Genomic DNA, 72,089 nt, shown 5'->3' on the forward strand with positions numbered 1-72,089 from the left:
CCTGATGCCCCCCAGCACAGATGCTTTGGAGTAATTTATAACTTAGATACCCCTCCCTTCTTGCATATGGGAACTGCTGATTGTATTTGACGATTCCAGAAACAAAGAGAATCTTCAAAATCATCTATTCCAATGTCTTTATCTGATGGATGAAAAAACTGAGTCTCAGAGGGGTTAAATGACTTCCCTGAGATCACACAGCTTTGAGTGGCAGAACCCAAGGATAAGCAAATAGTGGGGTGTCACTGGCAGGGAGGTTTGCATTCTGTAAATATCAGTGACCAAGCTAGGTCTAGACAGCCTTCTCCCTGTCCTAGCTTATCTCTCCTGCTTCTTCTCCAGGCTGACAGTCTATGACCAACTCTATGACACCAAACTGTCATTCTGTTACATTCTGAAGAATCTGTCAACAGAACTGTAAAGGTTTAGCTCAGCTCACATGTCACCTTCCTGTCAATTTCTCTGGCAAGGGAGCCAATAATAGATCTTGGCACTGCCAACTCTATCCCACACCAGGGTTATTTGGAAGGGTTGCATTCAGACAAATAATCAGCTAGACTGAGTCTCATTTCATTGAAACTCCAAATCATTTGGTTTGTGCATACTTAGTCCCATTACATATTCAGGCTGATCTGGGCAGACGTGACCACGATGGCCATCCCCCAGAAGACACTCAGGTGTCCTGATTCTTTCCAGGTAAACCAAAAACTGGAGAACCATGGTATGAGGTCCCTGTTGAAATAACAAGCCACCCAGTGGAACTTTCACCCCAGTTTCATCATGGCTGCATCTGCAAATCCAAGAGACAGGCTGGTGGGGAGGAAAACCCACAGCTGTTTTTCAAGAAATTAATTTCTCTCCCTGCAGTGATCAGTCCTAGCTAAGTGAGAGAATCAAATTATCTAAGTTACTTCTGCTGGGAAGGTTGGCTGCTCTGAATCCTGATGAAAAATAACACAATGGTGCTATTTAATTTAAAACCTCCGTCTGCTTCTCTTACAATTCATAATGATTATACTTCGCATTTATGTAGTATCCGAGGATGGCAAAGAACTTTGATGGCATAAATGATTCATCCTTGGGACCCCACAGAGAAGCAAAGCTGGCCTCTCTATCTCCATACGGACAGCGAAGAGAAGAAGAGCCTGGTAACCCAGATTCCCAACTGACTTTTCAACACGAATCAGCACTCCCTCTCCAGTTATTTAGGACTTGGCATCAATTCTGACCAGACTAATATATTACACAAACGGACATCATGATATCGGGAGTGTAAAAGAGATAAGAAGTTATGGCTTGCAAATGTAAATCAATAAAAACTGTGGGATTCCAGCCATTTCTTTCTACGAAAAAATGTTTCTATTGCTTCCAGCAGCCTGGCCAGCATATGGTAGCCTTCTACAAGAAAGTCTTAAATGTTGATCTAATGGGTTCGTGCATTCCAGAGACAGAATGAACCATGTAAAAATAACAATGAGCACGTGGCCCGCACTTCACAGTTTACAGAGCACTTTTGCTTCTATTCCCTCATTTACACACTCCTGTCTTGTATTACCTTCTGGGCTCTGCACTCCTGGCTAAAACCGAAGTGATTATTCACACCCCTCTGGGCAAAACGCAGGGCTCAGCTGCCCTCACCGCTCTACACTTGTATTCACACAGCCGCAGAGAAAGGTAGCTTTATTCCGCTTAGTTACTAAGTCACCAGAGGCAACACAGATTGATGTCAGGACAACTGGGGCACAGACTGAAGGACAGATGCTGGCTGATGGTCCACCTGAGAAAAAGCCACTTGTGCCCACCTCCCACTGCCCCGCCACAACGACTCTCTGGCTTGTTCCTCAAACACACTGGTCCTTGTGTCCCGTCTTCCAGGAACGCCTTGATCCTTCCCACCCAAAAAGCTGCTACTCTGCCTGTTAAGTCAAGCTCATAGATTTTCTCTTCGTGTGACTTGCTTGAATCTCCAAGCAGAAATAATCGTTTCCTCCTCTGCGATTCCATGACATTTTATCCATACTTTATCTGATGGCCCTAAGAACATTGTCTTAGAGATAATCATCTATGTGTGTCTCTTCCATCAGACTTTGATCTCTTTTGAGGTCAAAGGCACAGTTTAACTGTCTCTTTATGCAGGTCAAGAAGCAATAGCTAGAACCAAACATGGAAAAACAGACTGGTTCCAAATTGGGAAAGGAGTACTTCAAGGCTGTATATTGTCACCCTGCTTATTTAATTTATATGCAGAGTAATCATGTGAAATGCCAGGCGGAATGAATCACAAGCTGGAATCTAGATTGCTGGGAGAAATATCAATGACACCACCCTAATGGCAGAAATCAAAGAGGAGCTGAAAGGAGACTGAAAAAAAAAAATAAAAGCTGGCTTGAAACTGAACCTTCAAAAAACTAAGATCATAGCATCCGGTCCCATCACCTCATGGCAAATAGATGGGAAAACAATGAAAAGAGTGACAGACTTTATTTTATTGGGCTCCAAAATCACCGTGGACAGTGTGTGCAGCCATGAAATTAAAAGACGCTTGCTTCTTGGAAGAAAAGCTATGATAAACCTAGACAGCGTATTAAAAAGCAGAAACATCACTTTGCTGACAAATGTCCATGCATTCAAAACTGGCTTTTCTAGTAGTCGTGTATGGATGTGAGAGTTGGACTATAAAAAAGGCTGAGCGCCAAAGAATTGATGCTTTTGAACTGCTGGAGAAGACTCTTGAGAGTCCCTTAGACAGCAAGGAGATCCAACCAGTCCATCCTAAAGGGAATCAGTCCTGAATATCCATTGGAAGGACTGATGCTGAAGCTGAACCTCCAATACTCTGGCCACCTGATATGAAGAGCCAGCTCATTGGAAAAGACCCAACTCATTGGAAAAGACCCTGATGCTGGGAAAGATTGTAAGTCAGGAGAAGGGGGTGACAGAGGATGAGATGGTTGGATGGCATTACCGACTCAGTGGACATGAGTTTGAGCAAACTTTGGGAGATAGTGTAAAACATGGAAGCCTACTGTGCTGTAGTCCATGGGGTTGCAAAGAGTTGGACAGGACTGAGTGACTGAACAACAATAAAAATCTTCAATTTCAAGTCTTTGTGTGATAACATGATTACTTTTGTGTTTTGTTTTGTTTTTTTTTTCTCCACACCCCCTCCTAGGCTATTAGGTCTATGTGGAATCAGGAGCCTTGCTTATCCCCAGAATCTAGCTTAGCACATGGAGTTTTTTTTCTGACAGACTGGATAGATAGATGGAGGGAAGGCAGGATGGGTGGGTGAGTGGGTGGTTGGGTGGGTGGGTGGGTAGATGGAGGGATGGATAAAGGAGGCATCTCTTGCATCTCCTGATTGGCAGGTGGATTCTTTACCACTGAGCCACCTGAGAGGCACCCATGGACACATACATGTACCCGACTGACCATTCTCATCACAACATCACTTCAAATCTGGGTCTACTTTTGGGGACACTTGCTCCCATTCTCAGAGAAGGTGATGGCACCCCACTCCAGTACTCTTGCCTGGAAAATCCATGGACGGAGGAGACTGGTAGGCTGCAGTCCTTGGGGGTCGCTAAGTGTTGGACAGGACTGAGTGACTTCACTTTCACTTTTCACTTTCATGCACTGGAGAAGGAAATGGCAACCCACTCCAGTGTTCTTGCCTGCAGAATCCCAGGGACGGTGGAGCCTGGTGGGCTGCCATCTATGGGGTCACACAGAGTCGGACACAACTGAAGCGACTTAGCAGCAGCAGCAGCAGCTCCTGTTCTAGGTAAGGAAAGACTACCAGAACGAGGAGGCCTTTCCAGAATGGAGACACCTTGGCACTCAAGGCTCCATGTACACATCCCCTTCAACCTAGGCGGCCCCTTCCACGCTCTACTTGACCTCGTGACCCTCTGCCTCTGCTCTTGGAGAGCACACTATTTCACCAAGGGAAAAGGTTGAGGGCTGTTGGTTGTTCTGTTTGGATGACAGATGTGGAGAGCAAGGCAGAACCACCATGTGCGGGGCACAGTTCTCTTCCACTTTGGCTCCCTTCTTGCCCTCCCTCCCATCCAGCCTCTGTTATCTGCCTTCACAGCAACTGAGTGCTACCCTCTCCAGGCATCAGCCTGATAAGGGATACAGACAGCTGTATCAGCTGTCTCTCCCAGCCCAGCACGTAACCTCCATAATGCCCACAAAAGAAAATAAGGATAAAGCATGCTTGCAGCCACAATTCTAATTACCTTATGTGAGTTGGGCCACATTCAGGCTTGCTGGATGGGGCTGTTTCCCTGAGACGAAATGACAGAAGCCAGGCTCTACTTATTCTCCTGTTGCTTACAGAACGTTCTGTACCAGGTGGCAGCCTGCACAGATACCCCCAGAGAGGGAGGAAGCCCAAGATCTCTGCTCTTGGATGAGCTGGCTCTTGGATGAACTGGCCCAGGTTCTGTGGAACCGAGGCAGGAGCTCTAATCCCAGTCCCTGCATATTGGAGTTTTAAGGATCCCTGAGTGTGTCTCAAACCCCAGGGCATGCAAATTTCCTTATATGTACCTATATGCATTTATCTGGGGGATTCAAAGCTTTTTTTTTTTGGCTTTTCAATGAAACCCAGTGTCTTTTTTTTTTTTTTTTAATACAAACATAACTGGCCTGGAGGGGAAAGCATTTATCAAGATATTTGTTCATTTTCTGCATACCCTTGGAAAATGTAACTAAAAGTCCATGGAGTCCCGCAAAGAGTCAGACATGACTGAGCGACTTCACTCACTCACTCACTCACTCACTACCACCATCACACCACTTCCCAAAAAAGGAAAAGAAAAGAAAGGCTGTAGATTGAGGTTGAAATTAGAACAAAACCAACAATCTAGGGACCAGGACATTACATGCAAGAAGCCCAGGTCTTCTCTACAGAGTCCAGGTAGAGAGAGAGTCTCACACATAGTTTTCTCTACACAGGCAGACTAGAAATGATCTGCAGCTATATTAGAAAAATTAATTTAGTTTAACCAATATATCTCTTTCCAGACTTGTCACCTCTTGGTTCAAATTCTAACAATTTTTTTTTTTAAACATAAGCTAAACCTTTCATTTTTTGCCTGGGCTACTGCAATGTCCTCCTAATTGGCTACCTGTATTCATGCTTTTTAGCATTCATGCTTTTTGGGCTTCTCCTGTGGCTCAGCGGTAAAGAATCCCGCCCCCCTCCCCTGCAATGCAGGAGATGCAGGAGACATGGGTTCGATCCCTAGGTCAGGAAGATCTCCTGGAAGAGGGCATGGCAACACACTCTAGTATTCTTGCCAAGAGAAACCCATGGACAGAGGAGCCTGGCAGGCTACAGTCCATGGGGTCGCAAATAGTCGGATACAACTGAATCGACCAAGCATGCACACAGGCATTCATGCTTTTTATTTACTTATTTAATTTCCAAACATAGAGAAGAGTTGAAAGAACTGGGCAATGAAAAGCCGTGTACCCACCGATGAACTTCATACACCTGTTTCCCACATCTGTGTTCATCTATCCAAGCTCTTTTTAACCATCACACTCACTTTTCCTTGTTGGTGCTATTGGTTTGGGTACCTCCCTCTTTGGGCACCTCTTTTGGTATTGGTTGTGTACCTCCTTTCCATTTTATTTCCCATACAGAAATCTGTGATCTTTTGTGGCATGTATTAAATTAAATACTACTCAGCCATTAAAAAAAATGAAATTTTGCCATTTTCAGCAACATGGATGGACTTGGAGGGCACTATGCTAAGGGCTTCCCTGGTGCCTCAGAGGTTAAAGCATCTGCCTGCAATGCAGGAGACCTGGGTTCGATCCCTGGGTTGGGAAGATCCCCTGGAGAAGGAAATGGCAACCCACTCCAGTATTCTTGCCTAGAAAATCCCATGGACAGAGGAGCCTGGTGGGCTATACTCCACGGGGTAGCAAAGAGTCAGACACGACTGAGCAACTTCACTTACTTCACATGCTAAGGGAAATGAGAAAGACAAACAGAGAATCAGGAGGTATAAACCAGACACTTTTCTGGTGGTCCAGCGGTTCAACCCCTGGTCAGGGAACAAAGATCCCACAGGCTGCGGGGTGACTAAGCCCATGAACCACAACTAGAGAGCAGGTGCCTTGCCACTACTGAGCCCACACACTGTAGAGCCTGGGCTCCGCAAGAGAAACACATGTGCACGACTAGGGAAAGCCCACGGGCCACAAAGAAGAGCCTGGGCAGCCAAAAGAAAAAGGCAAAAAGCCACTGAATATAAAATAAGCTATAAGGACATACTGTACAATACAGAAATATGTGCTTAGTCGCCCAGTCATGTCCAACTCTCTTCAGCCCCATGGGCTATAGACCACCAGGTTCCTCTGTCCATGGGGTTTCTCCAGGCAAGCATCCTGGAGTAGGGTGTCATTTCCTGCTCCAGGGACAGGAATAGAGCAGATATCTTATAATAACTATAAAGGAAGGATAACCTTTAAAATGTGTGAATCACTATATTGTACACCTGTAACATATAATACTGTATAGCAATTATACTTCAATTTCAAAATGAAAAACAAAGAAGTCAGTGATATTTTGGAAGCACAAATCTGATCATATCCCACAACCTGCACCGCTCCTGTGGCCCAACAAGTCTTCACTGGCCTCAATCAGGGAGGATGCAATGACATAGGCGATTGAACTCAATTGTGTGTACAAGTTATAGAGAAGAGTGCCAAGTGTATTGGTTATGCCACATTAAGCTGAAGTGCATAAAACTGGTTAGGAAAACGTGAAATACACAACGCATACTAATATTACATAAGCCACAGATAAAGAGTCTTTTCAATTAAACCTTCCACTGATTATAAGTTAATGTTTGGGCTTTAATCAGAGTTCCTACGTTGCATTACAGACTAAATATGAATATACTTCCATGGCAGCTAGAATTCCAGATGTTTTGGATTTGATGAGGGAAAAAAAAATAATCTCTGTGTTGCCATTGTTTTTAATATGAATTCAGCTCATCCATGCTGCCAAAACTGTGCTGCATCAGGGCAAAACAAAATATGTGTGTGACTCAAATACCATTATTACATTTAGACCAGCATGGGCAGCTGCCCTGGAGGTTTCAATACAAGGGTCAGGGATTCACGTCTTACAAACGATGCTATGTCCACTCTCTGCAGACATTCAGAATGTGATGTGATACAAGTTTCAATTGAAGATATATTAAAGATAAGAGTTTCATGCAGGAGCTTGTTGGCATATCATTTTATCGTTATTACTGAGAGAACATAGGGGAAAAAAATTCTTCTGACAGATTACTCTAGGCACTGCTGCAAACTGGAAGGAGATCCGAAAAATCACAAATATGCCCAAAGAGTAACTTACAATAATTGTTTGTATAGCTTGTGTGTGCTCAGTCATGTCTGACTCATTGTGACCCCATGGACTGTAGCCCTCCAGGCTCCTCTTTCTATGGAACTTTCCCAGGCAAAAATATTGGAATGTGCTGCCATTTCCTGCTCCAGGGGATCTTGCCACCCTAGGGATCGATCCTGGGTCTCTTATGCCTCCTGCATTAGCAGATGGATTCTTTACCGCTGTGCCACCTGGGAAGCCCATTCTTATAGTTTAACTTTCTTTTAATTACAGAGCTGCCTCCAGCTTTATAGAAAATAATAGGTAAGTCATTAAACACTGCAAGACACAGTTTCAACATTTGGTAAATAGAACTGATACTTCTTGCCCTCAGCAGACTTAAAATAAAGAGAATAGAATGGAATAATGTTCAGACTTTTTGAAATATTAAAAACTCAACAAAAAGTTATTCTTTATTCATTCATTAAACAGTTAAATATTGAGTACTTTCCATTCATCAGCACTGTGCCAGGTCTAGAAATTGTGTTCAAAAATAGGTATGATCAGGACTTCCTTGGAGGTCCAGTGGTTAGGACACTGAGCCTCCACCGCAGGTGTGATCTCTGCCCTCTTGGCACCATTAATCCTACCATAGAGCCACCAGAACTTACACAGGACTGGGGAAACAGACTCTTGGAGGGCACAAACAAAACCTTGTGTGCACCAGGACCCAGGAGAAAGGAACAGTGACCACACAAGAGATTGACCCAGACTTGCCCATGAGGGTCCAGGAGTCTCTGGCAGAGGTGTGGGTCAGTGGTGGTCTGCTGTAGGGTTGGCACTGCACATAATGATCTTCTGAGTTAAATTCACCCATTCCAGTCCATTTCAGTTCTCTGATTCCTAAAATGTCAACGTTCACTTTTGCCATCTCCTATTTGACCACTTCCAATTTGCATTGGAAATTGCAAATTGTGTAGAGTGTAGCAGTGCATGCATGTGACCTTTTGAACGAGGTCACCATTATCTTCATTACCTCCACCATAGTTTGGCCTCAGGTCAAATAACAGGGAGGGAACAACAGCCCCACCCATTAACAGAAAATTGGATTAAAGATTTACTCAGCATGGATCTGCCCATCAAAACAAGACCCAGTTTCCCCCTCAGTCAGTTTCTCCCACCAGGAAGCTTTCATAAGCCTCTTATCCTTCTCCATCAGAAGGCAGACAGACTGAAAACCACAATCACAGAAAACTAAGCAATCTGATCACATGGACCACAGCCCTATCTAACTCAATGAAACAATGAGCCATGCCCTGTAGGGTCATCCAAGACGGACAGGTCATGGTGGAGAGTTCTGACAAAATGTGGTGCTCAAGAAAGGGAAAACCACTTCAGTATTCTTGCCTTAAGAACCCCATGAACAGTATGAAAAGGCAAAAAGATAGGACGCTGAAAGATGAACTCCCCAGTTCGGTAGGTGCCCAATATGCTACTGGAGATCAATGGAGAAATAACTCCAGAAAGAATGAACAGATGAACCCAAAGCAAAAACAACACCCAGTTGTGGATGTGACTGGTGATGGAAGTAAAGTTCAATGCTGTAAAGAGCAAATTTGCATAGGAACCTGGAATGTTAGGTCCATTAATCAAGGCAAATTGGAAGTGGTCAAATAGGAGATGGCAAGAGTGAACGTTGACATTTTAGGAATCAGTGAACTAAAATGGACTGGAATGGGTTAATTTAACTCAGATGATCATTATGTCTATTACTGTGGGCAAGAATCCCTTAGAAGAAATGGAGTAGCCATCATGGTCAAGAAAAGAGTCTGAAATGCAGTACTTGGAAGCAATCTTAAAAATCACAGAATGATCTCTGTTCATTTCCAAGGCAAACCATTCAGTATCAGAGTAATCCAAGTCTATGCCCTGATCAGTAATGCTGAAGAAGCTGAAGTTGAATGGTTCTGTGAAGACCTACAAGATGTTCTAGAACTAACACCCAAAAAAGATGTCCTTTTCATCATAGGGGACTGGAATGCAAAAGTAGGAAGTCAAGAAACACCTGGAGTAACAGGCAAATTTGGCCTTGGAATACGGAATAAAGCAGGGCAAAGGCTAATAGAGTTTGGCCAAGAAAACACACTGGTCATAGCAAACACCCTCTTCCAACAACACAAGAGAAGACTCTACACATGGACATCACCAGATGGTCAACACCGAAATCAGATTGATTATATTCTTTGCAGCCAAAAGATGGAGAAGCTCTTGACAGTCAGCAAAAACAAGACCAGGAGCTGACTGTGCCTCAGATTATGAACTCCTTATTGCCAAATTCGGGCTTAAATTGAAGAAAGTGGGGAACCTCTAGACGATTCGAGTATGACCTAAATCAAATCCCTTATGATTATACAGTGGAATTATTTAAATACACAAGGAGCTGATGAAGGGCCCTCAATATTGTCCATGCGTTTTCCATTGAATTCCATCACTATGATCCAAAACATTAGTCTCAGGCCCTCTTTTTTTTAAAAGAAGAAAAGAAGTATCCTCATTGTAATTAAGCTTTCATATAATTTATCAGTAGAATGAGACAAATTTATGATTTAAAGAGGGAACTATTAATAATTATTCCAGGAAAAGGGCATTAAAACAGAGGCTCCAAGATACCAGACCATATGGACAGCCTGGTTATGAAGGTGATTTGTATGGTCAAAAAAATTAGGATATCAGGAACATGAAGATACAGATTAATAAGTCAAAAATTTAACAAAACAGAACGGCTCATTTTGCCAGGATAAGAGAAACTGGGAAGTGATTTATGTTTTGATACGGAGGAGATCAAGCATTACACACTGAAAAATAATTTATTTTTCCATTTTTTCCACGACTTTAGTATATAAAGAAAAACTCACATTTCTGGAAAATTTGTGGCAAGAAAAAGAAACAACTGACACAGCTGCAGTTAGATGTGGAAGAATAGATTACTATGAGACAGATTGATTTGTGCTGTGCTAAGCTGATCACTACGGAGAAGGCAATGGCACCCCACTCCTGTACTCTTGCCTGGAGAATCCCACGGACTGAGGAGCCTGGTGGGCTGCAGTCCATGGGGTCGCAAAGAGTCAGATGCGACTGAGCGACTTCACTTTCACTTTTTACTTTCATGCACTAGAGAAGGAAATGGCAACCCACTCCAGTATTCTTGCCTGGGGAATCCCAGGGATGGCAGAGCCTGGTGGGCTGCTGTCTATGGGGTTGCACAGAGTCGGACACGACTGAAGCGACTTAGCAGTAGCAGCAGCAAGCTGATCACCAGCGCAATGAACATGAACTTGGGCAAACTTTGGGAAACGGCGAAGGACAGGGAGGCCTGGTGTGCTATAGTCCATGAAGTCACGAAGAGTCAGACACGACTGGGCAGCTGAACAACAAGAAGCTGTAAGAGGACATCCGTCCTCACCTTGGCTTGTAGAAGAAATATAAAGGCTACCCTCGTATATTAAACGAGGCTAAAATTTTTGATCAATAATTTTTCTTCACAAAAGCCAAAAATGAGAAAATGATTCTAGACAGGTTCCAAACACTTAAAACCCACTACCAGCTGACAGAAATATTTTGCAAGCAGGATTTTGAAAATTGCCAGTGAAATGGCCCAAATAATGAAAGGGGTTTTTAAAAGCTGTGTTTCATCATATTTTTCACTTCTTTTTAAAACTGAGACCAGACAGGGATGTCAGAGATGATGATGTGCCAAGAAACATCGGTTATCAGGACGTTCCTGGTGGTCCAGTGGTTAAGAATCCTGCCTGCCAATGCAGGAGACACCGGTCCAGCAAGCTCCCACACGCCGCAGAGCAGCCAAGCCCATGCACCACAACTACAGAGCTATGGCTCTAGCCTCTAGCCTGTGAGCCGCAAATCCTAAAGCCCCTGTGCCCAGAGTCCATGCTCCACAAGAGAAGCCGCCGCAGGGATAAGCCTGCACACCACAACAAAAGTAGCCCCCAGCCGCCACAACTAGAGGAAGCTCACACAGCAACAAAGACCCAGCAGGGACGAAAGTAAACAAATAAATCTGGAAAAAAAAAAAAAAAAAAAGAAAGAAAGAAACATAGCTTATCAGCTGTTTAACAAATAAGTTTGAGACAGTTTGAGAAAATGGCAATTTTTTTTAAAAGAATCTTTGAAAGATACACTGTATCGAGTTTACATATCTTTTATTTACCTAAGCATCCCTTTGCATTGAATCAGCATCCATATTTGTAACTGAGAGTCCATGAAGGTTGCCCCCATCTGACCTCACACCTGAAAACTCTCTACTTTTTCTTCCTCCATCAAAACAGCTACAGATTCTTAAAAGTCCACAATATTCTCTAGTATGGGTTAAAGCCTGAGTTCATTCTTACCATGCAAATCATCTATTCAAGTTAATTTCCTACATCTCAAGTTCTACGTGTAAAATGGAAGTGATAACCGCTATTTTGATTAAATGACAAAGTGGCCAGGAATAGACTAAACACAGACCCTGACACTCAATAATTCTCCATAAAGATGACAACTTTATCCTTAGTCCCTTCCTCCCTTCTTGCCCTCAGAAATTCAATGGGAATCATTTGTTGAGAAGTGGATGAACCTAAGAGAGTGTCATACGGTGTGAAGTCAGAAAAACGTATATTAACCCATATATGTGGAATCTAGAAAACTGGTTCAGATGAACTTATTTGCAAAGCAGAAACAGAAACACAGATAGATGGATACCAAGGTTGGGAGCAACTGGGAGACTTATATATATGTGTACACTATTGATACTATGGATAAAATAACTAACTAATGAGAACATAATGTTTGGCACAGGGAACTCCATTTAATGCACTGTGGTGACCGGAGTGGGAGGGAAGCCCAAAAGGGAGTGGGTATATGTACATGTATGGCTGATTCATTGTTCTGTGTGGTAGAAACTAAAATACCATTATAAGGCAACTATACACTAGTAAAAATTAATCTTAAAACATTCAATGGACATCCAAGAGAGGTAAAAAGCAGTGTTCATCTTTTGTTTAATAAATTTTTTTGACATATAAGTGCACAAAACATTTATTTAAATGATGTACATTTAGAAAGAAAACACATCACATGCAACCAAAAGGAGATTAACATTTCTAGACGCCGCCCCCCCCCCCAAAAAACCCCCTCCCATCTACCCTTTTTATCTGGCTTCTCCCATTCAATATCAGGTGTGTGAGATTAGTCAATTTTCTTGATGTGCAAATAGTTTGTTTTCATTGTTGGGAGGATATTTATTATGCCAGCATATCATGATGGATTTGTTCATTCTTCTCTTTATGAAGATTTGGGTTGTTTCCAATTTTGTCTATTTTTAAAATGTTATTTTGGACATTTTTGTCTTTGGGGGCACAGAGTCTACATTTCTGTTGACTATGTACTCAGCAAGGGGGTTTCTGGGTCATACAGTTACTATATTCAACTCTAACAGTTTTGTCAGGGTTTTGTAAAAGAGTTAAATATTTACATTTTCAGTAGCATTGTACCAGAGTTCCAATTCCTGTATTTCCATATTACTGATACTTGTGGTCATTGGTTTGTTGGGCTTGGAGTTTTTATGTATTTTAAGGTATATGGTAACATCATTTGCTTCCACTTGCATTTTTCTGATGAGCATGTTTTATGTACCTATTAACCACTTGTATACATGCCATTGTAAGTGCCTGTTTGAGTTTTCTGCCACTTTTGTTGGGTTTTAATTGTATTTGTTGATTTGTAGGAGTTCTTTATATATTCTGGATATGAATCCTTTGTCAGTTATGGGAACTCTCACTCTGCCACTCCCCTTTTCACTCACTCAATGATATCTTTTGGTGAAAAGAAGTTCTTAATTTTTACAGTTGATTGTATCTTCTCCCTCATTGCACTTGGTAGATTTTTTGGCTTAAAAAAAAAACAACTTTCCTATCCTACTGTACAGATATCCTCCTGTTTTCTTCTAAAACATTTTTGTTTACCTTTATCATTTAATTAAAATTCCATTTGGAAGTGTTTTGATGTGGTATAAAGTGGAGTCAAGATTACTATTGTTTTCCAAGGAAATAAACAATTGACCCAGCCCCAAATAATAAAAACAACTTCCTTTCTACATATTATTTCCCTTTTCCATGTATCAGATGGCCACTATGTCTAGGCTTTTTGCTACTTGCTCTTCCTTTGCTATTTTTCTTTGAATCAAAAGCACATTGTGCTAATTATAGGGGCTTAGTAATAGCTTTTAGAACTTGGAAGTTTAAGACTCTACACTTTATTCTTCTTCAAGATCATCTTGGCTATTCTTGGCCCTTTGCAACTTTCTATGACTTTTACAAAAGAGCTTTTTAAATTCCACATAATAAGCCTGTTGAGTTTTTGATTAGAGTTCTATTAAAACTTAGATCAGTTTTAGGAGAATTGATGTCTTTACTGTTATAATGCATTAACATATAATATACCTTAATTTATTTAAAATTTATCTTTAGTAATAACAGTAATTTTCTAACTTAGCAGTAATGAACTTTTTACAAGATTTTTATCTAGGCATTTAATATTTTTTCACAATAACTAGTATCTTTTGAATTTATTTTATGGTTGTTGCTCACACAAAGAAATACATTTTTTACATATTGTCCTTTTATCAAGTGATCTCCTTAAATTTACTTATTAATTTTAATAATTTATCAAATATATTTTTGATTTAAAACCACCTATGTTATCTGTGAATAATGTCATTTCTATTCTTTTTTCAGTCCTTACTCATGTCCTTAAATATGATTTTTTTCTTGCCATATTGCAAAGGCTAACAATCACAGTACAGTATTGAATAAAAGTGGTGATTATGCACATCCTTCTCTCATTCCTGACCTCAGGACAAATTTTTCATAGTTCAACATCAAATATTATATTCATTATAGTTCTTTTTTGGTCATGCTTCTATTTCTTACATGTTAAGAAATTCTAACCTCTATCTCTTTCTTGTTAAGAATTTTTTTCCTTTTTATAGCATGTATAACGTTTTATCATATATTGAATGTTATTAAATGCTTTTTTCTAAGTCTAATGAAATGATTATATGAGTCCATTCTTTGCTCTGTTAATTTGGTAAATTGCATTGATTGATTTTTCAGTACTCTTGCCTGTAAAATCCCATGGTTGGAGGAGCCTGGTAGGCTGCAGTCCATGGGGTCATGAAGAGTTGGACACAACTGAGCGACTTTACTTTCACTTTTCACTTTCATGCACTGGAGAAGGAAATGGCAACCCACTCCAGTGTTCTTGCCTGGAGAATCCCAGGGACGGGGGAGCCTGGTTGGCTGCCATCTATGGGGTCGCACAGAGTCGGACACGACTGAAGCGACTTAGCAGCAGCAGCAGCAAGTTTACCTTGCATTCCTAAAATAAACCAAACTTCTCATGGTATACTATCCTTTTATATATTGCTGTATTTAATTGGCTAAAAATTTTTAATGTTGCAAATTTTATATTCACAAAAATGATTACACAGGAATTTTTTCTTCTTTCAGTATCATGAATATAGTTGAATATGAATTTTCCTTTCTGTTGGTAGCAAGATTATGCTGTCTCATGATAAATAAGGAAGTGTTCCCACTTTTCCTATTTCCTGGAAAAATTAGTGTAACAATGGTATTGTGTCTTTCTCAAATATTTGCAAGATTTCACCAGTGAAGGCATATAAGTCTGGTGTTTTCTTTATGAAATATTTTACATTAAAAGTATTGCTTCTTATGAAATATTTTTATTTAAAAGTATAGCTTCTTTATTAGATCTAGGTAGTTTTGATTTTATATTTCCTCTAGTTTCACTTTTTGTATTTGGTGTTTTCAAAAAAGTATCCCTTTCTTCTAAATTGTCAAGTTTATTTATTTTTTAACTAAACATTTTATTTTGTATTGGAGGATAGCCAATTAACAATGCTGTGGTAGGTCTAGGTGGACAGCAAAGGAACTCAGCCACACACATACATGTATCCTTTCTCCCCTAAACTCCCCTCTCATTCAGGCTGCCACGTAACATCGATCAGAGTTCCCTGTGCTCTACAGTAGGACACTGTTGGTCATCCATCTTCAATATAGTGGTGTGTACCTGTCCATAACTATCCCTTTAAATTGTCAAATTTATTTGCAAGCTGCTCACTTTATCCTCTTACTAACATTTAATGTCTAAGGGATCTTTTTATCCTTAACATTGGTCGTGTGATATCATTCTTTGATTCAAACAGTTTTTTGGACTTTGGTTGTTTGTTTTTTGAGTTTTTACCCATATGTTCTAGTTATTCTTGGCGTGAAGGGTGGTCTGAGGCAAGCTACTTTATCACAGAAGAACATTAAAGTTGGGCTGGGCTACATTTTATCACTCAGTGTTCCAAGGAGATGAACTAGCAGAAAGCAACTTCCAAAGGAAAACACCCAGAATATAACCTCAAAGTCTCCTTGAAACAAAAGACTCCTCACGGGTCTCTTTAAATCCCCAGGGTCTAGCATCTTGTGCACTCTCGAAAAAGCGTTTGCTAAATTTATGAATAGATGAAAGAATGGCTGGCATGCCACCCCGAAGGGCCGTGTATGTATGTGCTCCTGCACACCAGCAAGCTTCTCCAACCTAGAGAACACAGCAGTCAACAACGGGCTAACGTGTCAGTCCCTCAGTTGTGTCCGACTCTACGTGACAAAGGTACACAATCCTAAGTGCCAGATAGCAACCAAAAAGGTCCACTTGGATCTTGCTGTTTCCTTAGTTGAACTTTTTCAATGACATCTCCGAGGGCTATTTAAACATATTAATCTGCTTTGCTAGAAAGCAAGCCACCCTCTACAGTTTGAGTCAGCCCTCCCATTTACTTGCTTTAACCATAAATCAGTTGATATTCTGATCCATAAACACTCTTTGTTTTTTTAACATGCAATTTTTAATATGTATTCTCATTTTATTTATTCGGCTCTGCCGGGTCTTGGTTGCGGCACACAAGAGCTTCATCCAATCTTTGTTGCAGCCTATGGGGTCTCTAGGCTTTCTGTGTGCAGCTAGTGGTAAAGAACCCACCTGCCAATGCAGGAGATTTAAGAGACATGGGTTTGATCCCTGGGTTGGGAAGATCCCCTAGAGGAGGGCATGGCCACCCACTCTAGTATTCTTGCCTGGAGAATCCCAGGGACAGAGGAGTCTGGCGGGCTACAGTCCACACAGTTGCATAGAGTCGGACATGACTGAAACAACTTGGCGGGCACATGCATGGGATCTCTAGTTAGGGTATGCAAACATCTAGTTGAGCCACGTGGGATCTAGTTCCCTGACCAGGGATTGAACTTGGATCCCCTGCATTAGGAGAGTGGCATCTTAGCTACTGGACCACCAGGGAAGTTCCCATAAACAGTCTTTTGTACTTCTTCTTTTCTGAGCTTTTCCTTGTATGCTCTCCTCTGCTTAGAATAACAATTTCGGTTCTCTACACGTTCACCTCCCATCTCTTAGTGTATTCCTTTGCTAGTTTGCCTGAAGTCTCCTTTGGGTGACAGCAGGTCACTCTGGCAGACTCCAGCCCCTGATCTGCCCTAGTTCCCATTCCTCTCCTCCATCCTGCTGCTGAAATTCCAACGTGCCTGACTGCTCAGCCATCCCAGAGTTAAGAGGATCTGTCCTTCTGGCCAGAAGAGGTTTTCTCTTCTCTCTCCTCAAGTCCCAAAGCACCACTCTATGCCACATGCTGATTTGTTGATTAAAAAGGAGATGATGCATTTAAAGCATTCACACAGGACCGCTTTCATTTCTAGTCATCATAAATAATAATCACCATTATTGTAATTGTAACAGATCTCAATTCCCCTGCCAAGCTGGACAAATATCTGTTGAATGAGAAAATGATTGGATGAATAGATGGAGACTAATGAAGATAGTGGATATGTTATTCTCATATTGGAGATTTTAGGATGGAGACTTGTATATGTTTTATTTTAAAATTTAGACATACTTTTAAAAATTAAAATCCCCAAACATTGGAGAGGACTCCTGCTAGGGGCTTCACTAACTCCTCAATTTGCTAGCATCTCTCAGTTAATCAATGGCATACTATTTTTCCATGAAAAGCGCTAAGGTATCTATTTAGGTCCCTGTTTTCACAAAGTAACACAGTATTTCTGATTTCATGAGCAGTTCCTGGTACAAGGTAGAGAGTAGTGAAGAACAAAGCAAGGGGAGGGACCTGTGCTGCTGGTGACCAGAGGTGAGTCTGGCTGGGTAACTTGTACCTGTCCTACTCATGGATATGACATGTAACATACAAATCCAGGTCTCGAATTCCCATGGTGCCTCACGTTGGTGCAAAATAATCAAAATCACAAATGTTACAGTCTTCAAATGACAAGGGTTCTACTATAACTGGAATGTGCCCGGCACAAAGCATTGCAGCTCATGAATGTCCAAAACATATTAAACTAAGCAACTGTTCTATTTAGACACTTCTATGGAAGGGACTATTCATTGGTTTATATCTTGATATATATATATATATAGATAGATATAGATATACACACATATAAAATTTTAAATATCATATTTATATGATTTTAAATGCTCTCTAACAGGCTGGATTTATTTTAAAGCCTTCTATTGTACTAGGGTTAACGATCTGATCATCTTTTTCTTGCATTTACCACTTCACCCCGGAACAGATAGAAAGGTAACGAAGTATTGTTAAGTTTATGCAGAAGAGTTTTAGCTACCACAAGAAAACATGCAATATTTATCCAAGTGTCTGTATTTCCATTTCTGACTAGATGAGAATTAATTTTCGGCCTCCTCAGATCATGAGCAGCAGCCTTTAGTTAAGAGTTTTGGAACAGACAAGCTTTGATGCAATCAGCTGTGTTAAGCACAGACAACCAGCCAGAGAATTTGGTAAGCTGGGATGGGTTCATGCAAGCCGCCAGCACTAACTTTTTACAAACTCCTTTCCTGATAATAACAGGGAAGAGTAGACACAGGCTTGAAATTTTGGCAGTAAAATTAGCTTTAACATATGACTCATATTTTTTTCTTTCTAAACATAGAAAGGGGGAGGGAAAAGCAAACTAAAATAATTTAGAGCCTCTCTTAATGGGAAAAGCAGACACTAGTTGGCTAGCATTTCAGTATGCCCCAATTCTGTGTGCCATCTGAGACCCAGGATCTGTTCTCTACTAAAGTATCATGGGGTTTTGATAACTGACAGTCACACTGTCTCCATCAACAAAGACTCTGAGTGAGTCAGGGTGACAAGACGCCTTGTTATTAGGAAGTAAAATGATGATGGGGCCAGATAAACAAGGATGCCCATCAGTATTCACAGCCTCCTGGGGGAAACCAGCTTCCCTGTAACTATTTCCTTTTCTGTATTCAAGTCATTCTAATCCAGAAACTTAACAACATAAGCAACATCACCTGGAAAAAAAAGAGTTTGCATGCCTTGGGTATTCTATGTGTTGCTGGAGTCTTAGTTGTTATTATTGGAGTAGAAGACAAGGCATTGTGGGTTTTGGTTTAGGCTCCAAGGTATCAGGGCTTCCCAGGTGGCTCTGGGGGAAAGAATCCACCTGCCAATATACAGGAGACACAGGAGACATGGATTCGATCCCTGGGTGGGGAAGAGCACCTGGAGGAGGAAATGGCAACCCACTCTAGTATTCTTGCCTGGAAAATCCCATGGACAGAGAAGCCTAGAGGGGCTACAGTCCATGGGGTCACAAAGAGACAGGTGCAACTGAGCACACAGGCAGCCAAGGTATCATCTGTGCATATTTCTTAACCTCTTTGGGCCTCAGTCTCCCTATCTGTGCAATGGGGTAATGACACCTAACTGCAAGTTATGTAAAGATGAAGATTAGTAATTATATGAAAGCATATCTCAGTGCTGACACAAAGGTAGTCGAGAAATAGCAGTTTATAACCCTACTTAAATTATCCGAATACTATTTGACATGAAAATTCATTCTTGGTTTTAACAGTTAGACAACACCAAGAGTTCTAGCTGGAAAGTGAAAAATTCTGGTAAATGGGTGACTTAGCATTTTATAGCTGGACAACTGCAGCCAATTGCTACCTACTTTGTTGAAGTTCAAGGCATCCTCAGTCACACTGGCTTCCCAAACTGCTTGCTATATATGGTGTTCAACATCACTACACTCAAGTTCATTGCAGCTTTATTCACAATAGCCAAGATATGGAAACAAGCTAAGTGTCCATCAGTGAATGAATGGATATGGAAGATGTGGCACATTCATAAAACAGTCAGGAGGAAAGGAAAGCCTGCTATTTGCAACAATATGGGTGAATCTTTAGGACATTACGCTGACTGAAAGAAGTCAGACAGAGAAAGAAAAATACTGATTGAAATCCCTTATATATGGAATCTAAAAAAAGAAAATGGACCTCAAAAAAAACTGAGACTGGAATAATGATTCCCAAGGGCTGGGGTAGAAGAGGAGGGGTGATGTTGTTTAAGGGCACATACTTGCAACTGATACATAAATAAGTATTGGATACTCGATACATAGTTGAGTAATTATAGGCAACAAAAATGTACTGTAAACATTAAACTTGTTTAGAGACTAGATCTTAACTGTCCCCACCATAGAAGAAATTATAGTTAGGTGATGGCACAATAGAAGTGCTAACTAATGCCATAATAACAAGCACGCTGTGATAGAAATGTATCAAAGCTACGTGTTGCATGGGAACAGAGCTACAGGCTTCCCTGGTGGCTCAGAGGGTAAAAGCATCTGCCTGCAACGCGGGAGATTCAGGTTTGATCCCTGGATCGGGAAGATCCCCTGGAAAAGGAAATGGCAACCTGCTCCAGTACTCTTGCCTGGAAAATCCCATGGACAGAGGAGCCCGGCAGGCTACAGTCAGTCCATGGGGTTGCAAAGAGTTGGACATGACTGAGCGACTTCACTTTCTTTTTTCACATGTTGTATGAGCTTCCCTGGTGGCTCAGGGGTAAAGAATCCACCTCCTAATGCAGGAGACGAGGATTCGATCCCTGGGTCAGGAAAATCCCCTGGAGAAGGAAACTGCAACCCACTCCAGTATTCTTGCCTAGGAAATCCCAAGGACAGAGAGGCCCGGCTGACTGCAGTCCATGGGGTTGCAAAGAGTGTGACACGACTCACCAACTAAGCAACAACAAACATGCTGTACACCTTAAACTTACTCTACATGTCATTATTTATCAATTTTTTAACGTATATTAGAATATTAAAAACATCTCTGATGTTCCAGCTTGACACTGAATGCAGAAATAGGAGCAGACAGTGTCAGGCTTCACCCCTGACCGCACCCCACCATCCAGGACCTCACAGTGAGCATCCCTGAACCCCGGGGCCAGGAAAGAGGACCTGGGCTGGCCCCATGCTGCTCTGCAGCCACTCCCACTCTTAGCCTTAACTGGAATTCCTGGTTTTCACCCAGGCTCCCCAGATTCAATCCCTGGGCAGGGAACTAAGATCTGTCTTCAGGACCACTCACAGCTATCTCTCTGAGGTCACTGCTAGGAGGATGGTAGAGACAGCCATCACTCCCTTTTCGGTAGATGTTTGCTAGACAGAGCTTTACTGTCTGAGCCACCAGGGAGGCCCAATCTCCAGTCTCTCTCTCCGAGGCCCTTTATCCAGTCGGTCCTCAGATGAAATGCATATTGCCCCCACAGTATTTCCTGTTAGGGGCAGCAGGGCTGGTAGGACCCCCGAGATCATGGCCATCTCAGCGTCTACGTCTCACTCCTGAGCATGGGTCTCCAAATGCTTTATTTCCTCCTCAAAGCTAGCAAACATGCATTTCCTCCTTTGAAAGACAATGCCAAAAAGAAAGGATTAGGTTAAGAGCAAGAAGACACAATTTATAAGAGTCTTTCCTTGTATATTTCTTGTTCCTTCTACTCAAGACATAGTGACTCATGATTTGTGCATTGATACCCTCTGGTTACAGGAAAGCTCTGTATATTGGAAGGAAATAGACACTTTGATGGATGTCTTATTTTTCTGTCATTCACTTAATAACATATCTTATTCCAAACCATAATAGCAAGTCGTTTTCAGATTGCATCTTGCAGGGGAGAAAGTATGTGAGAAATGGTCTTTCTCTGCATAATCTTTTCTTCAGTCCACGTGGGAGGAAAGATAGTCACTGATTTACCTGCAACTCAAGAGGAGGGTGTCCTTGGATAGACTGTGTGGGGTAGGGGGACTAATTTGATTGAAATTTGTTTGAAATTCAAGTGTGGTCATTTCCTATGAAATAAGTTGACCCTGAAAATAAATTCCATCTAGGAATTTAGTTATTTTGTACTGACCTCAAGGATCTTTGATGTTTTTCTTATTGATATTTTTCCACTGTGAAGAGTCCTAAATTCCTTAGAACTTCTAAGAGTCATAGTGAAATGTCAGTGGTCTTGCCTTCTGGTTTTCTGTCTTCCTGCTCTCGTTGCATGCAATCATCAGCATCAGTAAGTGTACCAGGGGCAGTGTGCCAGACGTGGTAGGGTGAACCCGGGCCCAGGCTCTTCATCCAAATAGCTGCACATAGTGAGGAGGGTGGATTATGCAAGCAGAGTTGCAGCCAATGTAAAGATAGTGTCCCACTGGGCTGGCGGCACGTTTTCTGTTTGTTGTTACATCAGTCATATGGAGGCCCTCACTGATTCTACGAAAACAGCAGGAAGAGGGCAGGGCGTTCATTTCCTGAAACAAATCTGGTTGATCCACACCCTAAAAGGAGGTTCCAGGGCACAAGCAAGCCTCCTGTCCTCAGGAAGAGGCTCCCTTGAGTCTTGATCGACAGTTTCCAAGGGCCTCGGGGAGACCTTGCTGGGCAGCATCTGGCAGCAGGCTTAGCATGCTTGACATCCAAGGAAAGGTGTTCCGGGGTTTCCCCTTCATCCCACTGGTTTTGGGCAGACAGAGTTTATGGGTTTGTTTTTTTTTTTTTCCTTTACATTCCATCAGCAGAGGGAAGAAATGGGAATAATCATGTCAAGAATAAATAATATTCCAATCAGTGCTTCCTTCTTGAGTTGGATCAAAATTTGGACTACCATTTAAAAAAAAGAGAGAATGGACTCAGAGATTGTCATGCTGAGTGAAGTAAGACAGAGGAGAAATATCATATGACACCCCTTATATGCAAAATCTAAAAAGAAATGATACAAATGAAATTATTTACAAAACAGAAACAGACTCATAGACTTAGAGAACAAACTTATGGTTGCCAGCGGGAAGGATGGGGGGCAGGGATAGTTAAGAAGTTGGGATGGACGGGTACACATGGCTGTATTTTAAATGGATAACCACCAAGGTCCTACCGTGTTGCATAGGGAACTCTGCTCAGTGTTACGCAGCAGCCCGGCTGGGAGGGGAGTTCGGGGGAGAATGGATACATGTATTTGGATGACCGAGTCGCCCATGCCCTGCTGTGGACCTGAACATCACAACATTGGTAATTGGCTATACTCCAATACAAAATAAAAAGTGTGTTTTAAAAATCCAAATTTTCAGCCTGGTAGCCAAAGACCCAGATAGGTAGTGTTTGGATATAGAGTCTAACCATCATCAGATTTAGCTGATTACAACTAAGAAGCAATTAATTATATATACTCTTTAACCTAAATTACAAGGTTACTTGGAATTACAACAAATAAGCTTTGAACCTCAGTCTTCATACAGATCAGAGATTCTTACCTCCCCCTTGCCAGGAGTTGTGTTTAAACACCCCTGCCCTCTCTGAGCCTATAATGATGCCCTCCTTACCACCCTGCTTCAGTAACAAGCTCTCAAGGCTACCCTTTCAAAGGGCAATCTGTCACAAACCACAGAGGGACACAGCCCTGGACTAAAGGATACTGTTAAATATGATTTTGATTTAGTGGCTCTGATTTTATCTTTTGTACTGTGTAAAGAAAAAAAAAAGGCAGTAATGTTTTATCAGCAGCTACATGGTAAGCATATTGTACACTTCAATTAGATTCCCTTTATCTGGTACATGCTGCCTTAAGTGAACCGCTGCCTCATGTTTCTCCCGTCCCCAGGCAGGCACACGCAGCCCAGGTTGAGGGTTCTAAGGTGCTTTATTAAATGGAAAATTAATATAATGTTATTGTGTCAGCTGGCAGCTTCTTGAGAGTAAAAGACTTTGCAGTATTTTACTACAGAACCAAATTCCAGCTTCTAGGAACTGGCAACCTAGAGACTTTAATATCCATGCTTCCCCAGGAGAAAATTGCCTAAGCTCCCACGTGAAGCTCTGGCTACAGCCACATGGAGCCAAAACAACAAGTGATTATATGAACTGAGCCAAACACCTGGCTCTTTCCTGAGCAAGAATAAAACTGGCCTTTATATGGTTTATAAACTGGTGGGATTTCAGGGATTTGTATCGATTTCATTTGCTTACTCAATAAATGTTTAAATGAATGCCTTCTATGCTTGGCACTGTAGGTCCTGGAGATGGGGGAATACACCATTCTCTGGACTTTAAGGAACTCACCGTTTAGTAAGGAGAAAAACATGAAACAAAAAATTATAATACCAGATGTGGTGGAGGCTGTCGCCGTTATCATTTAGTCAGACACGACTGAAGCGACTTAGCAGCAGCAGCAGCAATCCTTTCTGCCATTTTTCTAACTAACAGATGCCATTTGTGTTGGGTTGGTGATGTCCCCAACTCTATACTCACTTTAGCATCTTCTTTTGTAGCTAGGAGTACACTAGTAACATAATTCTGGACAATGAAATATAAACAGATGTCTAATGGGATATTCTGGGGTGGCTTTTGCTCGCTTGAATAAAGAGGACAGACATGACCATGCTGCAATAACTTTCACCTTTTGCATTGAGCATAGGTGTGATGCCTGGTGCAGTGGCAGTCATCTTGCAACCATGAGGTGGTAAGGAGTGCTAACACTCAAAGCATGGAAAAACATCAGGACAGAAAATTCCTGGCTTCCTGATGACAATACTGAGATCCTGCATCAATGCCAGATACCACCAAAACTCTGGGTGTTTTGTTAAATAAGTAATAAAAACCAAACACACACTTTTTAAACTTAAGCCATTTTTCATCCAGTTTTCTGTTCATGTACAGCTATATTCCTAATAGTGACTGGAATAAAAGGAAAGGTGTATACAGATTACAGAGGAAGGTGTGAGTAACTTATTGAAATGGGAAAGGTCAAGGAAGGTCATACTTCCTCCCAGGGAAGATATATTTCCTTGGAATGACATTTAGATCAGCTTCAGTGGAAGTACTAAAGTTCTCCTGGCTGAGGGATGTCAAATGGAGAAATGCAGACTAGACTGAGGGACCTGAGCACATGCAAGGGTTGGGTAGCATGAAAAAGCAAGCATCCTGGGGAGCCAGAATGGTTCAACAGGAAGGAAGCATGAAGCACAAAGGAAGGAAGCATGGGTTTGGGGAAGGAAAAGTGATGGTGTGTGAAGATGGAGTTAATCTAGTTAAGTAGACACTAGATTATAAGGGGTTTTGAAAGCAGATCAGGAACTCAAGAAAGGTTTTAAGCAGGTGAGTGCTGAGTTTGAAAGATAACTTGCTTCCCTGGAAACATGCAAGAGAAAAGGGAAGGGACAGAGAAGGTAGCTCAAGGACGATCAGCTTGAATGTACTTTTATAATAATCCAGAACGCTTTAAACCCTGGTGCCAGTAAGTAGTTTTTATAGTATGTGAGAGATAAATATCTTATTTCAAGCCTGGCACACAGACTATCTTATTTCATCTTTTTTTAACCCAGTGGGCTCAGTGTTGTATCTCCACTTTGGAGATGAGACGACTAGATGTCGGGAGCTTGAGCAATCGCCCAAGTTCTCACAACTACAGATAGGAGGCCTGGTTCCAAAGACCATGTGGATCTGGTGCACCACCCCGCCTTGACACCCCCACTCCTATTTGACAAAGGACTTTGCCCCCAGCTTGATTGGGGGTTACAGGGGTGCTCTGGATGCTAACACAGGGACCCAGAGATCACAGACTGGTGACCAGGAAATTACTCTCCTGACCCAAAAAAACATCTAGAGGAAGGACACAGGGAGACTGATCTTGTCAACATGGTCCAGGCATGTGTAGATAGGCTCTGCCAAAAATAGGTCTGCAGGGAAATCCCTCTTGATTAGAATTCCTTCAATCTGTGGGAACCGGAATCATTGTCTTCAAGCTTGTCCAAAATAGATCAACTAGAGACATTTTTATTTTTTTTAATTTTATTTTTAAACTTTACATAATTGTATTAGTTTTGCCAAATATCAAAATGAATCCGCCACAGGTATACATGTGTTCCCCATTCTGAACCCTCCTCCCTCCTCCCTCCCCATACCATCCCTCTGGGTCGTCCCAGTGCACCAGCCCCAAGCATCCAGTATCGTGCATCGAACCTGGACTGGCAACTCGTTTCATACATGATATTTTACATGTTTCAATGCCATTCTCCCAAATCTTCCCACCCTCTACTACTCGTAATAAACTCTTTAAAAGTAACTTGCCCCAAATGCCAGGCATTGTTCTAAGTGACTTATATGCATTAGCTCATTTAATCAATGACAACATCACGGGGAAAACCTCCCAAGCAGAGTTTATGTGGCACGTTAAACCACTAAGAGGCTGCCGACATAGACACGGTGCCCACTGAGGGTGGGGGGATAGGGAAAGGGCTGTCCCCACCTGCTCCCTGCTATTTAAAACCTCTGCAACAGGAGCTGAAGTGTGTATTCCTCTGGAGAAAGGAACACAGCGGTTGAGACAGGCTGAAGGCAAGCAGGAGGAAAGGAAAACAGCCGGCATTTATCAGGACATATTATACGGCTGAGCCAGAGCTGGGTCCTTTGAAAGCCGGTGCAAAACTGACTGCACAGTAACCACCCCTGAGCTAATGCTATCAAGAGGGCTGTTTAATGGCATTACCCAGGAAGAATCATGGCAGTTTTGTTCCTGCTCAGCGAGGAAATCCATTTTCACTTAGGACATCAACCAGGAAGTTCCACCGCCAGCCAAATGGAATAAAGCATGGATCCCATGGCCCCATGTGGGCAGCACACAGGTGATAATTCTGATTGCGCACATTTATCTGAGTACATACACACGCCAGGCACGGCCAGGAGCACTGTATGTTTGTTATCTCATTTGATCCATAATGAGGTGAGAATGCCACCTCCAGTTTATTGATGAGGAGAGGGAGGCATAGGGGGTTTCTGTAACCTGACCAAGTTTATCCAGCAGCTGAGTCATGGGTTAGGGAAGGGCCATGAAATACAAAATAGAGAGTGGTCAGGTCAATGCAAAGACAGAGCTAATAAACTGAAGGGTGCCTTCTTGGAATGGCTAATGGGGGTCACATCAAATCGTTGGATGGCCAATATGGCACTAAGTAAGTATGTGTTAGTTGCTCGGTTGAGTCCACCTCTTGTGACCACATGGATTGTAGTCCACCAGGCTCCTCTGTCCATGGGATTCTCCAGGCAAGAATACTGGAGTGGGTTGCCATTTCCTCCTCCAGGGGATCTTCTCACCCCAGGGACTGAACCCAGGTCTCCTGCATTGCAGGCAGATTCTCTACCATCTGAGTCACCAGGGAAGCCCCCAATATGGCAATGGCTCTAGTCAATCAAACTGGATGCTGGCTGTGGGCACCCACTGGAGTTGGTAGGTGTTAAATGGCTGAACGTGTCCCCAGGTGATGAGCAGGCAGCCAGCATTAAGTCAAGTATCTTAGAAGGAAACCAGATCTCCACAACAGAGCACAATAAAGATTACTTCTTGGAGCAAACTTTGAGCAAGTATTCAAATGAAGACTGAACATCTTTACCAGGCTTCATTTCATGGCACTCATTAATTCCTTCACTCAACCAGCAAGCATTTGTTGAGTACCCACTGTATACCAGGCACAGCTGTAAATGCCTAGAATACAACTTTGATTATGAAGAGACAAATATTCGTGCCCTCATGGAGTTCATGTTCTAGTAAAGAGAGAGAGAGATGTTAACTAAGGAAAAGTAATAACTAGGTAAACTCTACTGGAAGATGATATGTGCTATACAAAATAAAATAGGAACAGGCAGATTGGAAGACAGGCTGGGATGAGGGTCAGGGCCCCAGCGAAATGGTAACATTTGAGCAACACTTAAGGTAAAGAGTTAGCAGGTAGCTAGAGGAGCTTCCAGGCTTCCCTGGCGGCTCAGTGGTAAAGAATCCCCCTGCCAATGAAGGAGATGCAAGTTCATTCCCTGGTCTGAGAAAATCTCCTGGAGAAGGAAAGGGCAACACACTCAAGTATTCTTGCCTGAAGAACCCCATGGATGGAGGAGCCTGGTATGCTGCAGTCCATGGGGTCACAAATAGTCAGACGTGACTGAGCAGCTGAACCCCAACAACAGGAGAGCCTCTGATCCAGGTGTTTGAAACAGCCAGTCCACAGGCCCTAAGTGACAGCAGTGTTTGGGCTTCACTGGGGAGAAGAGAACCCAGCAACACCGGTGAGGCAGGAATGAAAGCCAACGAGCAGAGCGCCCCAGAATCTAGGGGATGGGGCTCATGTCCCAGCTCTACCAGGTGCGTCACCTCTCCGAGCCTCAATTTCCTCATCTGTGAAATGGGAGTAATAACTGTAGCTGCCTGAAAGGCTCTCGTGAGGATGAAATGTGACAATATGCTTAAAGAGCTAGCCAAGCTCGTGTGGGGCAGGTCGCGAGCCCTCAGTGATATCAGCTCCACGGTGGCCTCTCCTCTCAGCGCCTAACTCCACAGTAGCACTTCCATGGTCACTTGTCTCCCCCACTTTCCTGAGGGGCAGGGACTGTGTCTTCAGACCCTCAATCAGGATGTGGCAAAGGGCAAGCCCGGGGTGTAGGAGGGACCCTACGACCCAGCAGGGAAACTGTAGATAAAATTGTAACTCCAGCACTTAATAATGCAAGTTATTGGGCTTCCCTGGTGGCTCAGTGGTAAAGAATCAGCCTGCCAAGGCAGGAGACACGGGTTCAAACCCTGGTCCAGGAAGATTCCACATGCCACGGAGCAACTAAGCCCGTGCACCGCCACTACTGAGCCTGCACTCTAGGACCTGGAAACGTCCCGCAGCTACTGAGGCCTGAATGCTCTAGAGCCCGTGCTCTGCAACAAGAGAAGCCATTGCAAGAAGCCCGCACAGCGACTAGGGAGTAGCCTCTGCTCATGGCACCTAGCCAGAAGCCCGCCAGCAATGGAGACCCAGCACAGCCAAAAATAAATAAGTAAAATTTGAAAGAAAATAGCGCAAGTTATTGGCTGTTGCACTGAGCAATATCAATACTCTCTAAAGATGAGAGTCCGGTCACATACTCCAGACCTCAGGTGCTAGAGGCAGGGGAAATGTGGCCACGGATGTGCAAGAACCACCAGAAACAGACGCTGACCGGAAGGGTACCAGGTCTGGCCTGGGGGGCCCAATAGGGTTTTTGGACAGAGGTGTGATTTGTCCAGGGTCTAAGGTCACTGCCGTCCGTGAATCAGGGAAATTCGGAGCCTCCCACTGGAAAACACTGCCTCTTCCTCCGCCATGTGCCACCCACATCTCAATGCCAGTGTCTGCCCAGCGCAACTTCCCACGGTGTCACATCACTGCACAGGGATGCGCCCTGGTGAGCTGGAATTCAGCTCATGCCTTGTTCACGGGATTTCTCTATTTCCAGTGACAAAAGCAGGCACCTCCCCTCCCCCACAGACCCCCCACCCCAACCCCACCCCCGGAAGCCTGAATCTGTGCTTTTCATGTATGCCTGTCCTCCAATAGCCCAGGGACAACAGGGCTTGCGTGCTAGGTGAAGAACAGAACCGGAAGAGGAGCGAAGGAAAATCTATACTCAGTGGGAGGCTGGCCCCCACGCCCACGATGGGGACACGGTTGTGCACAGGCTTCCTGGGCATCACGCTTGGGTAGAAGGCCCCTCAGGAGCTCCTAATAATTCCCAAGCCTCTCCTACAGCCAATTTTACTCCAACTCCTTGATTTAATTACACTCCCGCGTACAATAGGATGCTTGCATTCTCCTATATGCAATGAATATTAAGCTGATAGACTGTAATTTCCTCCACCAGGCGCACTCCCATTTTTTTGCATATTGATGCCACATTTAGTTTGTTATTTTCTAATTTTCCATCCTCCCGGTCCTGTGCTCAACCACCTTCTCCCCATAGTAATTTCTATAACCTTTTCCCCATAATAATTTGGATCAGCAGAAACATACATCCTGCCCTCCCTCTCTCCTCTGATCCCACCCAAAAGGTGAGCAGCACACACTTGAGCAATCTGAGCCCCCATTTTACACCTGCCACAGGAGTGGAGAGAGGGCTCTGGGCTCTAACTGGAGGACACATGGCCATAAACGGTCAAGAAGAGATGATAAAAAATGGAGCTACAGTGATGTGAGGTGATATCTCATTGTAGTTTTGATTTGCCTATCCCATTAGAATGGTCATCATCAAAAAATTCACAAACAAAAAAGGCTGGAGAGACTGTGGAGAGAAGGGAATCCTCCTACACCATTGGTGAGAATGTAAATGCTGAAGCCACCATGGAGGACAGTATGGAAATTCCTTAAGAAACTAGAAATAAAGCTACCATCGGTTCAGTTCAGTTCAGTTCAGTCACTCAGTCGTGTCTGACTCTTTGCGATCCCATGAATCGCAGCACGCCAGGCCTCCCTGTCCATCACCAATTCCCAGAGTTTACTCAAACTCATGTCCATCAAGTCGGTGATGCCATCCAGCCATCTCATTCCTCTGTCGTCCCCTTCTCCTCCTGCCCCTAGTCCCTCCCAGCATCAGAGTCTTTTCCAATGAGTCAGCTCTTCTCATGAGGTGGCCAAAGTATTGGAGTTTCAGCTTTAGCATCAATCCTTCCAATGAACATACAATCCTGCAATTCCACTCCTGGGCATATACCTGGAGAAAAACATGGTCCAAAAGGATACATGTACTGCAGTGTTCTTTGCAACACTGTTTACAATAGTAAAGACATGGAAGCAACATAAATGTCCACCACAGAAGAATGGATAAAGATGATATGTATGTACATATAATGGAATATTACTCATCCACTAAAAAGAATGAAATAATGCCATTTGCAGCAACATGGATAGAAGTAGAAATGGTCATACTGAGTGAAGTTAGTCAGACAGACAAAGAGAAATATCGTATGATATCACGTATATGCCAAAGCATGCTCTAACTACCGCACAATTGCACTCATTTCACATACTAGCAAAGTAATGCTCAATATTCTCCAAGCCAGGCTTCAGCAATATGTGAACCGTGAACTTCCAGATGTTCAAGCTGGTTTTAGAAAAGGCAGAGGAACTAGAGATCAAATTGCCAACATCTGCTGGATCATCAAAAAAGCAAGAGAGTTCCAGAAAAATATCTATTTCTGCTTTATTAATTATGTGAAAGCCTTTGACTGTGTGGATCACAATAAACTGTGGAAAATTCCAAAAGAAATGGGAATACCAGATCACCTGACCTGCGTCTTGAGAAATCTGTATGCAGGTCAAGAAGCAACAGTTAGAACTGGACATGGATCAACAGACTGGTTCCAAATAGGAAAAGGAGTATGTCAAGGCTGTATATTTTCATCCTGCTTATTTAACTTATATGCAAAGTATATCATGAGAAACGCTGGGCTGGATGAAGCACAAGCTGGAATCAAGATTGCTGGGAGAAATATCAATAACCTCAGATATGCAGATGACACCACCCTTATGGCAGAAAGTGAAGAAGAACTAAAGAGTCTCTTGATGAAAGTGAAAGAGGAGAGTGAAAAAATTGGCTTAAAACTTAACATTCAGAAAACTAAGATCATGACATCTGGTCCCATCACTTTGCGGCAAATAGATGGGGAAACAGTGGCTGACTATTTTGGGGGGCTCCAAAATCACTGCAAATGGTGACTGCAGCCATGAAATTAAGATGCTTACTCCTTGGAAGGAAAGTTATGACCAACCTAGACAGCATATTATAAAGCAGGGACATTACTTTGCCAACAAAGGTCCGTATCTTCAAGGCTATGGTTTTTCCAGTAGTCATGTATGGATGTGAGAGTTGGACTATAAAGAAAGTTGAGCGCCAAAGAATTGATGCTTTTGAACTGTGATGTTGGAGAAGACTCTTGAGAGTCCCTTGGACTGCAAGGAAATCCAACCAGTCCATTCTAAAGGAGATCAGTCCTGAGTGTTCATTGGAAGGACTGATGAAGCTGAAACCCCAATACTTTGGTCACCTGAGCCGAAGAACTGACTCATTTGAAAAGACCCTGATGCTGGAAAAGATTGAAGGCAGGAGGAGAAGGGGATGACAGAGGATGAGATGATTGGATGGCATCACCGACTCAATGGACATGAGTATGAGTAAACTCCGGGAGTTGGTGATGGACAGGGAGGCCTGGCGTGCTGTAGTCCATGGGGTCGCAAAGAGTCAGACATGACTGAGCAACTGAACTGAATATGCAGAAACTTTAAAAAATCATACAAATGAACTTATTTACAATACAGAAACATACTCACAGACTTAGAGAACAAATTTATGGACACTAGGGAAAAAGGTTGAGGGGAGGAATACTTAGGGAGTTTGGAATTGACATGTACACACTGCTGTATTTAAAATAGATAACCAACAAGAACCTACTGTATAGCACAGGGTATTCTGCTTAATATTCTGTAACAATCTAATTGGGAAAAGAATTTGCAAAAGAATAGATACATATACATGTATCACTGAGTCACTTTGACAAGTAAGACAAATAGAACAGAGACATGTACACGTATAACTGAATCCCTGTGAAACCAAGACAACACTGTTAATCAAGTACACGCCTGCATTCTCAGTCGCTCCAGTCGTGTCTGACTATTTGGGACCCCACAGACTGTAGCCCGCCAGGCTCCTCTGTCCATGGGATTCTCCAGGCAAGAATTCAGGAGTGGGTTGCCGTGCCCTCCTCCAGGGGATCTTCCCACCCCTGGAATGGAACCCGTGTCTCCTGCATCTCCTACATTGCAGGTGGATTCTTTACCCACTGAGACACCTGGGAAGCCCATAATCAACTATACTCCAATGTAAAATACAAAGTTAATCAGAAAAGAACAGAGCTGTGAGTGAGCTTCTGAGAGTGGATGAGGAGGCTGGAGACATCCTTGCTCACAGACATCAGTCAGGTTTCCTCGGGCCAGCCTCCTGTCAGAAGGTGTTTGGTATATCTTTAAGGGAAGCAGAGAACAGTAACATCTCTCCAGGGAGGGAACAGGAATAAAAGTCAGGAGCAGACTGGGGTGTCCAGAATGGGATGACCTCAAAGACAGAGGCACTCCTTTTGGCACCCTGGGGTCTACCTTTACTCTAAAGAGAGATTGGTCAACCAACCAGCAGAATTCTTGTTACCAGATAGAGTGACTTCCTTCACCAGCTTTGACAAGCTCTTACCCACTGATTCCCCTTCTGTAGACTGGATGCAAATACTATTTGTCTATTACTAGAGTCTTTGTTTAGACAAACTGAGAGTGATGGTTTAGGCTGAGGTTCACTTTCATTTACACGCTCATTCTGAGCACGCTCCAGCCACGCCAGTTAGACTGAAAGATGTGCCAGGTTCATGGGATTGTCTGATGGTCCCCAAATCTCCTTAGCAACACGTTTATAAAGGCTCTTAGAATAGACCGCGTCTGCAGCTGACTAATTCCAGCCATTACATGTTGCTTTTTACTGGTTCCATTTGGAAGAAGATCTTTCCCTCTGTGAGCCTCAATTATCTCCCTGATCAAACGGGGGGTCGTTATTCAGGACGATGATGATAGCTTACCTCTAACGTGGGATTGCTGTGAAGATAATCAAAGGAATGTTTGTAAAAATGTAAGCTGTCAAGTGCCCAACTGAAGCAGATGTATCTAACAGTCTACGTGATACAATGGAGCAAGCTCTGGATGGCGAGTTCGATTTTATGCAATTTCAGAGGCTGAACACATCACTTAACATTTCAGGGGGACACTTTCCCACCTGTGAAATGCGAGCCGTGACCCTGGACTTTCCGCCTAGCAGGACTAGTATGGAAGCCACGTGAGCATTCTGGAAAGTCATCTGTAACCTGCAATGTGGTGTGCAGGCATCCAGGACAGCCAGGCTCACCAAGGAAGTTTCTGCCATGGAGAAGTCACGTGGCAAATCCCTTTGTAAAGCAAATAATCTCCTGCTCACATATGCCTCAAGTCCAAAACACACTTAGGTTTCCATTTTAAACCAGCTCACATGAATTGGCCAAATGTTCCATACCAAGGTGAACTTTACTTCGTGGCTGTTTGACGAATGAATGAATGAGTGAGTGAATGAATGGCTGAACAATGCCAGGTATAAGGAAGAGAGAGATGGCTTTCTTATGGCTCCAGCTTCATGTGATGTTCTTTAATTCCTCCGTACAGTGAGTTTCGTGAGCCACCAGGCAGCATGAATCTTGATCGGTACTAAGAGAATCTGAATTACTGAAAAATCGTCTCTTCCTACAAAGTTTTATTAGAAGTGTGACACTTCTAAGAAAGGTGTTTCTGTTGAGTGAGCACTGAGCGAGCACTGAGCGAGGGAGATGCACACAGATGCGGAGAACTCACCGGGCGAGCAGGCAACACCCGGCTTCTGCACCCGGTCTCATCGCTGTCCTGGGTCTCTGTCCCCACCCAGCGCCCTGAGCTCTGCCGGCTGTAAGGAAGACCCTGCCAGCTTCTCCTGTGATCAGGCTGCTGTCTCTTTTCTCCACCCACGGTAAGCCCCACCCTTCAATGTCTGGGCTGCAGTCTCTTCTCACCCCATTCAAAAACCTCACAGTAGCATCGTTGAGTAAGTAGTGCTGCATGAAGACATACACATGTCAGTGTCCTCAGATGTCACGCAATGGGACACCACGTGGTTCATTCCATGTGATCTATTTCTCTGACATAAACCCATCTTTACTATATTGACAGTATATAACTTCAGTTTGCTAATTGATTAAGCGGTATTTTCTATATGAAAATGTATAAAGGGGGGAATATGGTGGTGTGAATGAGCTCTCTTGGACACCTGAAGATGTAGCTTCCAAATTTGAACTGATTAAATGGCATCTGTATATTTAAAAAAAAAAAAACACACACACACAGTAGATGGTTCCTGCTTACTCTGCCAGCAATAAAGGAAGCCACGGCTGTCTGATTTCCTCGGTGCCTGGCATTGTGCTTGTCTTCCCTTACGACTCTCTTTCTGGTCCCCCTTTACATCCCACAAAAACATCCCCTCCTGCTCAGTCCCCTGCTTAGTCTGACACCTTTTGTATGACACCCCTGTGTTACAGGATGCTGTTCTCAAGTGCATTTTCTGGCCCTTCCTTAACACTGTTCAAAAAAGTAATGGACTGGAGATTTGTGTCCAGTCCTCAAAGAACTTCCCTTAAAAAGCTGCAGGAGAAAGCCTCATTCAGTGGTGAAAATGATGACTAGCTTGGATGATGACCAATTCAGATAATTGGCCATAGACCTCTAATCTTGCTGGCATCCCTCTGTCACTCAGCAGGGAACCGGCCGATCATTCCATCAATACATTTATTTTGTCAGCTGTCTCTGTGTGGCGCCCACACGTCTCAGCTGGGTAACTTAGGCTGAGAAGTGGAAACCTGCCAATATCAGAATCATTTCATCCCTATCACGTGCCTTTCTTGTCATATGGATTTTTCAATACATTTCTGCCTGGCTTGGCAATTCTAAGCCAGGACCTTGCTTTTAGCTGCTGGGTCCCTTTAATTATTACTACCAAATTTCAATCAGCTTGAGTCAGTGCATTTCCAAAATGCATTAACTCAGTAAGTTCCACCCACAAGATTTCTATTTATTCTATCCCACATCCCCCTTTATAAACACACACACACACACACACTCTCTCTCACTCTTAACCAGTATCACTTTGAACTGGTTATTTCTTCTTAGCAAAGAATACATTTATGTACAATATACAAATTGATTTTCATGATTTTTCATGCACAATTTTTCCTAAGAGTAATTTTACTTCTGTCAGAAGGAAAGTACTAGATTCTTCACAATGTTTAACTAAACTATTGCCTGTTTAATCCTGAAAAGTGAAAGTGTTAGTCACTCAGTCATGTCTGACTCTTTTCGACCCTACGTGCTATAGCTGACTAGGCTCCTCTGTCCATGGAATTCTCCAGGCGAGAACACTGGTGTGGGTTGCCATTTCCTCCTCCAGAGGATCTTCCTGACCCAGGGGCTGAACCCAGATCTTCTGCAGATTCTTTACCACCTGAGCCACCAGGGAAGTCCAAACACTGAGTCCTTCCTAAACCGGGTACATAGTTGCGTTTTGAGAGGTGAAGTAAAAAAAAAAAAAAAAAGGCAAAAAAATAGTTCTCAGAGAAAAACTACCTATTATTTCCTTAAAACCTGAGCTGACTCATGGGAAATTCCCTGATGCTGGGAAAGATTGAAGACAAGAGGAGGAGAAGAGGGCAACAGAGGATGAGATGGTTGGATGGCATCACTGACTCAATGGACATCAGTTAGAGCAAACTCCAGGAGATAGAGAAGGACTAGGAAGCTTAGCGTGCTGCAGTTCATGGGTTCACAAAGAGCTGGACATGACTAAGCAACTGAACAGCAACAACAGCGAAATGAGGACATCACATACCTCACAAGAAAGTGATCCTCACTAGCCTGTCCCAACCATCAGGACTAGGGACACGCCACTGTGCTCCTCCCTGTATAGGAACCTTGCCTGCTGGTATCTAGGTAAACAGCACTTCTGAGCATCACACCAACTAAAGTGATTTTGCTCTGATGTTGTAGACTGGGCATCCAGGCATGGAAGGGGGGCGAACGTGAGTTTTCAAGTCAAACCAAGCCCTGGCACCTTCTGATCATGGATATGCTTCATCACTATACAACAGGAACGATAATAGGGTTGTCATCTGGGGTCAAGATAAATAATGCACACACCCATATGCCCATAACAGAGTGTCTGTTACTTGGTAGCTCCTCAAAGGTCTACCAGAGAAGGCGATGGCACCCCACTCCAGTACTTTTGCCTGGAAAATCCCATGGACAAAGGAGCCTGGTAGGCTTCAGTCCATGGGGTCACTAGAGTCGGACAGGACTGAGCAAATTCACTTTCACTTTTCACTTTCATGCATTGGAGAAGGGAATGGCAACCCACTCCAGTGTTCTTGCCTGGAGAATCCCAGGGATGGGGAAGCCTGGTGGGCTGCCATCTATGGGGTCGCACAGAGTCAGACACGACTGAAGCGACTTAGCAGCAGCAGCAAAGGTCTACGCCTGCTGCTGCTGCTGCTGCTGCTGCTTTTATCCCAGCTCAGTCATTACCCAAGTACATAAACAGCAATACTTGGAACTTATCTTGAAATTCCTTGGACACCTAACCCTTTGCAAAACAACAATAACTAGTGTTGGGATGCTACTAATTAACTCCCAATATATATCATCCTTTTCTTTAATAGGGCTTCCCGGATTGGCTCAGGGGTAAAGAATCCACCTGCCAATGAAGGAAACTCAGGAGATTAGGGTTTGATCCCTGAGTCAGGAAGATCCCCTGGAGGAAGAAATGGCAATGCACTCCAGCATTCTTATCTGGAAAATCCCATGGACAGAGGAGCCTGGCAGGCTACAGTCCATAGGATTGCTACGAGGTGGACAGGGCTGAACATACGCATATACTTCTTTAATAACATAATCATGATTTCCCACTACAATATTGTCAGTCACTTGGAAAAGTACCTTCCACAGCCCCCCTTGAATCTATATTCAGATATGACTAAGTTCTGGACAATAAGATATAAGTAAAAGTAGTGTGAAAATCTTGTAACATTTTTTTTTTAATTTCAGGAAATATCGTTAAAAGAAGGAGGCATCGTCTTTTACCTTCCACTTCCTCCACCTTGTTGCCTGGAACATGTATGTGAAGTCCAGTGCTCTAGCAGCCATATTGGACTATGAGGACAGTCTCATAGCCTAGGAACATGGAGTTGAAGAACACTGGATCTCTCACATCTTCCCGTAATGGCTTTATCATCCATGAGCCACTTATTCCAGGACTTCTTTTATATGAGACAGAAATCTATCAAGTTATTGGAGGATTTCCTATTATAAACAGGCAAAGGAACTCACGTGCCTGATTTCCTGCATTCCTCTTCTCCTCCACATCAGCTCCAGGACCAGTTGGGTTCTATTTCTTTTCTTCTCCCTTTATTTCAAAGATTCTAAGGTCCCAGGATAGATGCTCCCATTAGCTGAGTTTTGCTCAGGTGCCTGACCTTTCTCTACCAGGGATGAGGGACGTTGAATCTGGAGGAGGGAGCCTCCAGAGACTCCTGGACTGACCACGCCTTCAGGAGGTGAGGGTAATATCCCAGAGGGAAAAGAGGATGGCACAGACACAGGTCTGCCAGGTAACCTTGCATTCCTCCCTCTCCCGTGGAGTAGCTTGTCACTTCTGAGACAATAGCAGGAGCAGCAATCAGTGTGTTTGCAACTGTGAATGCTAATATCTCTGACTTCCCAAAAGGGACAAACAACACTTAGATCATGGAGTGACTCTAGCCATCGCACAGGAAGTCATATATTTGTGGCACTGTAGAAGGTTGGGGACTTCTTTGTCCCAACATTTACTGCAGGTCTACTAATGCCAGGCCTACTCTGCAGACTAAGGACACAAGGGTGCGGAGTTACCTGGCCTGCCTGGTGCCCGCAGCCTGGCAGGAGATGCACAAGTTGACAGACAAGTGTGTGTGACACGCTGCGGTGGAGAGCTGGGCAGGGGGTTATAGGAGGCACAGAGCAGCGTGTAAGCCAGGCTGGGAGGACGTGGGGAGGTGGAGGGACAATTTCCACAGCGAGTCCAACTTCAGAGCAGAATAGAAGCTGGGGGAAGCAGAGGGCTGAGCAGGCTGGAGGCAGGGAGGGAGAGAGAGCAGAGCACATCTAAGGAAGTGCAAGTTACGCCGCTGGTCTTACTGGAGCCCAGAGTGTGAGGAGGTGTCGTGGGCCAGGAGCAGGCCATGGAAGTCCCCATGGGATGCACAATGGAGCCTAGATTTATTCTGTAACCAAGGGAGAGCCATTGCAGCCTCATAATCATGAGAAGTGACTTGATGAAATACGCATTTTAGAGTAATTAGAATGATGACTCAGTGTGGAAAATGGATGGTGGTGGAGGGGGCCAGAATCAAGGGCAGTTGACCAATCAGGAGCCTGTTGAGATAATATAATCAAAAAATAATGGTGCCTTGAACTGAAAAGAACACTGCTTTACAGGGAAAAAAAAAATACAGCAATGTTCTGCTCCTGGCCAGTTCTTTTTGGTTCACCCAGTGAAAGCCAAAACCATGATGCTGAACACTAGGCTCGTCTGCGTGCATCCAGGGGAACCAGGACCAAGTGTACAGAGGGCTGGGAGCCCACTTGATCCTCTAGTGGAGCATCAGAAAATTAGCAGTTCACTCAGTGCTTCTTAGACCATCTCTCTGGAATGTCAGTGGTCTCCAACAAGCCCTTCCTTTGTCAGGGGCTGGAAAGCTGACTGATAAGAATGTGCTGGTGGGACTTCCCTGGTGGTCCAGCAGTTAAGACTTCTGCTTCCAGTGCAGAGGGTGTGGGTTCAATCCCTGGTTGGGAACTAAGATCTCAATGCCTGACGGCCAAAAAGCCAAAACACAAAACTGAAGCAGAGGTGTAACAAATTCAACAAAGACTTAAAAAAGGATCCACATCTCCAAGAGGAGTGGGATGGGGTCGGAGGTGGGAGAGGGGTCAGGAGGGAGAGAATATGTGTATACTTATGGCTGATTCACATTATTGTACAGCAGAAACAAACACCATGTTGTAAAGTAATTATCCTCCAATGAAAATAAAATTTTTTTAACAAAACTGGTCAAGGATATGAAGAAGTACTTCACGAGTGATGAACTACAAATTATTTTAAAAATAAATACAAAGTTAAATGTTACTAGTGCTTAAAGAAAATAAATAAAAATATGATGCCATTTTCTCCCTTAAAAAAAAAAAAAAAAAACAGTTGACATCAAAACATCTTTAAAAGAAATAAGAATAGTGTTGCTGGTTATACCAGCATTTTGAATGAATGAAGGAGCATGCCATGCATGCAAAGTTGCTTCAGCCGTGTTCAACTCTTCGCAACCCTATGTACTGTAGCCTGCCAGGCTCCTCTGTCCATGGGATTCTCCAGGCAAGAATACTGGAGTGGGTTGCCATGGCTTCCTCCAAGGGATCTCCCGACTCAGAGATTGAACCCAGGTCTCTTATGTCTCTTGCATTGGCAGGCAGTTTTGTTCCCACTAGTACCACCTGGGAAGCCCCCAGATGAGGAAGGAATGAATGAATACATGAATTTATCAATTAATTGCATTTCTGGATCAGGGTGACTCTGGTTTCCACAGCTAAACTTCAGGGTGGAGACATTTTTGTCTGTTTCCCCATCTCTGTCTTTAAAAAAAATAATGCTGCTGCTGCTTAGTTGTTCAGTCATGTCCGACTCTTTGCAACCCATGGACTGTAGCCCACCGAGCTCTTCTGTCCATCAGACTCTCCAGGCAAGAACACTGGAGCGGGTTGCCATGCCCTTCTCCAGGGCATCTTCCCAGCCCAGGTATCAAGCCAGCATCTCTTACGTCTCCTGCATTAGTAGGCGGGTTCTTTACTACTAGTTCCATTACTGAACCATCCTTACCCCCTCACTCCACAGAAAGAATTGAGCAATTATCTTCCATCAGAAACAGTATCTGGAATGCAAATGAGACAACCTATAGCCTGAAATTTTAAATGATCTTAGAGCCTTTTACTAACTGTGGAGCCAAATAATCTAGGAAATGTATTTTTTGTAAATGCAGAATAAAAGTTAAGCAGATAGGTAACACATGGAACCTGAATTATCAAACATCTTGTTACTCTGAACAAACCTTCACCGAGCTGTTGGCCTTCTCTTTGGAGCCCTGCAAGAAGGAGACTTTTTTTCCCAGGGATGGCACTTGTCCTGGTGGGAATGAATTCAGCCAAGGAAATAATGTGCCATATGCCTTGTCAGTTTTTGTATTTATGCTGAATTGTCCATAATGGGTTTATTCCCTCTCCATTCCGACTCTTAATCTCCTGAAAGAAGACAAGGAAATCATCTAGGGTAAATCCACATAAAGGATTATCAAGCAGAGGCTGGCCCATGTCTCATATTTAGAGAATTCTATGAACATTCGCCAATGAATGGTCAAATCTGTTCATTAGCAACTTTGGGCCTATTGTTTTTCTGTTGCTTAAGCCGTGTCCAACTCTTTGCGACCCCATGGACTGCAGGCTTCTCTGTCCTTCACTATCTCCCGGAGTCTGCGCAAACTCACGTCCACGGAGTGAGTAACGCCATCTAGCCATCTCATTTGCTGTTGCCCCCTTCTCCTCCTGCCCTCAATCTTTCCCAGCATCAGGGTATTTTCCAATGAGTCAGCTCTTTGCATCAGGTGTCCCAGAAAATCCCAGGGGCCTTCTGGATAATTTAAGTTGGGACACAAAGTGTTTGATCACATAAAACCATAGCACAGGACTTCCCTGGTGGTCCAGTGGTTGAGAATCTGCCTGCCAATGCAGGGGACACGGGTTCAATCTCTGGTCTGGAAAGATGCCCACATGTCATGGGGCAACCAAGCCTTGTGCCACAGCTACTAACCCCATGCTCTAGAGCCCGATGGTCGAATCTACAGAAGCTGCACGCAAGAGCCTGTGCTCTGCAACAAGAGAAGCCACCGCAGTAAGAAGCCCAGGCACCACAACCAGGCAAAGCCCACCACAGCAGTGAAGACCCAGTGCAGCCAAAAATAAATACTGATAAATGAAATTTTAAAATAAAATTAACACTCCCTCATGGAGGAGCCTGGCAGGCTACAGTCCATGGGGTCACAAAGAATCAGGCACAAATTAGTGACTGAAGAGCAACAACACACAAACCTGCCTCTACTAAACAAATCAATTAAATTTAATGAGCACAACAAGAAAGTTTAAAAAATGAGAGCACAAAATAATGTTCAACCAAAAAGCACCAATGGACCACCTCAGACTCATGAGAATAGCTATTATAAGAATACAAATGAATAAAAAAAACCAAAATAGCAAGTGTTGGTAAGGATGTTGAGAAAATGGAACCCTTGTGCGCTCTTGGTAGAAAAGTAAAATGATACAGTCACTGTGGAAAACAGTATAGTGCATTCTCAAAATTTTTTAAATAGAACTAGTAAATGATCCAGCAATGTCACTTCTGGGTATGTATTCAAAAGAATTGACCCCAGAGTCTCAAAGAGTCATTTGGACACCCATGTTCATAGCAGCATTATTCACAATGGCTAAAAGCATTATTCACAATTGCTAAAACCCAAATGTCCAACTGACAACGGATGACTAGACAAGCAGAATGTGGTACGTGTACATACATACCAAGGAGCATTATTCAGCCTTAAAAAGGAAGGAGATTCTTTACCACCCGAGCCACCAGGGAAGCCCTGGAAGGAGACTCTGACACAGTCTGCAACCTGGATGAACCTGGAGGACATTATGTTAAGTGAAATAAGTCAATCACAAAAAGACACATGCTGTATGACTACACTGAAATGAGAAACCCTGAGTAGTCAAAAAATTCATAGAGACAGAAAGTAGAATGGTGGTGGCCAGGGGCTGTGGGGAGCAGCCCACAGGGAGTTAGTGCTTGATGGGTATAGAGTTTCAGTTTTATAAGACGAAAAGAGTTCTAGAGATGGATGATGCACGATGGCCACTGAACTGAACTGTATACACAAAATGGCTAGGATAAGTACGACATTGTGTGCATTTTACCACAATTTTAAAACAAAATTAAAAAGCATCAGTGGGCCTGGAGAAGAGAAGGGGTACCAGAGCCAATATAAAGTGCATCATTAGACTGTTATTTTTTTTTAATTTATGTTATGCATTTATTCCCCTTCATAATCTCACAGCCTTGTCATGGCAAAGGGCCTTGTGTAATTCAGTGAAGCTATGAGCCGTACCGGGCCGGGCCACCCAAGATGGACAAGAGTTTATTTATTTGGCTGCGGTGGGTCTTAACTGCAGCACATGGGATTTTCACTCCATCATGCAGGATCTTTCATTTTGGCGTGCCGGTTCTCTAGCTGTGATGAGCAGGTTTAGCTGCTCTGTGGCATGCGAGAGCTTAGTTCCCTGACCAGGGATTGAACCCGGGTCCCCTGCATTCCATGGCAGATTCTTAACCACTGGACCACCAGAGAAGTCCCCCCTGTGACTATTTTAAACCTAAGGGAAACATGTCATCTCTTCTTGCCCTCTGCCTTCCCAGTCCTTGCCTTCCTCTATCTACCCTGCTCACTTTGCAGCTACAGAGACCATCCCAGTGTCTTTAGAGCTTGGGAGCTGTGTACTCTACTCCCTCCCCCACCATTAAGGTCATTGCCAAGACTTCAGCCACCCCTTAGTTCACATCGAGCCCCAAATTGAACCTCCAGATTCCTCCTTTCCCCTTTGTTTCAGACTCACATTGTCACCTGCCCACTGGAAAGGTCCCTCTGCAGGTTCCACAGAGAACTCATTCTCTCCCCAAATAAACCCTCCTTCCACACTCTGATCTCAGTTAACAGTGTTATTCCTGATCCAGACTTCTCCAGCAAGGTCTTGGGGCCCTTTCTTGAACCATCCCTACCTGCCTTCCTCTCCTTTTCTCATCTCTCAGGCATCATCCTTTCATTTCTATCACCAAAATGTTGACTCTCTTTTCTCCATTATCCCTTCCAAGTCCCCTGGCACAGTGCGCTGTGCCATGTCACAGCCTAATTGATCCCTCAGCTTCCTGTATTCTCTGAATTCCTACGTCCTGGTTTCGACACTCCTTTTTAAAAACATAGGTGTGGCTGTGTTTCTAACCCCCCTGCTTGTGTGCTTAGTCACTCAGTCACGTCCGACTCTTTGCAACCCCATGGACTGTAGCCCGCCAGGCTCTGCTATCCATGGGGATTCTCCAGGCAAATATACTGGAGTGGGTTGCCATGCCCTCCTCCAGGGGATCTTTCCAATGCAGGGACCGAACCCAGGTCTCCTTCACTGCAGGTGGATTCTTTACCATCTGAGCCACCAGGGAAGCCCTTGTAAAAGAAACCACCTCCAATGTCCCAAGACAGAGGGAGGTACTTTCAAAGATCTTGGGAAATGAACTAATTCTCCCAGCTCTGGGTCAGATGACAGTTTTCCGGTCTAACCACCTGTGACAAGAAGGCTGCGGTCATTTAGGAAGAAGGCAGCTGTGGGAGGCAGACTTCTAAAGATGACACCCCAAGATTCCTGGCCCTTGGTTGTTAAATCAAACATGAATCTATGGAATGCTGAGAAGGGATTCTGATAATGCAATTAAAATCCCAAATCAGTTAACTTTAAAATACAGAGATGATCTGGGTGGGCCTGACCCAACCAGGTGAACCCTTGCAAGAGGAAGATTTTTCTGTAGCAGAAGGTGGGGGATCAGAGAGAGTCAAAGAAAGAGAAGCATTCAATGTGCTGATTTGGCTTTGAAGACAGAGGAACCACCTGCAAGCTCATAGACCAGCCCCCAGGAGGGAAGTGTGACCGCCCTAAATTCTGCCAACAACTGAATTAACCTGGAAGATTCATCTTCCTTAGATCTTTCATGTAAAAGCCCAGCCTGGCCAACACCTTCATCTCAGCCCTGTAGACCCCAGGCAGACGACTCACTCGAGCCCACCCACACATCTACCTAAAGGACTGCAAGCTAACTAGGTGAAAAGTACACAGGACCTCTCTGTATTATCTTTGCAACTTTCTGTTAATCTGCAATTTCTAATTAAAAGCTTTTTTAAAAAATTCCACTTAAAATCTATTTAATAAAACACCTATGACTGAAGATAAAAGAAAAAAATAAAGAACTGCAAGCTAATGAAGGATCTGGTTTAAAGCCACTGCATTTGTGGCAATGTGTTACAAAGCAATAGGAAATGAATACAGCACAGCCACTCTCTCTGCATGTCTCATGGTGGGGGCAGGGAGGGCTCCCTGGAGGCCAGGATGTCCTGAGAGGACAATTTCCTCAGTGGCGGTTCCACCCACCAACCCATGTACCTCTATCTGTCCTTCATCACTTTCTCTGCCCTGTATTAGATTCACTTGGAACTTCACGGACTTTTCAAAAACAAGCCTAAGAACTGTAATTACTCTTATCCTAATCTAGATATATTTCTGGAGAAGGCAAGGGCAACCCACTCCAGTACTCCTGCCTGGAAAATCCCATGGACAGAGGAGCCTGGTAGGCTGCAGTCCATGGGGTCGCCAAGAGTCGGATATGACTGAGTGACTTCACTTTCACTTTTCAATTTCATGCATTGGAGAAGGAAATAGCAACCCTCTCCAGTGTTCTTGCCTGGAGAATCCCAGTGACGGCGGAGTCTGGTGGGCTGCCATCTGTGGGGTCGCACAGAGTCAGGCATGACTTCCGCACATAGTTGGAAGTGACTTAGCAGCAGCAGCAGCAGATATATTTCAGATTGTCAAAGTCTAGTCTTTCCACATCATCTTTCCCACACATCCTTGTATATGCTTATAATAAGCTTCCTAAATCAATATCAACTCCTCCCACTACCCCATCCCCCACTTCTGTCCTCACTCTCTCTGCCTCCCCCCTCCAACACACACACACACACACACACACACACACACACTGCATGACCATATAATGCCTTTATCGCCTTTACTTCTTAACTGAAAGGAAATAAAAGACAATTTTCAATAAGAAAATAAAACAGCACCCATCCTTAATCACTATCCACACTGTTTGCCAACTGTGGTTTCTGAACATTAAATTTGGAATCACTTAGAGAAAAATCTGAATCCCAGATGCCTTATTTAGTGGCTAAATGATAACTCTTGGTCTCAGTTTTATCATCTGCCAAATGGGTAAGTAATATCACATACCTCATAGCATTCCTATGCATGCATGCATGCATGCTAAGTCATTTGTGTCCAGCTCTTTGCAACCCTAAGGACCAGAGCCCGCCAGGTTCCTTAGTCCGTGGGGTTCTCCAGGCAAAAATACTGGATTGGGTTGCCATGCCCTCCTCCATGGGATCTTCCCGACCCAGAGATCAAACTTGCATCTCTTATGTCTTTTGAATTGGCAGGTGAGCTCTTTACCATTAGTGCCACCTGGGAAGCCCAGCATTCCTATGAGGATTGCTTAAATAATGCCCATAGAGCTCTCAGCAACTGCTTGGCACGGTACTGAGTAAGTGGGGCCATTACACCTTTACTGTTATAAAGGAAATGAAAGCACGTGAACCTTTAAAAGTTAGGAATTAGCATAGCTCAGGCTCGCTCAAGGCTAGGTGCCCACAGTAGTTCAGTTTGGCTTGGGTTTTGAGTTTAGCCTAGTCTAAACAATTCTCTCCCTGGATCTGAGTCCATCTTTCTACCATATAAACATTACCAAGCAACGTCCAGCTAGTCATTTTTGAGTTACACCTACAGACATAGGATGGTGAGGATCTGAGAAAGGGATGCAGATAGGAGCCAGCATCATCATCTCTTCTGTCTCGTGCATTCCAGAGCAAAGCCCAGGATCCCGAGTGCTAGAAGCACACAAATAAGCCTGCAACCAGTCAGGAGCTGCTCCTGTGGGCCGTGACTACCCTATCCCTGTGGGAGGTCAGAGCAGATTACTGATGATGTCAACAGCAAATCACCAGAGATTAAATGGACACAGAGAAGTGCAGAGGGAGCCAGTAATTTCTCTGCATCTGATGTTCAAAAGAAAGAGATTGAGGACACAGAAAATGCAGTAGAATTTGATGTGGTACAAGGGGACTTTGCTACCAGCAGCTCTTGGGACCTGGGCAGAATCTAAGGCATACTGTGGTCCCAAGTGCTCTTAGCCTGGCAGCGAAACTAACATGCTTAATATCATACTCACCACCTCACTTTTGTTACTTTGATTTTTCCCTACCTGAGCCTAATCAAGGGAAACTTTGAGCTGGAGGGCTCTTATATCATTTTCAAGGATTTGGAGTAAGTTAGAGCTACCTTTCAAATTCAAGTCCTGGGTGTATTATTTTAATAATGGTATTAAACTCTCTGGTTCCCATTTGTTCTTTGAAACATGAGAACAAGTGATTCCCCCCATGGAGTTGTCAAGATTAATCGAGAAAACACATAAATGGCGCCTAGCACATTGCCTTCGACATGATACAGTAGGTGCTTGCCAAGTGGTATATATCAGCTTGCAGGGCTGCATTTCACACTGGGATGAAAACCTCCCCCATTATAAGATTCTCAGATGTCCTATAGGCAACTGAGTGCATTGTTGGTATTGTTTAGTTGCTCAGTCGTGTCTGACTCTTTTCCGACCCCATGGACTGTAGCCCACCAGGCTCCTCTGTCCATGGGGTTTCCCAGGCAAGCATACTGGAGTGGATTTCTATTTCCTTCCCCTGGGGATCTTCCTGACCCGGGGATCAAACCCTCGTCTCCTGCATTGGGAGATGGATTCTTAGCCACTGAGCCAGCAGGGAAGCCCTAATGAGTGGATAGGTTTGAATAGATAAAACCCTCTGAACTCACACTGGATCCACAAGTGGATTCCAAAAGCAAACCTGTTCTGGAACTTTGGGTTGGGTTAGAATGGTGGGAAATGCAAGCTGCCTTCATTGAACAAAAGGGGGAAGGGAGGGAGAAAAGAAAATGGGAAAGCTTCATTCTGCAGACAAGCTGGAAAGTGATTCCAGGGCTTGAGAATTACCCAGACTTTCCCAGTGTTCTGCCACCATGTAGGGACAAAATAACAAGACTAAACATGCCCACATCAGTAAGAGTCCAGTGGCCTTGTCAACTCACTGGAGACTTGTATACATGTTACCCAGAAAACCTGCGATGGGTGGGCAGGGTCTGAGAACACCTGGGGGCACCTCCACTTCTGGGTATTAAATGCTCCAAAGTGAGCAGGCAGGTACCATTCATCTCAGGCAGGAGGTCTTCACCTGGGGTTTGTAACCATAAATTTGGATGGAGGGGGAAACAAAAAAAAAAGTACATCTCTAATTTTCCCTTCCCTCTAACTGGAATCTAGCATTTCAGTCCATTTATGGGAGCAGACAACAAATTGCAGGAGAATCAGCGGTGCCTGAGACTTTATCCCTGATACAATCAAAGACATTTTCCTATCACATCATGCCTGTTGTAGATATCACAAAATAGTAATTATGTTCTTTGTGACTTAAAATTAGACTCATTATTAGGTGCACTGCTAGAATGTGTTACCTAAGGTGTTAAAAAAAAAAAAACAGATCCATTAGTAGTCTCAGTCGCTCAGTCATATCTGATGCTGAGAGCCCACAGACTATAGCTCACCAGGCTCATCTGCCCATGGGATTCTCCAGGCAAGAATACTGGAGCGGTTGCCATTCCCTTCTCCAGAGCATCTTCCCAATCCAAGGAATAAATCTGGGTCTCCTGCATTGCAGGTGGATTCTTTACCGTATGAGCTAAAGAGACAGAACCATTACTATGTCACAAATTTATTTTTGTAATATTGTGATAAATAAATAGTGTAAGCATAATTGGTTTCTTCTTTAATCTAAGGTATTTTATTCTTTAGAAATGATTTTCTGAGAAAAGGTCTATAGCAGGGGTCCCCATTCCCCGGGGCCACAGATTGGCACCAGTCGTGGCCTGCTGGGAACCAGACTGCACAGCAGGTGGTGGGTCGCCGGTGAGCAAGCGAAGCTTCATCTGTATTTACAGCCACTCCCAATGCTCACATTATTGCCTGACCCTGCCTCCTGTGAGTCGGTGGTGGCATCAGATTCATATAGGAGTGTGAACTCTACTGCACTGGAATCATCCTGAAACCATCCTTACCTTATCCTCCCCCGCCAACCCCCATACATGGAAAAACTGCCTTCCACATACACAAAAAAAGATCCCTTGTGCCAAAAACGTTGGTGACCACTGGTCTATAGGGCTCACCAGACTTCCAAGTGGCCCATGACTTAAGTGAGGGATAATGAACCTGCTGCCTACGAGCTCAAAGCATCAGGATCCAGCCCTGCAGAATATGCCCTTCCCATGAGAAAAAGTGATCCCTAAGGAAGAGGGTATGCTCTGCACCCTGGGGAGGGTGAGAAATCCTACAAGGGAAGGAATAAATGGAATTGACTTGATGGAGCACCCACTTCATGTCACATACTTTTTTTTTATCTTTAATTTTTTATTTTATTTACTTATTTCTGGCTGCATCGTGTCTTCATTGCTGCATGCCAGCTTTTCTCCAGTTGTGGCCAGCAAGGGCCACTCTCTAGGTGAGGTTCCCATTGCGGCAGCTTCCCCTGCCTTGGAGCATGGGTTCTAGGGTGCTTGGGCTTCAGTAGTTGTGGCTCACAGGCTCAATCGCCCTGTGGCATATGGAATCTTTTTGGACAGAGATCAAACCTGTGTCCTCAGCATTGGCAGGTGGATTCTTAACCATGGGCCCACCAGGGAAGTCCTGTACTTTATTGAAATCCTGCAATCCCTTAGAGCAACCTCATGAAGTGAGAACAAGTTGTCCCATTTCACAGATGGGGAAACTGTGACTCAGAGAAGTGCAGTCATCCCGTAGGAAGCAAAGGCTCTGTTACAGCTGTCACCCAGGTTAGCTTGACTTTCAACTCTGACCACGGCCCTGACAGTGACATAAAACTGTCACATGAATGAAGAGGGCAGCGCATCCACCAGAGAAGAAGCCACCTTGGGTGGTCTTGGAGGCGCACCACCTAGAGTGCCCTTTGTGAGAACCTGCTCCCAGGAATCGAGCTTCAGCACCTTCAGCTCCTTGGCAGCATCTGCTCTGAAGACATGCCCTGCCGGCCTCTCCCAGGGATGGAGGTTGGGAGGGGGGTGCCCATTACTGTTGGGAAGCACAGGTCTCCTTGATGGACAATGTGCCTACAACCCAAGGCTTCTCCTATCCAAGTAACCCTCCCCGCTCCCCTCCGTCCTTCACAGATGCAGACCAGCACTGTAGTCTGAAGACTCTCCGGCCTCTTCCTGCTCTCTCTCCTCTTCATCCTTCACAGGTATTTCCTTCAGTTACTTGGATGCCTGCTTCCACCATGATGTCTGTCTTACAGGACCTGAATGAATGCAGCCCCCAAGTCTGGGAAAAGCACACTCCCTCTGATGGGCAATCAAAAGAGAGTGTGTTTCTTGTGACAGATGCATGGGTCAAGGAGGGACACCCAGTGTCTCCTTCTAAGGACCATTACATGGAAAGTCCAAGAAGTACATATGGCAGACGGCAAGGCTGTTAAGGCTGAAAAGAGGGTCATTATATTAAAAGTCAAGATAACGCTTATGCTGATGAAGAATATTTTGGAGAGGAGGCATGAAAGGGGATTCCTGGGGCATTGGTAATGTTCGGTTTCTTGAGCTGGGTGCTGAATACACAGAGGTGCTTGTTTGGTGACAATTCATGGAGAAGTTCACTTGTGATCGGTGTAGTATACTATCCATCTATTTTTCCTCATTAAAAAGTTAAAAACAAACAAACAAACAAACAAACACGAGGTAGAGGGACTTCCCTGGCAGTCCAGTGGCTAAGACTTTGCCTTCTAATGTAGCGGGTATGGGTTCAATCCCTGATCGGGAAGCTAAGATCTCATATGCCTCATGGTCAAAAAATCAATATATCAAACAGAAGTAATATTGTAACAAATTCAATAAAGTCTTTTAAAAAGATCCACATTAAAAAAAAAGAAAAACCTAAAAAGTCTAGGTGGATTTGCAAAGCAGAAATAGAGACACAGACGGAGGGACATAAGGGCTTCAGGGGGGCAGCGGGGTAGGATGAACTGGGAAACTGGGGCTGGCACATATAAACTTGCTGTTGTTGTTTAGTCGCTAAGTTGTGTCTGACTCTTTGGCAACCCCATGCACTGGAGCCCACCAGCTCCTCTGTCCATGGGATTTCCCAGGCAAGAATACTGGAATGGGTTGCCATTTCCTTCTTCAGGGGATCTTCCCAACCCAGGAATTGAACCTTCGTCTCCTGCATCGGCAGGCGGGCTCTTTACCACTGAGCCACCAGGGAAGTCCCATTTATACACTATTATGTATAAAATAGATAACTAATGAGAACCGATTGTATAGCACAGACAACTCCACTTGATGCTCTTTGGTGACCTAAATGGAAAGGAAATTCAAGGAAGTGGGGATATATGTATACACATGGCGGATTCACTTTGCTGTACAGCAGAAGCTAACACAATGCTGTAGAACAGCTATACTCCAATAACAGAAAGAACTAGGTATATTTCTAGTACTTAGCACCTGTCCCAGTGAGGTGAGATTTGAGGGCCTGTTCTCTGTGTATACAGCTTCCCTGGTGGCTCAGATGGTAAAGTGTCTGCCTGCAATGCAGGAGACCCGGGTTCAATCCCTGGGTCTGGAAGATCCCCCAGAGGAGGAAATGGCAACCCACTGCTGTACTCTTGACGGGAAAATCCCATGGACAGAGGAGCCTGGTAGGCTACAGTTCATGGGGTCGCAAAGAGTCGGACACGACTGAGCAGCTTCACTTTCCTTTCCTTTCTCTGTATATACAGGATGCAATGTATTCATTAAATGGGGAGTGGGTACTTTGCACAGTCCACCACGAGCTCTGGAGAACCCTGATATGAACTTGACTGTGGTCCTTAAAGAACCTTAAGGCTATTTATCTTGGGGTCCGGAGTTACTAACAGAGGTTCTAGACTTATCTGATATATATGCCCTTTATAGCCAAACGTTGGTTGAATAAATAAATGACTTACTTATATCTTGACATTTTGGAGATGTCAGAAAGAGAAGAAATAGGGAGTTCTACAATCCCTGGTATTGCCTGTGGCAGGATTCAGCGCTTGACTTTGAAAGCATGATGTGTAGCCTCGCCGAGAGAATGAATCTTCCCCGGGTGGAGGGATGTGGATATATGTTTGACAAATCAATTCTGTTCTCTGAGAAGGAGAAGGGAGACTCCCACAGGGGTCAGGCAGCTCAATTACCAGAGGCAAAGCAGGGTGGCGGAGGTCTTGCAGAATAAGGCGGCCCCTCGTGCCACAGCTGCACGGGGACTGGCTAGCGTCGCCTGGTCGGCTGGGCACCACTGCAGGGAGCCTCTGAAATTAATGACATCCTCACCTCCACCAGCAGGGCCAGCCTCCACCTTCATTCTCTCAGGTTCAGAAACACCTCAAGGCTAAAAAGCAAGCAGTGCTCCGCTAAAGAGGAAAAATGCCCCCGCCGGGTCCTGGGAGCCAAGGACAACAGTTGCCTTTCTCTTGTTATTCGGGGGACCATCTGCCCCAGGGGCCCTCTCCCGCCAGTGCCCATGACTGGGATCATTTACTCTTCCTCGCAGGCAGAGGGAGCTAGCATTGTGGTACCCAGGGAAGTCATAGAGAATACAGTTTCAGCTCAACAGCAGCACAAAAGAGGCAATGACTGTAAGAGTTAGGAGTATGGGATAAAAATATTCTAGGGTATTCCCTGATGGTCCAGTGGCTAAGACTCCATGCTCCCAATGCAGGGGGCCTGGGTTCAATTCCTGGTGAGGGAACTAGATCCCACATATGCCATATATATATATATAATTCTACCACTCAGTAGCAATATAATCATAGGCAAATTTTTTTACCTCTCCAAGCCTCCATCTTATCATTGATTACCATAAGTATTTGTTATAGTACTTAGTTCAGAGAATTGTGAGATTTTAGTTAATATGTAGAGAATGCCATAAAAAAGTACAAGTGATTGACATCAGCTATTTCTATTGCAGTAATCATTAGCGTGTGCATGCATGCTAAGTCACTTTAGTCGTGTCAGATTCTTTATGAATCCATGGACTAAAGCCTGCCAGGTTCCTCTGTCTGTGGGATTCTCCAGGCAAGAATACTGGAGTGGGTTGCCATGCCCTCCTCCAGGAGACCCTCCCAAATCAGGGATCACACCCACATCTCTTATGTCTCCTGCATTGGCAGGTGGGTTCTTTACCACTAGCACCGCCTGGGAAGCCCCCATTAGTGATACCAAATATTTCTTGCTGTTTGTATTCAGGTACATGTCACATGGTAGATTTCTCTGGAAAGGTAAACTAGCCACGTGACTTGTTTTAGTCAATGAAATATATCACGTGTCACCTGCAGGCAGAAATTCTAAAAGCCGGTATGCAGTTCACCCATACTACTTTCTTCTTGGAAAACATGGAAACATAGAGATGAAGCTTCCCTCAGTTTGAGGGCTTGAGTGGGGAAGAGAGAAAGCCAAGATCCCGGCCCACCTTAGGTAGACCTGTCGTAAGAACAAGAAATACTCCTCCACTGAAATGTCACATTTATTTGCTGCTTTGACATAATCGCATCTTTTCTACCTAAAGAAAAAAGGGGGGGCTGCTAAAGGGACTTCCTGGTGATCCAGGTTAAGAATCTGCCTTGCAATGCAGGGAACGTGGGTTCAATCCCTGGTTGGGAAACTAAGATCCCGCATGCCACAGAGTAGCTAAGCCCGTGAACCACAACCAGAGAGTCCAAGTGCCACAATCTCCCTGATGCAACTAAGACCCAACACACACATATATATATACATATATATGTGCACATACACATATGTATATATATGGTACCTAATGAGATCCCATGTGGTATTAATGGTAAAGAATTCACCTGCCAATGCAGGAGATGAAGGTTCGATTCCTCGGGTGGGAAGATTCCCTGGAGAAGGAAATGGCAACCCATTGCAGTATTCTTGCCTGGAGAATTCCATGGACAGAGGAGCCTGACGGGCTGCAGTCCACGGGGTCACAAAGAGTCAGACGCAACTGATCAGGGACACACACACATCATAAGAGCCCCCAAAGACATGGAGTTAACTTGTGATTCGAGGGGGTCAGTCTACAAAAAGGAGACCATCACTGGAGGCTGGAAGGGGCCACCCCTAAGATGCAGGGCTGAAGCACGTGGTAAACTGCCACCTTCGCTAACCCAGAATACACGTAATATGTTATAGCTCCAGAGAGGTAAGTTATGAGACAAAATTTTCATTTTGATTGCATTGGCTTCATTTGGTCAGGTGATACAAGAAAGCAGCTCAGAAAAGAAGCAGCCAGGGACTTCCCTGGTGGTCCCTTGGTTAAGAATCAGCCTTCCGACGCAGAGGACACAGGCTCGATTCCTGGTCAGGAACTCAGATCCCACATGCCTTGGAGCAACTAAGCACACACTCAGCAACTACTGAGCCCAAGCAGCACAACTAGAAAGTCTGCTCGCCACAATGAAGGATCCACCCGACGCAATGAAGAAAGACCCCACATGCTGCAACGAAGACCGGATGCAGCCAAACAATAAATAAAAACAAACAAATATTTTAAAAAAACAAACCTGAAATGGGGTGTGTTTTAAAACAGAAAGGAAAACACCTAGTTTGCCAGCAGGAAGGACTAGAAATGCAAAGTCCCGAAATGCAGAGACTTGTAGATTTAGAAGAGTAAACATTAGAGATAAAACCGAGAAGTACCAAAGCCCATGAAGACTTTGCAGCAAGATCAGATCAATAGTTCAGCCTCACACCCATTGTTGATGTTTATGAACGTCCTTACAGGGGTCCTTCTAGGGGTCTTTTCCTGAGCCCTGATCCTAATGGTTCTGTCTCCACCAGCTCCTGTCCAGCCACAGGGATCCGGCAAACCTGAGCCTCTGGATATGACCCTACCCAAGCAGTCTTGAATCCGTGACATTCGCCTGTAAGTCTTCAACACGCGCCCGACTCTGTTGTCTTTCTGGGCTTGCTCTAGTGGTCGCAGGGCAAGGACTGGCCAGTTTACAGGCCACAACTCAGCAAGTGTCCCATCGTCGGCGCAGCATGTCTGCATGCGTTCTGTCGCCTCAGGCATATCTTTGCAACTCTGTGGACTGTAACCCTCCAGGCTCCTCTGTCCACAGGATTCTCCAGGCAAGGATACGGGAGTGGGTTGCCGTGCCCTCCTCCACGGGATCTTCCTGACCCAGGGATCAAACATGTATCTCTTATATGCCTCCTGCTTTGGCAGGAGGGCTCATCACCACTGAGCCACCAGGGAAGCCTGTTGTTAGCCCAAGGATCCTTGATATTTGGCCACCCAGGGCCATGGGTCTGGGGCAGCATTGCATTCACGGCTTAGGTTTGCCTCGCTCATATTTAGGACTGACTTCTACTCTATTCCCCATAGTTTCCCTCCTGGTATTTTTTTTTCTTCCTATCTCCACAAAACATTAGTTTGCAAATGTCCCATTTTAGAGAGCTTTTCGTCTTTAGAAAAACGCACAGTTCTGTTCTCATGAACCTGGAAGTTAAAATATAACAGCCATGTTCCCAGCCGTGTGAAAAATGACATCCTGATGCCTCACCCCTGACATTCAGTCTGCCTGGCTCACACACCTGCACAATTGTCAATTGTTTAATTTTTCCTCCCAATCAGGAGAAACCTGAGAAAAGACACCTTAACATCTGCTGGGCTTTCAGGCAACTCATTATAGGAATTCAGCACCTGGGTTGCCTGTGGAGTGTCTGCTGTTTTCCCCAGAAAGAGAGTTCCTAGAGGGCTCTACGCTCATCTATTCATCAGACAATTGATACAGGCAAATCTCATAAATGTCAAAGGAAAGTGCATCCAAGAAGCTTCCTTTAGTACATTTTTTTAAAGTTTTTTTTTTTTTTTTTTTTTGCTGTGGATCATTTTTGAAGTCTTTATTGAATTTGTTACAATACTGTTTCATGTTTTTGGATTTTTGGCTGCAAGGCACAGGGGATCATAGCTCCCTGATCAGGGATTGGACCCACACTTCCTACATTGGCAGGTGAAATCTTAACCACTGGACCACCAGGGAACTCCCACTATATTTTAGCGACAACAAAGATCATTCTTAACAACTTATGAAGGGGAATAACATAGCAAGTATTTATTCAGAAAGAAGGAGAGACAAAGAGAAAGAATGTGGGAGGAATGGGGAAGGGGGAGAGACAGATGGGGGCGGAAGGAAGGGAGGAGAGAAGAAGGAAGAGAGAGAGGAGAGGATGAAGCTAAACTGGGCTGAGCAAGCTGTCCACTGGAGTCTACTCATGAAATGCTCTAGACTGTGCAATGCAGAGCCACATGGCAGACCATGTGAAGAACACCCCAAGGGCACGAGGGTCCACTGCGCTCATCAAGCTTACAGTCACATGGTGGGGCAGGGCCGGGAAACATAGCTTGTGAATGAATCACAGGGCCGTTAAAGAGTGGAGCCCCCTAGACAGGTGAGACTACATGTTGGCTCAGCCCCATAAATATTAGCAGTTCTGTACACCACAGAGAAATGCAGGCCATCGGCTTCATCACACTGTTGGAATGTGATACCAATACAATCTTATAACTGTTAATAAATTTTCATCATAGGCAAGTGTTCTGGACAACAAAGTTATTGTCATATTATGCAGTTGGCCCAGAGTTAAGCACATGTTTCTATCTGAAATAAGTCAGTATAAAATCTTTTACAACATATTACCTTGAACAATGACCATAACAATTTTTCTCTTATTTGTGACCATTGAACAAATATAATTTAAAAATAAAACTTTCCTGCTTTCCTCTGTGTAAACTGCCTACTCCTCACCCCACCCCCCTCCAAAAAAAAAAAAAAAAAAAAAAGCCTCTAAATTATCAAGGGAATCTTTCAGCTGAACTATTCCCAATGCTGTCATCCTGCCATTATGAAAGCGAGCATGTTAGTTGCTCAGTCGTGAATGACTCTTTGAGACCCCCATGGGCCGTAGTCCATCAGGTTCCTCTGACCATGGAATTCTGCAGGCAAGAGTAATGGAGTGGGTTTCCATTTCCTCCTCCAGGGCATCTTCCCAACCCAGGAATCGAACCCAGGTCTCCTGAATGGCCATTAATCTGCAAATGTCCTCACCTCTTTCAATTATCCAACATAAGTTTACATTGAAACACAATAGCTCATACCACAAAAGTAAGCCTACATGGAATTTTTAAAAAGGACTTGGAACAATCTAATGCCATTAAGTGGTTTTGAAAATTGAGTGGACAAACCAATCAATCCACAAAGGAATTAAGAAATGAATTAGCAGCTTCCCTGGTGGTCCAGTGGCTAAGACCCCACGCTCCCAATGCAGGGGGTACTGGTTGGATCCCTGATCAGGGAACTAGATCCCACATGCCCCAACTAAGAGTTCACATGCCACAACTAAAAATGTTCCACGTGCTGCATTGAAGATCAAAGATCCCGAGTGCCATAACTAAGACCCGGCGCAGTCAAATAAAATTTTTTTTTTTAAAGAAAGAAATGAATTAATACAAGAGCCTGAAATCCAATAGGAAAGAAGTGAGAAAATGTGAATTTGGAACATTATCAAACTCTACTTTCACTGTAGGATCAGAACATTTATTATTAACTTTTTATTAAAAATTAAACTGTCACCAGACCAGTTGGTCTCAAGTTCTACGTGACTTTTGCTTGTGCATGTGGAGAGAATGATTTCCAGAAACACCCTCCTGTTGACCCCACAGAGTATGGGGTAAATAGATCGTGCTGCTGCTGTTGAGAAGTTGGCTTCTTGCCATTTAGTGTGAAGGCAGTGAAAAAGACTGCTGGGGAGTCAGAAATTATGTGTTCAGTGCAACTTTTAGTTCTCTGGATATGAAATACTCACTACTTTATACTTGAGGACTCACATGTGAGTCTTAATGTAGAAAGATGGAAAAAGACAAAATCATAAGGCGACATCTAATAGTGTGCTAGTTTTGAGGCGTAATCTAATGTAATCTAATTATTTTATAATTTGCATGTTTCTTTAAAAGGCTTGATAAGTAGGCTACTTTTTTCTTTTCTATGCAAGTCTGCCTTCTTGTTCTCCCTCTTGTTCTAAACAGGAAGAACAATCCTGATGATTATGAATGAGAATACATAGTCCCTGGTGGGATCATGGCTTCTAATTCTATTTCATCCCATTCATAAACCATCCTAGGTAAGTTACCGTTTGAATACAAGTACTGAATTATTCAATGGAAAGTGCATGGAAATATCCTGTGAAATAAGGAAAGCCTATAATACGCATTTAGTATTCTTTCAGTCAACTGTCCTATGTCATGTCTACCTAATCCGCTCCCTACCTTCAGCTCAGCAAGCCCTTCAGCTTATACACAGACACACACACACACACACACACACACACACACACAAACTTATTCTAAATAGTCCCTCTCTGCCTTAACACAAGGAAGTCTTCTTTAACATACCTCATTCCATAATAAAATCCTTGTCAGAGCTATTTTTAAAATAAAGAACTGCTTTCAAGGAAAAATTATGAATAGGACCTCATTAATCGAGACCCAGCCTCAGTAATTTTACATATGTAAGAAGAGTATAAAAAATGCCATATCTGATCCCTTATGAGCACAGATAATTTCCACTCTTATCACAGTCATCCTTCTATCCTAAGGGTATGGGTGGCCCATTTCTAAAGCAGGTGTATGTTAAAGAGTTTGGTTTACATGTTTCCAACTTAAAATTAATTAGCACATGAAATCCAGGGATACATTTGAGTAAGAAAGAGTACTACAAATGGAGTGAAGCTTGATTGAAAACTGTAAGATACATTTGAATCCAACAAAGATTTTAAAAAATGATTTTGCTCTGCACTTTCCATTAGTGTTCAGTGAACAGATTCATATCACAAATGGAAGAATGGAAAGAGTAGGGTGATGATTTGCCTAGAGGAAGAGATAGAGGTAGAGATAAAAGGCCAATGTTTGGGAGTCAAGAAGAAGGGAGGAAGGTGGGAAGGAGGAGGAGGAAGACCATGTTGCAAGAGGAAAGAGACAGAGGGAAGAAGAAGAAAATCAACATTTCAAATATCTGTAGGGATAATTGTATTAGAAAACAAACCCATGAAGTCTTCAGTGGGGCCCAAGGCTACTGTGTACAGGGTGCTTCCAGCATTCTGCACTCTTGTGTAGCCAAAAGTAGGGTGTCCTCTGCTCATGGTGATGGTCCTCGAATGGAAAACAGTGTAAACTCCAAGTTCCTCTTGGAGTCCTGCAAGCTAGGGGCCCTGATATGCAGGTGAAAATCAGTGCTGGAAGGCACTTGATGGTCCTGACTCCTCCCTGGTCTGCAGTCATTGTTGTTCAGTCGCTCAGTCGGCTCTGATTCTTTGCAACCCCATGGACTGCAGCTCACCCAGGCTTCTCTGTCCTTCAGCATCTCCCAGAGCTTGCTCATACTCATGTCCATTGAGTCAATGATGCCATCCAACCATCTTTGTCCTCTGTCATCCCCTTCTCCTCCTGCCTTCAATCTTTCCCAGCACCAGGGCCTTTTCTAATGAGTCAACTCTTCGCATTAGGTAGCCAAAGTATGGGAGCTTCAGTTTCAACATCAGTTCTTCCAATGAATATTCAGGATTGATTTCCTTTGGGATGGACTGGCTGGATCTCCTTGCAGTCCAAGGGACTCTCAAGAGTCTTCTCCAACACCACAGTTCAAAAGCATCAATTCTTTGGCACCCAGCCTTCTTTATGGTCCAACTCTCACATCCATACATGACTACTGGAAAAACCGTAGCTTTGACCTTTGTTGGTGAAGCAATGTCTCTGTTTTTTAATACGCTGTCTAGGTTACACTTTTATAAAGAGGAATTATGTAACTGTCACAAAGATATACAACTGCTTCCCTGACCTGCGCCTTGGTTATCTCTCCAAGCTCATCTTTGGCCCTCTCTCATTTATATTGACTTTGTGTTTTTTCAGTTTCTTCCCAGAGTCAGGTTCTTTATAAGAGCCTTCACCAATGTGTCTCCCTTTGCCAAAAAACTGCCCTTCTCCTCTCTCATCCCCTATCACTTACTTCTTCAGGAATCAAGCATCCTATCAATGGCAAGGCTCTTGTAACTGAAGTCACAGAAACCCCGACTCAATTGGTTTATTTATAACAAAGATGCATTGTAAAACATGAAGTCTTTTTTAGATGAAAATATTACTTTTTTAAATATTTAATTGGTGGATAATTGCTTTACAATGGTTGTGTTGGTTTCTGCTGTATAACAACCTGAATCAGCCATAAGTAAATATATCTATATCCTCTCCCTCTTGAAGGACGATGGGACAGAAAGACGGACAAAGCAGGGTCATTGATGACATTGTTGAGGAGCTGAGTTCACCAACCTGAGAAGTTCCAGATGGATCCTTTGCCTATTTGGCTCCTTTGTGTTGCAGATGGATGGTATGGTTCTATTACAGGCAAAACAGGAGGTCACAACACCATCCAGAGGCGAGGAAAGCCTCTCTCGGTCCCTGAGTGTCTCTAAGAGCAAGGAAATATTTCTCAGAATCCTCAGTCGGACTTTCAGTTCTCAGTGACCAGCACTGTGTAACAAACCCATGCCTAAACCACTCACCAGCAAGAGAGGGATTACCGTGATTGGATTAGTGAAGCGCAGATTACAGGGACAGAATTAAGTCAGCCAGAAAATAGGATGGTGTCAGACTGGCAACCAACACTATTTTCTGCAACCCCCAAACCCTTGCATGTTGCTTTAGGGGACCATGGCCTGCCACTGCTCTCAATTTTGCCCCCTGAGAAATCTGAATCATCTACATTGTGATTGACTATTCACTTATATGCATGCATGTTATGTTGCTCAGTCATGTCTGACTCTTTTGCAGCCCCCTGGACTGTAGCCTGCCAGGCTCCTCTGTGGAATTTTCCAGGGAAGAATACTGGAGTGGGTTGCCATTTTCTCCTCCAAGGGATCTTCTTGACACAGGGATTGAACCCGTGTCTTCTGTGTCTCATGTATTGGCAGAGAGATTTCTTTACCACTGAGCCACCTGAGGAGTCATTCACATATTTGCCTACCCATTAATTTTAGAGCTTCTTTAAGTTATACATTATGGCTTATTCACTGTTACTTAGTACAGGCTTGGAACTTAAGAATGAATGAATAAATGAATACATGAGTGACTATATAGAAAGTAAAATGTGAGTTGCTCAGTCGTATCTGACTCTTCGCAATCCCATGGACTGTAACCCACCAGGTCCTCTGTCCACGTGACTCTCTAGGCAAGAATACTGGAGTGGGTTGCCATTTCCTTCTCCAGGGGATCTTCCTGATCCACGGACTGAACCTGGGTCTGCTGCAGTGCAGGCAGATTCTTTTCTGTCTGAGCCACCAGGGCAGCGCAAATCACGGTATAGATGATACTATTGGCGGCATGGGTAATCAATAACTTTCTAATGTAGCCATTTTTCTTCCCAGTCTACACTTGGGCGAATTCCCCTTCAGAAAGACTGAAAAGCTTTTCCATCCATCATCATGCTATGGAACAGAGCCAGAACTTAACTTCAGAGGCTCTAAGCTGAATGCTGCATCCAACAGAAATGAGGAAAAGAAGGCCAGAGTATTAAAAGACCTTCCCGGTGTCCCAGAGAAGCAGTGCTTGCCACTCTTTTTTTTTTTTTAATATAATTTTATTAACATGTCCAAAGACCATTTAAAATATTGAGTATAGACACACACATAATCCTAAGACTTTTATTCAACCTGACTCAAATCTTACTCCGACTTTACCTTTTTTTTCATCCTAGAAACATTTATATAACAAATTGACCATGATCTTTTGAGGATTCGGTTTGCAATCCCAACAAATTAAGGACCCTGAAGAATCAATTATTTTTACTTATCTCCCAGGCTAAAGGGGAGGAAGCCCTACATTTCTGGAACTTTGGCTTGAAACCTCTTGAAAGCATTACAGAAAAGCCAAGGGTATTAGACAATAAGAATTCTTTCAAAACAGTAGGATTTAGAGGATCTTATTACCTACTTTATAATCTTACCTTAAGGCTGTAGAAAGTATTAATTGGAGCAAAGACATCCAAAAGGGAACAGCGACTGTAAGTTATCTACATTGTTGAAGTCTGTCTTTTATCTCTTTAATTTGTTACATTGCCTCACCCTCGGCATCTCTTTCAAGATAAACCTCCCCAACTCTTGACTCCCTAGTGTATTTCTTTTTTCCCCTCGGGACACCGACAGGAAAAATAAAAAGAGCTGGGCCAAGTGAATCGATGGCACTTCAAACTCCATTTCCTGCCCTGTTCAGTGGTTGATCCCTTCAAGAAAAGTGGGTTGGAGAACACAGCAGGCACTAGACATGAAGAAAAACTCCGAAATATCTCTAGAGCTGCCTTACATAAGGCCTGAATCCCCAGCATCAGTTCTAACTAGAAGTAATATACTGTTTCTCAATAGAAAGCGTGAAAGATTTTAAAGTAGGTTGGAAGCCACTCTGATCAATGAAAGCAGGATGTGCTAATAGCATCCTGTGGTTCCTCACTCACTGTGCCTGGGAGACCACCTCATCCCACTCACACTTTTTTTTTTTTAAGTAATCATCTTTGGCAAAAAAAAAAATCATAATCCCATGGAAAATGGCTGGAGGAAAAGGGACTTTTGATCTTCATAAAGGGACCAAAAAGCCAAATCAACCCCTATTTTAAGGAAAATGGGTCTTGGTATAATTTTCTTTCTCAATTTGTAAATGGTTTCTCGGTGCATTAGGCTAACACTTAATTCCATTTTTGCAGAAGATTTCTGAAGGCTATCAAGGGTACTGAAATATTCCCCCAACTGCAGTCCTTGATTCAATCAAAAAATGCCAATTCCTGGGTGCCCCTCCCAGATCCTCTGACTCAAGTTCTGAGCGATAGGGCCAAAAATCAGAAACAGCTCCTTGGGTAATTCTTATGTATGCTAACATTGGAAGACCAATAGGCATGACGGATGAATTCATGGACTTTGGAGTCAGAAAGCACAGGATTTGAAGGCTGTAACCTTCATAAACAAGAGAAATCCACTTGTATGAGGAAAGGAAATACATTTCATCTTTATTGGTTTAACTAAGTAAACAGGATATTTATGAAGCCTGGTGGCTGCAGAATGTCAGGTTCACAAAGATTTTATCGATGACAACCAACCAACTCTTGGTTCTGTGAAACTGATTTGTGCACCCTGTCTTTCTCAACTCCTGTCATTTTATCATAACTTATGAGCTGGGCCCTTCCTTTTGCTCCTCGCCTGTTCTGCATATGTCTACACAGTACACTCTCCAGACTGGACAGGTGCCTGTGAACAATCATTTGGATTCAGACATTTAACCTCTCCCATTATTTTGACACTTTTTGACAGATTCTAAACTAAGAAACAGCAGGGCTAACCCTGCCCCCCCGAGGCCTCCCCCCAAAAGAAAAGCCTGAGATTGGCACTGGGGGTTTTGATTGGTAGGGATTCCAGAGTCTATTTTCTGAGTCTGGTTGATACTCAGCAGAGCCAAGGCCCTCACATGGAGTGGTGAACTGGGTTAAAGAAAGGATCTACGTGAGACTTCCCTTGTGGTCCAATGGCTAAGACTCTAAACTCCCAATGCAGGGGGCCCAGGGTTCGATCCCTGGTCAGGGAACTAGACTTCACAAGCTGAAAGTAAAGATCCCATGTGCCACAATGACGATCACAGATCCTGAGTGCAGCTGCTAAGACCTGGCTCAGCCACATGAATCAATAAATTTTAAAAAAAGAATGGTGCTGGGTATTTCTTAAACTTGCTCTGATTGGAATCAAAGAACACAGCTGGAGTGAGCTTAAGTAGATAATGATGATGATGATGCCACTGAGGCAGTTCAGAGACTCCAGTGAAAATCTAAACAACCAAGCCAATAGAAAGATAGGAAGCCAGGGCTATTCCCAGGTTTTCAGCAAGGAGAGTGGGTCGGTCTTTGTTCCAGGATCCTGGTTTTACTTGACTCTGCTCTCAACACCCACTCTTGCAGGAGAAAGACTCTAGACAACCTCCCCGCCAATCACTTTCTCCATGGCCTGGCAGGAGTGCCACACAGTGGAAACTGACATACTGCAGCCACCAAGCTTCTCGTGAGTGGGGTGGCCCGTTCCAAACAGTAGCCCCGGGCAACCCCTCTGGCACTTACCACGATCTTAAAAAAATACAATAAAATGCAACAGAATGTAAACTCCCAGCAGACTGACAAATTGTTGAGGGAAGACAATCTATGCCTGATTTATCCCGACACCTCCTATGAGGGCTCAGCGCCTGGAAACACTGGGTTTGGACTCGGCTTGTCACCGTTTGAATGGCTAGTCTCCTTACCAAAGTTGCTCATCGGATTTTCAGTATATCTCAACTCTCAAACTACTCTATTCATTTGTAAAATAGGACAGTGCTAGTACTTAATTCTCAGGTTACTGCAAGGATGAAATGTGAACACCAGCATCCACCTAGCAAGGTATCACCGGGTGAGGAATTTCTTCATCTCCCAACCACAACTGGGAAAACTTCTGTCCACAGCCCAGGGAGAAAGGTACAAATCTCATTAACAGACAGCAGCTGTTATTAACAAAGATTCTTTATTAACAAAGACTCTCATTAACAAAAACTCTTTGTTCAACCTGAACCTCCTGAGTGATGAGTAAACTGCCCCTTTAAATCTAAAAGAGATAGGCCAAGGGTAGATGTCCAGAGTTTCCAAAGAGGCCCCTTAGCAATGAAGATGTCTCCTTGGTGAACTATTTCCAATCTCCCTCCAATAAAGCCTTGACAACCACTCTCCTGCTCTGCTTCTGCTTGGGGAATTATTCAAATGCTTGATTAGTATAACAGGGTAAGAAATTAGTTGAAATCTTGCTCTTCTCTTCCTTCACTCATTTCCAGACTCTTCCACTCAGTGCTGGACATAGAAATAGGGTCTGGAGTTCCACTAAGGGGAAAGTCCTATGGCCACACTTACGAGGAAACTGGAGAGGCCAGAATGTATGTAGGGCATGGGGCCAAGGCTTAGAGCCATGAAGCTTAGGGCCACGCCTTGGAACTTCAGCAGCATGGGTGTTCTGGAGGTGCATCCCTGGTGCCCGACTCGGGGACATTGCTGGACAGCGCTGGACAGCCCTGCAAGAGGTGTCACGGCTGCCCCCAGCTAGCATCCCACCCTTGTTTTGAAGGGACTATGTAAACTCTTGAGTTTTTATACAGTCCAATGGGGAGACATCCTAAATATCAGACTTTTTTTTAATTAATTTATTTTAATTGGAGGCTAACTACTTTACAGTATTGGAGTGGTTTTTGCCATACATTGACATGAATCAGCTGTGGATGTACATGTGTCCCCCATCCTGAACGCCCCTCCCTCCTCCCTCCCCATCCCATCCCTCAGGGTCATCTCAGTGCACCGGCCCTGAGCACCCTGTCTCATGCATCGAACCTGGACTGCAGGTTCTGAATGACCCCAGCCAGCTGGGGACGTGGCATTCTATTTATAGATATTTTTTCCTGTTATGTGATACTTATTTTTTTAACTGGAAGATGATTGTTTTACCACACTGTGTTAGCTTCTGCTATACAACAGTGTGAATCAGCTACCTGTACACATATATCCCCTCACTATTGAGCCTCCGTCCCACCCCACCCCCATCTCACCCCTCAAGGTCATCACCCCTCTAGAGCATTGAGTTGAGCCCCTGTGCTACACAGCAGCTTCCCACCAGTGTCTATCTTACACATGGTAGTGCATATAGGTCAGTGCTGCTCTCCCAGTGCATCCCACCCTCTCCTGATTTGTGTCACATTTCTTGTACCTCTGTCACAGTAGAGCAATCCCTCGTTGATATATACATATATACATCTGTGTGTGTGTATGTGTGTGTGTGTGTGAGCACACACATGCACACTCAGTCATGTCTCACTTTTTATGACTCCATGGACTATAGTCAGCCAGGATCCTCTGTCCATAGGATTCTCCAGGCAAGAATACTGGAGTGGGTTGCCATTTTCTCCTCCAGGAGATCGTCCCGACCCAGGGATCGAACCCATGTCTCTTATGTCTCCTGCCTTGGCAGGTGGATTCTTTACCACTGCAGGTTCTGGGCCTGGCAAAGGAGTATCAGTATCTTTGAGCACCTCTGGCCACCCTGATGTGACTGGGTCTGTCTACAACAAGACTCAGACTTTTGGTGAGCAGGGATTTCATGCAAAGACCCTGCCCTCATTCAGCCTGCCCTCAGCCTTGGGCTCCACCGGGCCCCGGCCCCCAGAGTGGCCCCTGGTTACACAACCCCATCATTACTGCACATTCTGCCTTCCCACCAGCAGCCTCACTCACCACTCGCTGTTGCACCACCGCCTTCTGCAGAGCCACTCTGGTCAGCGCAAACAGTCCCCCAGCTCCCTGCAGCCCAAATCACAAGCCTTCAAACCCACCTGAGGCAACTCTCCCTACTGGACAAACTGAACCCTGAAGAGGGGTGGGCTGGGCAGGGCAGGAGAGAACACATGGAGCCCATTACTCTAGGAGCCCAGCACCCTTTGCTAGAATTCCTAAGAGGTGTAACTGTGTCAGCCGAGGCTCTGGGGGAGTCTGCCTCCCAGACTCACTATTGTATGTGATGTATGAATATGTGTATTTGTAAATGTGATAGAAGTCGTCTGGGAAGCCACATATATACATCCTAGTATCATCTAAACTCTGGCCTGCCCCCTGATCACTGTCTTCTCAGGGAGCAACTCCTTCAGCAGCCCCTGCTCAGTGGGCTGGACCAAGCAAAGCACCATGGTTGGGGAGGGGCAGTGACTGAATGTGCTAGGTGGCTTCAACCCGACATCCCCCTGCACCTACAACTATGGATGAAATAGAGTGTGGCTGGAGTAAGCCCATAGCTCCTATTTCCCCCACAGAAAACCAGTGAATCCTGGGCACTACAGAGAGGATCCAGAGCTTGTAAGGTCCAGAAACAGAGAGGCCAGGAGAGGCCGTCAGAAAGGGATCAGCAGCAGAAAAGACAGGCAGAGATTAAAAGGGAGGCTCAGACAAGAGGCAGAATAACCAGCCAGGGAAGGCGCAGAACACCAGCATCAGAAAAATAATTCTAACCTGAGATCCTATTAGATGTATTCATAGTCATTAAATTTTATGATGATCCAGGCACTGTGCTAAGCTAAAGTTTAGATATATTAATCTCACCTGACTCCCTAAACAACCTGGCCAAATAGTATTAAGAACTCCACCCTATAGAAGAAGCAACAGAACACGGAAGTCACTCAAGGCAGCCCAGCTGATAAGCAAACGGGGAGAACGGAACTCTGGCTGGGGTGAGGGGGTCATGGGGCAGGGCCAGAAGGAAGGACTGATGCTGAAGGTGAAGTTCCAATACTTTGGCCACCTGATGCAAAGAGCTGACTCATTGGAAAAGACCCAGATGATGGGAAAGACTGAAGGTGGCAGAGGAAGAGATGGTTAGATAGCATTACTATGAATGGACATGAATTTGAGCAAACTCCGGGAGATAGTGGAGGACAGAGGGGCCTGGCACGCTGCAGTCCGTGGCGTCACAAAGAGCTGGACATGACTTAGTGACTGAACAACAACAGTCAGCACTCGTGATTCATTGTAATCATGTGCCATAAAGTCATGGCAAACAATGAATTAGTGAACACCGAATTTGCTACTGAGGGAAATACATTTTCATCAACCAGTCAACACATGTTTTATCTGTGTTTCTGTTTAAAGACACCTTGTTGAATATATGTGTGTATTAGTCACTCAGTCGTGTCTGACTCTTTGTGACCGCATGGACTGGGGCCCACCAGGCTCCTCTGTCCGTGGGATTCTCCAGGCAAGAATACTGGAATGGATTGCCACTTCCTTCTCCAGGGGATCTTCCCGATCCAGGGATCGAACCTGGGTCTCCTGCACTGCAGGCAGATTCTTTACAGTCAGAGCCCCCAGGGAAGCCCCATAGGATATGCTTGATTCATTAACGTTGAATTCACAGACAACAGCACTGTAACCCTGCCTGAACAGGGCTCACCTGACACGTGCATTTTCTCCATAGGACACATCCTAGCCTTTTTGCACTTGGGAACACCAGACAGCTCTCTAGCAGTACACGTGGCAGCTGTTCAAAGCAGCAAAATCACAACCCAAATCACAGAAATGTGGAAAACGTGATGCTAAATACACTACGAAAGGGACCTTCGTCAAAGTCTGAGCAGAAACAACAGTGTCACCTTGATAGACCTCAGCCAGGAATGTATGCGTTTGACAACTCAATTTTTTTTTTCAGGTCTATGTATGTCCATAAATGCCTGGGAAAGAGTGAGTAACAATTTGATGATTACAGATAAGTCTTAGCAAGTACAGCAAGTAACATACGAACCTTCAAGTCGTGAACTTTCAAAGATGGAAACTCACGTTCGCATGTCCAATAGGGTACGTTTGGAAGTTTGTTCATGTATCTGCATTCTCTACAAGTGGTGGTGCTTTTGTGTACTTTAGAGTCTTATATATAGTACTGCAGTATGTTTATTTCAAGCCCAGAACCTTCCACCAGTGTCAGATATGAGTGAGATCGAAGCTTGCCCCTCCATCTCCTATTGCTAACGATCCTTCAGCTCTACCATCTCCCACCTCCTCTCCCTCCTGCAGTCAGTAACTCTTCTCGCCTCTACACTCAGTGCCAGCCCATGTATGCAGCTGTTGTATGGTTTTTCCAGTGGTCATGTATGGATGTGAGAGTTGGACCATAAAGAAAGCTGAGCGCCGAAGAATTGATGCTTTTGAACTGTGGTGTTGGAGAAGACTCTTGAGAGTCCCTTGGCCTGCAAGGAGATCCAACCAGTCCATCCTAAAGGAAATCAATCCTGAATATTCACTGGAAGGACTGATGCTAAAGCTGAAACTCCAACACTTTGGCCACCTGATGCAAAGAACTGACTCACTGGAAAAGACCCTGATGCTGGGAAAGATTGAAGGCAGGAGGAGAAGGAGACCACAGAGGATGAAATGGTTGGATGGCATCATGGACTCGACGGACATGAGTTTGAGCAAGCTCTGGGAGTTGGCAATGGACAGGGAGGCCTTGGCATGCTGCAGTCCATGGGGTCTCAAAGAGTCGGACATGACTGAGTGACTGAACTGAACTGTACTTTTCACGGTACTGCACTGTAAAATGAAAAATGTTTACTTTCTGTGTTTGTTCCTTATGTATTATTTGTGTGAAAAGTATTTATAAACCTATGACAGTAGAGTATTATATAGCCAATTGTGTTGTTTGGGTACCAAGGCTAACTTTGTTGGACTTAAAAACAAATTGGATTTACAAAGGCACTCTTTGAACAGAAGTCTTTCTTAGGTAACCGAGTTCGCAAGTGTGGAATCAACAAGCCATGACGGTTGACAATAGTTTCTCCACTAGCAGTTCTGCCTTGAGCAGGAGAAGCACCTGAGCCCATTTCCCCATCTGTAAAATGGGGCTTACATTGCCTTCCCCCAAGGTTGCCAGGGAGTATGAGGCTGTTGACTCAGGGAAGCAGGTGAAACGGGTTCAGAAAACTTTCACCCCTTTCTGCCTCTCTCCAGACGCATGGTGGATTATCTCCCATCCCTACACTGATGAGAACCCTCAGTGAGGCTTAGTGATTATTCAAGGTCACACAGCTTAAAAGCATCTGACCCAAGATGCTCCTCAAAGAAGGACTCATTTGAAGTCCCACAACCCACTGCCCCGATAACGGCAACATGAATGGACTTGCTTGTGCATGTTCTTTTTCTTCCCTTCTCCTCTTCAATTCCTCTTTGCTCAGCCCAGGGAGACCGGCCATAGGGAGGAAGAAAATGAGCCGATTAGTCTGGGCTGGGCAAATACCATTACACAGCAAGCCTGCCGGTAGGGAGTTCATGGAGTCAAGTGTAGGCATTGAATCCCAGCACATCACAGCACTGAAGTCATCTTCATCTTTTAGCTTCTTTCCAGGCCATTCATTCACCAAATAGACAAATATCTGCATTTTTGTAGATAAAAATGAATGCAGAAGGAGCCATTTCCAAAGATAGATGACTGTCCTTTTTCCTTCAGCAAAGTTTAAAAAGGTAAAAATTATCATATTATGGGCTCAGTGGTCATGGAGAGAAAATGAGGCCACTGCTCAACGGGGGAAATTGCTCTCCTTGCTCAGGAATGTTTTAGCATTAAATTAACTCTCCTATCTCCTGCCTGCTAATAGGAAAGCTCTCACCTCTCTGTTTGGCAGGGGATCTACATTTGCATTTAGATGGAGCTGTTGTAAAGATGGCCCTGCACAGAGGCCTCCATCCCTTATTTACAATAGCAGCCGAGTGATAAAATGATTATCACATAAGAGGTTGTTTCACTGGTTTTGATAGAGCCGGAACCAGAATGGGAAAACCTGTCATGTGAATTAGTCAATGAAAGGAAAGGATAGTTTTTCCACCTGGTGAGAGCTCTGTGGCCTCTCTGACAACCCTGAGGCATGCTAGCTCCCCGCTGTCTGACAGAACACGGCTGTCCAGACACTTATTGTTGTTTAGTTGCTAAGTCGGGTCTGACTCTTTGTGACTTCATGGACTGTAGCCTACCAGGCTCCTCTGTCCATGGGATTTTCCAGGCAAGAATACTGGAGGGGGTACCATTTCCTTCTCGAGGGGATCTTCCTGACCCAGGGATTGAATCGCGTCTCCTCCCTGGGCAGGCAGGTTCTCTGCCACTGAGCCAGCAGGGAAGCCCTGCCCAGACACTGGCTCCCTGTAAAAAGGCAGCAGAGGCTGCTGCTTCTTACGCTTCTGCTACTTCCTGGGCAAATTCCACATTACAGTTTGCAGATCTCTTCACATCTCATAGCGGAAGGCAACATGTGGATTGTTGTTCCCAATTTTTGGATGAGGAAACTGAGGCTTGGAGCTGGGATGCAATGATTCTCCCTTGGCCATATGGAGAGAATGAGAGTTTGAAAGCAATTCTAATCCCAACATAATGCACGATCTTTTACCAACACACCTCCTTAATCATCCATCCATCCATCCTCTTCCAAGCATCTTCTTAAGCTCCTAGAACAGATCCTGCTGAAGTGGGATCCAGAGAACTAAAAGCCATTCTGATTTCTGCAGTTCATTGTGTGACACTGGGTAGCTCCTCCTACACTCGCGCCTTTTTCTAGTCTCAAAGTTTTTATCTATAAAAGTTAAAGATTTGGACAAATGTATCCGTAAGAAAAGCTTCCATCTCCTGTAAAAGTGTTGCAGCGTGTTCCAACATACAGGAGCCTGTCCAGCAGACTAAGAAAATGTTCAGCTGTCAAGGGAATGAGTCCATTCCAAGCTCCAGAGCAGTGTTTCTCAGGCTTAAGCTGCCATCAGAATCACCTGAAGGGCTTGTTAAAATACAGTTTGCTGGCTCACAGAGATTCAGATTCTGTAGGTCCAGGACAGAGCCCAAGAATTTACGCTACTAACAAGATCCTGGGTAACTCTGATGCTGCTGGTCAAGAGATGGCACTTTGAGCATCATTTCTTTAGACATAAGAAAGTTCATACCACTGCAGGAAGGACTCTGACTTGTCATTTTTTGAGCCATCACTAAAGCTTTGCCCATTTCTGCTGTTTTCCCCACCTGTGATGACATTAGATGGTACAAGGCCAACCAATGAGATATCTCACCATCCACGTGCCCTTATTGGCTAGGGAAATAATGCTCACAGCAACTGACCACACCAACAGATGGGCAACCGGTGAGGCAGTGGTCTTGAAACATTTCAGTGGGAAAATTCTTATGATTAATACTTTGCAGAAACTATAAAACCAAGTTAAGCACAGTCTTTGGAAAGCTGGTTGTCTGTCCTGTGCTAAATAGCAGTATAACTTCCCTTGATCTGGTGATAGATTCAAAAAGAGACAGATTTGATATGTAGGATGGATAACCAACAGAGTTGTACTGTAGAGCATAGGGAACTATATTCAATAACCTGCAACAAACCATAATGGAAAAGAATATGAAAAAGAATATACATGCTAGTGGTAAAGAACCTGCCAATGCAGGAGACAAGGATATGATCCCTGGGTTGGAAAGATCCCCTGGATGAGAGCATGGCAACCCACTCTGGTATTCTTGCCTGGAGAATTCCCTGGACAGAGGACCCTGGCAGGCTACAGTCCATAGAGCCACAAAGAGTCAGACATGACTGAAGTGACTTAACGTGCATGCACACATATATACGTATATGCATAACTGAGTCACTTTGCTGTAGAGAAGAAATTAACACAACACTGTAAATTAACTATACTTCATTAAACTTTTTTTTTAAAGATAGATTTTGGCCCAGATCAACCAAATGGATCCAGAGGTGAAACAACCAAGAAGAACTTGTCAACTTAAAAAATAGTCACAACCTAAACGTTGAGAGTTCTGTTTTATTCAGCAAGAATTTTTAGAATTTCAAGCCTGGAAGACAGCATCTCAAGTTAACCCTGAGAGAACTGCTCTGAGAAGGTTAAGGAAAGAGTCAGGTTATATAGAAGTTTTGCAACAAAGGGCAGGTTGTCTGAACAGCAAAAGCATTTTCATGAATTAAAGAAAACCAAATATCCCAAGTTAAGGAGTTTAGTGCTTTTCTATGTATGGGAAAATGCTTA

The sequence above is a fragment of the Bubalus bubalis genome, chromosome 24, assembly GCF_019923935.1.
Source record: "Bubalus bubalis isolate 160015118507 breed Murrah chromosome 24, NDDB_SH_1, whole genome shotgun sequence".
Lineage (NCBI taxonomy): Eukaryota > Metazoa > Chordata > Mammalia > Artiodactyla > Bovidae > Bubalus > Bubalus bubalis.